The sequence below is a fragment of the Oncorhynchus gorbuscha genome, linkage group LG12 (assembly GCF_021184085.1).
Source record: "Oncorhynchus gorbuscha isolate QuinsamMale2020 ecotype Even-year linkage group LG12, OgorEven_v1.0, whole genome shotgun sequence".
Classification (NCBI taxonomy): domain Eukaryota; kingdom Metazoa; phylum Chordata; class Actinopteri; order Salmoniformes; family Salmonidae; genus Oncorhynchus; species Oncorhynchus gorbuscha.
In genome coordinates, this window is record NC_060184.1 from 4,815,778 (window position 1) to 4,882,558 (window position 66,781).

At 44.7% G+C, this 66,781-nt stretch overlaps 1 protein-coding gene across 1 annotated transcript; it reads right to left on the reverse strand.

The window, feature by feature from the left end:
• Positions 1–9,902: 9,902 nt before the first annotated feature.
• LOC123991481 (low density lipoprotein receptor adapter protein 1-like) lies at positions 9,903–60,470 on the reverse strand. Its single transcript, XM_046293100.1, has 9 exons — positions 60,393–60,470; positions 59,244–59,356; positions 47,010–47,124; positions 46,547–46,619; positions 45,671–45,757; positions 45,043–45,170; positions 25,125–25,159; positions 10,760–10,788; positions 9,903–10,030 (listed from the first exon to the last, which is right to left on the reverse strand). The coding sequence occupies exons 1-9, from the start codon at positions 60,468–60,470 to the stop codon at positions 10,026–10,028; spliced, it is 663 nt and encodes a 220-aa protein (XP_046149056.1). The 3' UTR covers positions 9,903–10,025.
• Between the last annotated feature and the right edge of the window lie 6,311 nt (positions 60,471–66,781).

The following is a 66,781-nucleotide window of genomic DNA, read 5'->3' on the forward strand; positions in this document are numbered from 1 at the left end:
TGCAGTGTGCAGTGTGCAGTGTGCTTGGTGACAATGAGGCTTGATGTCGACATCCTTGTATAAATCACAGTAATAATAACAACGTTCTATATTTTAACAAAGTTCTTTATTATGCATTATTATTGTTTATGAAACTCAATAAACATTCTCTGTACAAAGTGTGTACAAAATATTCCTTGACATGGTCAGGACACTGTAACGCAGTGATAATATCCCAACATTGATCACGGAAATCCAACTATAGACCAAAACTAAACACCTTCCTTTGTAAAAAGATAAAACGATAAACTTGATTACAAACTTATCACGAGATCAAATCTATTCTCCTTTTTTAAATGAAAACATGTTTTTTATATTTTTATAAAACATTACCTAAAGTATAGTTTATAGGATGACTTCATCGTTAAGGGATTTTACTTGGAAGATTAAAGAGCTGGTATTTTGCCCGGTTGGGATTAGGATTAAATCTAAAACATGATAGTTTCTTTGATCAATAGTCAGTTTTAATCCTGGACTGTAATAGTATTTCAGTTGTATTGGGGGTGTTCGGGGGACACACACACATTCTCTCTTTATTGAGTAGCTTATCAAGACACAAAGGAGATTGTGAATAACTGCTTATCTGAATAACTGCTTATCTGAATAACTGCTTATCTGAATAACTGCTTATCTGAATAACTGCTTATCTGAATAACTGCTTATCTGAATAACTGCTTATCTGAATAACTGCTTATCTGAATAACTGCTTATCTGAATAACTGCTTATCTGAATAACTGCTTATCTGAATAACTGCTTATCTGTTCCTCTATTGGTTTAGTTTATTGATCCTGTTTATTGATCCGCCATTTTGAAACCCATTTTCCGAGTGTTGCCAAGGGAACGCAGCTCATCTGAAGATCCCTGTTAGATTGAGTCAAACTCGCCATATTAGAAAACATGCACACCATGCAACACACACACACACACACACACACACACACACACACACACACACACACACACACACACACACACACACACACACACACACACACACACACAAACCAGCTTCAAGGCTGAGGTAACTGCTGCTAATTAAAACATTTCCTCCAGTGGAAAGAAGACGTGCCCAGAAAAGTAAAGCTTCACTTCAACTTGGGCCAAATGCACCCTATTCCCTATTTAGTGCACTACTTTTGACCAGGGCCCATAGGGTAGTAGTGCCCTACATAGGGAATAGGGTGCATTTGGGATGGAACCGTTATTTAGTATTATTTATTGAACCTTTATTTCAACAGACATATTCACACCTCTTATCCAAATGTGCCATTTTTTAATACAATATCAATACATTATACACAAGATATATATAGTGAGTGTGTGTATATAGTATATCGATATATACAAACCGAGTGTACAGAACATTAAGGACACCTACTCATTCCATGACACAGACTGACCAGGTGAATCCAGGTGAATGTTATGATCCCTTATTGATGTCACTTGTTAAATCCACTTCACTCAGTGTAGATGAATGGGAGGAGACATGTAGATGAAGGGGAGGAGACATGTAGATGAAGGGGGGGGGGAGACATGCAGATGAAGGGGAGGAGACATGTAGATGAAGGGGGAGGAGACATGTAGATGAAGGGGAGGAGACATTAATGTTAATGAAGTGGGAAGGAAGAAAGGTTGTTTTTTCAGTAAAGGTGTCTGTCTACCAACGAGCCACAGCATGAAAGTGACTGGTGGTATCAGTCTCCACAGACTGACGTGGTATTTCTGGCGTAGTCCTATGTCTTCTTGGTCCCATAAATATTTTCAATGGGCTTGACAATTAGATCATCAAATCCATGACAACGCTGTCATTTAAGACACCAGAGAATAGTTTGGACACCTACTCATTCAAGGGTTTTTTCTTTATTTGTACTATTTTCTATAATAGTGAAGACATCACAACTATGAAATTACACATATGGAATCATGTACTAACCAAAAAAAAGTGTTTAACAAATCAAAATATATTTTATATTTGAGATTCTTCAAAGTCGCCACCCTTTGCCTTGATGACAGCTTTGCACACTCTTGGCATTCTCTCAACCAGTTTCATAAGGAATGCTTTTCCAACAGTCTTGAAGGAGTTCCCACATATGCTGAGCACTTGTTGGCTGCTTTTCCTTCACTCTGCTGTCTAACTCATCCCAGTAAAAATAAAGAAAAACCCTTGAATGAGTTGGTGTGTCCAAACTTTTGACTGTTACTGTACATATACAATTATACTTGTGTTTGTTGATGGATTTACTTCTACTACTTCTATTTGATGAAGTATTTGCGCTGAAGAGATTCAACTGTTCTGCCTTGTTATTATTCGACCATGCTGGTCATTTATGAACATTTGAACATCTTGGCCATGTTCTGTTATAATCTCCACCCGGCACAGCCAGAAGAGGACTGGCCACCCCACATAGCCTGGTTCCTCTCTAGGTTTCTTCCTAGGTTTTGGCCTTTCTAGGGAGTTTTTCCTAGCCACCGTGCTTCTACACCTGCATTGCTTGCTGTTTGGGGTATTAGGCTGGGTTTCTGTACAGCACTTTGAGATATCAGCTGATGTACGAAGGGCTATATAAATAAAATTTGATTGATTGATTGATTGAAGATAATTTAGCTAATTTTGCCAATTGAATACCATTCAAAAACCCTACAAAAGTTTTTTTTTAAATGACAAGCTTACTTCATGGAAAAAGATGTGTCACTTTAAACCATAGTGGAACCATATATATATTCAAAAGTATGTGGACACCCTTCAAATTAGTAGATTCTGCTACTTCAGCCACACCCGTTGCTGACAGGTGTATAAAATTGAGCACACAGCAATGCAATCTCCATAGACAAACACATTGGCAGTAGAATGACCTTACTGAAGAGCTCAGTGAATTTCAACGTGACACCATCATAGGATGCCATCTTTCCAACAAGTCAGTTCATCAAATTTCTGCCCTGCTAGACCTGCCCCGGTCAACTGTAAGTGCTGTTATTGTGAAGTAGAAACATCTAGGAGCAACAACGGCTCAGCTGCGAAGTGGTAGGCCACACAAGCTGATAGAACGTGACCGCCGAGTGCTGAAGAACGTAAAAAAAATCATCTGTCCTTTGTTGCAACACTCACTACCGAGTTCCAAACTGCCTCTGGATGCAATGTCAGCACAATAACTGCTAGTCAGGAGCTTAATCACCCAACATCAGTGCCCGACCTCACTAAATCTCTTCTGGCTGAATGGAAGCAAGTCCCCACAGCAAGAGTGGAGGCTGTTAAAGCATCAAAGGAGGGGGGTCAAACTCCATATTAATAATAATAATAAATAATAAATGATTTTGAAATGAGACGTTCAATGGTCCACATACTTTTGATCATGTAGTGAAGCTAGATAAAAACCCATTTTGGACATTACCGTTGAAGGCTTCCACCATTTTGAAGTACCCAACTGGGTGGGACCAGAGAGGAAGAGAGGGACGACTCCACCCAAAGTCTGTCCACAACAATAAGACCACAATTTTTGTTGTATGTTGTTCACGAATATCTGCCCTCTCATTGGCTAGAATGGTCCCTCCTGCTCTCACCTTCTCCCTCACCTTCCATCTTTGAGAGGCAGGGCATTCGGGAAAGTAGTCAGACCCCTTCCCTTTTTACACATTTTGTAACGTTACAGCCTTCTTCTAAAATGGATTAAATAAAACATTATCCTCATTAATCTACACACTATACCTCATAATGACAAAGCAAAAACAGGTTTTTTTTTAAAAAATTTGCAAATGTATTAAAAATATAAGACAGAAATACCTTATTTACATAAGTATTCAGACCCTTTGCTATGAGACTCGAAATTGAGCTCAGGTGCATCCTGTTTCCATTGATCATCCTTCCATTGATGTTTCTACAACTTGATTGGAGTCCACCTGTGTCCTCCGGTAAATTCAATTGATTAGAAAGGATTTGCAAAGGCTGTCTATACAAGGTCCCACAGTTGACAGTCACGAGGTTGAAGGAATTGTCCATAGAGCTCCGAGACAGGATTTTGTCGAGGCACAGATCTGGGGAAGCGTACCAAGGAACACAGTGGCCTCTATCATTCTTGAATGGAAGAAGTTTGGAACCACCTAAACTCTTCCTAGAGCTCGCTGCCCGGCCAAACTGATTGGAGAAGGGCTTTGCTCAGGGAAGAGACAAAGAACCCGGTGGTCACTCTGACAGAGTTCCAGAGTTCCTCTGTGAAGATGGGAGAACCTTCCAGAAGGACAACCATCTATGCAGCACTCCACCAATCAGGCCTTTATGGTAGAGTGGCCAGAAGGACAACCATCTCTGCAGCACTCCACCAATCAGGCCTTTATGATAGAGTGGCCAGACGGAAGCCATTCCTCAGTAAAAGGAACGACAGCCCGCTTGGAGTTTGTCGAAGGACTCTTAGAGCATGAGAAACAAGAGTCTCTGGTGCCTTGAAACCACGATTTAACTCTTTGGCCTGAATGCCAAGCGTCACGTCATCCCTACGGTGAAGCATGGTGGTTGCAGCATCCCTACGGTGAAGCATAGTGGTTGCAGCATCCCTACGGTGAAGCATGGTGATGGCAGCATCATGCTGTGGGGATGTTTTTCAGCGGCAGGGACTGGGAGACTAGTCAGGATCGAGGGAAAGATGAACGGAGCAAAGTACAGAGAGACCATTGATGGAAACCTGCTCCAGAGGGCTCAGGACCTCAGACTGGGGCAAAGGTTCACCTTCCAATAGGACAACGACCCTAAACACACAGCCGAGACAATGCAGGAGTGGCTTTGGGACAAGTCTCTGAATGTCCTTGAGTGGCCCAGCCAGAGTCCGGACTTGAACCCAATCTAACATCTCTGGAGAGACCTGAAAATAACTGTGCAGTGACTCTCCCCATCCAACCTGGCAGAGCTTGAGAGGATCTGCAGAGAAGAATGGGAGAAACTCCCCAAATACAGGTGTGCCAAGCTGGTAGTGTCAGACCCAAGAAGATTCAAGGCCGTGATCACTGCCAAAGGTGCTTCAACAAAGTACTGAGTAAAGGGTCTGAATACTTATGTAAAATGTGATATTTTATTTGTGTATTTTTTATACATTTGCTAAAATGTACATACACATGCACCTCCCCCACACCCCCACACACACACACACCCCAACCTCCACACACCCCCCCACTCACATACTCACACCCCCAACACACACACACACACATCTCATCACGACTCCCTCCAAGGACATCCTTTGTGTGTGTGAGGACAAACTCTGTTAGGAAAAAATAAGCTGTGTATCAGAAGAACACAAGAGGCAATCACATTGTCCACGCTGTTACCACGGTGAAAACAGAGGACTTCATCCACTTCACACAACTACATTCCTCCTGTATATCAACGAAAAACAAATGAGTATTTAGATAATTTTCATTCAGGTCTAATTATTGACATGAAAGATTAAATGATTAGACTACAAAAACATTGACTAACAAACTTTGATTCTATTTTCCCAACCAGAACCTAATAATTTAAAATAACTGAATATACATAGTGATTATTACACAATTTATTAACATTGAACGAATTCAGCATATGGAAATAAATCTATCTTATACACACTAAACAAATGGTTCTATATCTTGCCAAAGGGTTCTTTGGCTTGTAACCATAGCATCACTTATTTTGTGCTATATAGAACCCTTTTTTGAAGGTTCTTTAAAGAACCATGCCCATGAATACGGTTCTAAATGGAACCTTTAAGATGCTATAAATAACTTCTTCCAAAAGGTTCTATAAAGGTTCTATAAAGAAACATGAATAAAAGGTTCTATAAGGGCTGCGCTATGGTTACCACCCTTTGTGGGTGCTATATAGAACACTTTTGAAGGTTCTTTATGGAACTTTGATGGAGAATGTTTTTTTAAAGAGCATTCCTAAATCTTTAAGGTTCTTTGTAGATCCTTTTGAAGAACCATACAGGGTTTTATTCTTCTGGTTAGCCAGATTATTTTGTTAAAATTTGATAGGTGTTAAAATGTTTTAAAATGTTGTAAAATGGAGGGGGTGTAAAATAAATGCAGAAGTACAATAGCTAAGAATTGATTAAATGTCTCCTGTTATTCGTGTTCTTCACAAACAAAAGCTTTAATCAACATGATAAAAGGGATTTATAATTCTTCAGATCATTTGCAAGATAGTCTGTTCCAGCAGCTTTCTCACCAGACTACTGGTGGCAGACTACTGGTGGCAGACTACTGGTGGCAGAGTACTGGTGGCAGACTACTGTAGACTACTGGTAGCAGACTACTGTTGGTAGACTACTGTAGACTACTGGTGGCAGACCACTGGTAGCAGACTACTGGTGGCAGACTACTGGTGGCAGACTACTGGTAGCAGACTACTGGTGGCAGACTACTGGTAGCAGACTACTGGTGGCAGACTACTGGTGGCAGACCACTGGTGGCAGACTACTGGTGGCAGACTACTGGTGGCAGACTACTGGTGGCAGACTACTGGTAGCAGACTACTGGTAGCAGACTACTGGTAGCAGACTACTGGTGGTAGACTACTGGTGGCAGACTACTGTAGACTACTGGTAGCAGACTACTGGTGGCAGACTACTGGTGGCAGGCTACTGGTAGCAGACTACTGGTGGCAGACTACTGGTAGCAGACTACTGGTAGCAGACTACTGGTGGCAGACTACTGGTGGCAGACCACTGGTAGCAGACTACTGGTGGCAGACTACTGGTGGCAGACTACTGGTGGCAGACTACTGGTGGCAGACTACTGGTGGCAGACTACTGTAGACTACTGGTAGCAGACTACTGGTGGTAGACTACTGTAGACTACTGGTAGCAGACTACTGGTGGTAGACTACTGGTGGCAGACTACTGTAGACTACTGGTGGCAGACTACTGGTGGCAGACTACTGGTGGCAGACTACTGGTGGCAGACTACTGTAGACTACTGGTAGCAGACTACTGGTGGTAGACTACTGTAGACTACTGGTAGCAGACTACTGGTGGTAGACTACTGGTGGCAGACTACTGTAGACTACTAGTGGCAGACTACTGGTGGCAGACTACTGGTGGCAGACCACTGGTGTCAGACTACTGGTGGCAGACTACTGGTGGCAGACTACTGGTGTCAGACTACTGGTGGCAGACTACTGGTGGCAGATTACTGGTGGCAGACTACTGGTGTCAGACTACTTGTGGCAGACTACTGGTTGCAGACTACTGGTTGCAGACTACTGGTGGCAGACTACTGGTGGCAGACTACTGGTGGTAGACTCTTAGGACAACAGTTGCACCTCTACTTCATCCCAAATAGCTCCCTATTATCTCTATACAGTGGCTTGCGAAAGTATTCACCCCCTTGGCATTGTTCCTATTTTGTTGCCGTACAACCTGGAATTAAAATAGATTTTTGTTTTTTGGGGGGGGGTTGTATCATTTGATTTAAACAACATGCCTACCACTTTGAAGATGCAAAATATGTTTTCTTGTGAAACAAACAAGACATAAGACAAAAAAATAGAAAACTTGAGCGTGCATAACTATTCACCCCCCAAAGTCAATACTTTGTAGAACCACATTTTGCTGCAATTACAGCTGCAAGTCTCTTGGGGTATGTCTCTATAAGCTTGGCACATCTAGCTACTTGGATGTTTGCCCATTCTTCAAGGCAAAACTGCTCCAGCTCCTTCAAGTTGGATGGATTCTGTTGGTGTACAGAGATCTTTAAGTCATACCACCGATTCTCAATTGGATTAAGGTCTGGGCTTTGACTAGGCCATTCCAATACATTTAAATGTTTCCCCTTAAACCACTCGAGTGTTGCTTTAGCAGTATGCTTAGGGTCATTGTCCTGCTGGAAGGTGAACCTCTGTCCCAATCTCTGGAAGACTGAAACAGATTTCCCTCAAGAATTTCCCTGTATTTACTGCCATCCATCATTCTTTAAATCCTGACCAGTTTCCCAGTCCCTGCCGATGAAAAACCTACCCACAGCATGATGCTGCCACCACCACGCTTCACTGTGAGGATGGTGTTCTCGGGGTGATGAGAGGTGTTGGGTTTGCGCCAGACATAGCGTTTTCCTTGAAGCCAAAAAGCTTGATTTTAGTCTCATCGGACCAGAGTACCTTCTTCCATATGTTTGGGGAGTCTCCCACATGCCATTTGGCGAACACCAAACGTGTTTGCGTATCTATTTTTTAAGCAATGGCTTTTTACTTGCCACTCTTCCGTAAAGCCCAGCTCTGTGGAGTGTAAGGCTTAAAGTGGTCCTATGGACAGATACTCCAATCTCCGCTGTGGAGCTTTGCAGCTCCTTCAGGGTTATCTTTGGTCTCTTTGTTGCCTCTCTGATTAATGCCCGCCTGGCCTGGTCCGTGAGTTTTGGTGGGCGGGCCTCTTTTGGCAGGTTTGTTGTGGTACCATATTCTTTCCATTTTTTAATAATGGATTTATTGGTGCTCCGTGGGATGTTCAAAGTTTCTGATATTTTTTTATAACCCAACCCTGATCTGTACTTCTCCACAACTCTGTCCCTGACCTGTTTGGAGAACTCCTTGGTCTTCATGGTGCAGCTTGCTTGGTGTTGCCCCTTTCTTAGTGGTGTTACAGACTGGGGCGTTTCAGAACAGGTGTATATATACTGAGATCATGTGACAGATCATGTGACCCTTAGATTGCACACATGTGGACTATATTTAACTAATGATGTGACTTCTGAAGGTAATTGGTTGCACCAGATCTTATTTAGGGGCTTCATATCATACACTTTTCTGTATTTTTGTTTGTTTTTGAAACAAGTCCTTTTTTTAAATTTCACTTCACCAATTTGGACTATTTTGTAAGTCCATGACATGAAATCCAAATAAAAATCCATTTAAATTACATGTTGTAATGCAACAAAATAGGAAAAACACCAAAGGGGATGAAACCTTTCGACAAGAGACCTTTGTGGGTCCTGATCAACAGTAGTGTACTATATAGTGTACTAGTGTACTATATAGTGTACTAGTGTACTATATAGTGTTACGTTATTGTAGAATGATCTACAGGCAGACAGAGAGGGCTGTTTTATCTGTCCAGAGCTGGTGGTTTGTGGGGACAGCAGTATGTTTGACCTGTCCGAAGCTGGTGGTTTGTGGGGACAGCAGTATGTTTGACCTGTCCAAAGCTGGTGGTTTGTGGGGGCAGCAGTATGTTTGACCTGTCCAGAGCTGGTGGTTTGTGGGGGCAGCAGTATGTTTGACCTGTCCGGAGCTGGTGGTTTGTGGGGACAGCAGTATGTCTGACCTGTCCGGAGCTGGTGGTTTGTGGGGACAGCAGTATGTCTGACCTGTCCGGAGCTGGTGGTTTGTGGGGGCAGCAGTATGTTTGACCTGTCCAGAGCTGGTCGCTTGTGGGGACAGCAATATGTTTGACCTGTCCAGAGCTGGTGGTTTGTGGGGGCAGCAGTATGTTTGACCTGTCCAGAGCTGGTGGTTTGTGGGGGCAGCAGTATGTTTGACCTGTGCAGAGCTGGTGGTTTGTGGGGACAGCAGTATGTCTGGCAGACTTGGTTGTTTTGTGGGGACAGCAGTATGTCTGGCAGACTTGGTTGTTTTGTGGGGACAGCAGTATGTCTGGCAGACTTGGTTGTTTTGTGGGGACAGCAGTATGTCTGGCAGACTTGGTTGTTTTGTGGGGACAGCAGTATGTCTGGCAGACTTGGTTGTTTTGTGGGGACAGCAGTATGTCTGGCAGACTTGGTTGTTTTGTGGGGACAGCAGTATGTCTGGCAGACTTGGTTGTTTTGTGGGGACAGCAGTATGTCTGGCAGACTTGGTTGTTTTGTGGGGACAGCAGTATGTCTGGCAGACTTGGTTGTTTTGTGGGGACAGCAGTATGTCTGGCAGTTGTTGTGTTAGTCTGAGTCGTCACTGCTCGGGGACATGAGGTCCTCTAGGGGGAGGTGGTGGTGGTGGTCCTGCTGCAGGGGGCTCAGAGCTGTATCCTCAGACTGTGGAGAAAGTGAGGGGGGGGGGAGAAAGCGGGGGAGGAGAGAAAGAGGTGAAAGAAAGAGGAGGAGAAGTTTAAACGAATAGGAGACAATATTAAAAGCGGGGGGAGGGAGACGAGACAAAGGTACTGAGTGCAGACAGACAGACAGACAGACAGACAGACAGACAGACAGACAGACAGACAGACAGACAGACAGACAGACAGACAGACAGACAGACAGACAGACAGACAGACAGACAGACAGACAGACAGACAGACAGACAGACAGACAGACAGACAGACAGACAGACAGACAGACAGACAGACAGACAGACAGACAGACACTTTTCCAAATACTGCTGACTGATACATTCGTAATGGGGCTGTAAGACATGTGTTTACATAACATGCTACTGTACTTACTAACATACTAACATATAGTATACATTATAGATAATTAGGCAATAAAGTCAGAGGGGGTTGTGGTATATTGCCAATATACCACGGCTAAGGGCTGTTCTTAGTACTGTGGTATATTGGTCATATACCACAAACCCCCAAGGTGCCTTATTGCTGTTATAAACTGGTTACCAACGTAATTAGAGCAGTAAAAATAAATATTTTGTCATACCCCGCTGTATACGGTCTGATATACCACGGCTGTCTGCCAATCAGCATTCACTGCTCGAACCACCCAGTTTATAATATAATATATATCATGCATTGTGTAACCTCACACCTCACTTACCAGTGTCCATCTCTTCTACCTCCATACTGCTGCATGGTGGGTTGAAGAGACACAAAACACACCATCACTTCTCTAACCAATAAGAAACCGTCGCTCACACGCACACACGTACACACACATGCACACACACACACACACACGCACACACGTACACACATGCACGCACACACGTACACACACACGCACACACACACACACACACACACACACACACACACACACACACACACACACACACACACACACACACACACACACACACACACACACACACACACACACACACACACACACACACACACACACACACACACACACACACACACACACACACACACACACACACACACACACACATACACACACACACACACGCACACAGCAATGCTGGACTTTGAGAACCGACGTAGTGTCCTTCATTGAAACAGTTCCTTCACTAGGAGAGAGTTGATCAGACTGAATGGTAGTGTTTTTGTTACACTCATTAGTAAATGTAATAGAGACTTAAAGTTTAAAGTTAAATGCACTAAAATGCACTAAACCAACGTCCACATTCTCTCCAAGTCTGGGTCCGACTGTGAAACTTCAGCTGAATTCTAAAAGCCATGAGAACATCCCGTTTTAGATCAGGTTGAATTATTCAAACTTCCATAATACATTAAGAAGCCTGGCCAACGTTTTCATCTCTGTCGAACTGCAGATTTAACTTGAGAGAAAAAAAAAAAAAAATCCATCTTATGACGCATAGTGTGTAACAAGAATTAGATGCTGAGTAGAACGAGGTGTCCTCCATCGCTGTTATGTTGATTCCAAACCAGACGAGACACGCAGGTTGAAATATCAAAACAAACAGTCAGCCACTAACTACTAATTCACAAGTTATTGGGTGTGTATCCTGAGGTACCCCTGTTCCGTGTGTGTGTGTGTTGGTGTTCCTCCTGGTTATTCATGTATGTTACATTTTGTGATTTTTGAGAGTATCTTCGTTATTTATGACTCATCTTTTAGGAGTTGTAGATTAACAGACAGATATTTAACCATCATGTTAAATGAACGGACAGTGAACAGAAGACACTGACTAACTATATTCGGGTGTCTGACGAGGAGGAGCAGTAGGAGGGTCACTGTGCAGCGTGGTATGTGTCCATCATGTATTTTAATGAATACGAAAATAGAAAAAAAACAAGAGAATCAAAATGAAAACCCGAAAACTGTCCTGAACGGTGCAAACACTGAAACGGAAACATAATCACCCACGAAACACAGGTGGGAAAAGGCTACCTAAGTATGATTCTCAATCAGAGACAACTATGGCACGTGGGTATGTGCTCCTATAAACCAATGAGGAGACGGCACGTGGGTATATGCTCCTATAAACCAATGAGGTGATGGCACGTGGGTATATGCTCCTATAAACCAATGAGGTGATGGCACGTGGGTATATGCTCCTATAAACCAATGAGGTGATGGCACGTGGGTATGTGCTCCTATAAACCAATGAGGAGATGGCACGTGGGTATATGCTCCTATAAACCAATGAGGTGATGGCACGTGGGTATGTGCTCCTATAAACCAATGAGGTGATGGCACGTGGGTATATAAACCAATGAGGAGATTGGGTATATGCTCCTATAAACCAATGAGGAGATGGCACGTGGGTATGTGCTCCTATAAACCAATGAGGAGATGGCACGTGGGTATGTGCTCCTATAAACCAATGAGGAGACGGCACGTGGGTATATGCTCCTATAAACCAATGAGGAGACGGCACGTGGGTATATGCTCCTATAAACCAATGAGGAGACGGCACGTGGGTATATGCTCCTATAAACCAATGAGGAGATGGCACGTGGGTATATGCTCCTATAAACCAATGAGGAGACGGCACGTGGGTATATGCTCCTATAAACCAATGAGGAGACGGCACGTGGGTATATGCTCCTATAAACCAATGAGGAGACGGCACGTGGGTCTATACTCCTAAACACCAATGAGGAGACGGCACGTGGGTATATGCACCTAAACACCAATGAGGAGACGGGAGAGGCGGGACTTGCTGCAAGGCTACGCAGACGCTCCTTGACACCGCGGGGAAAGTTTGGATGATGAATAACATGTATATGTACATTTATTTTGCAGTGCTCTCGCACGTAACCCAAGCAGTGTGGTCAGCATGTTAGAGTGACATTGACCATACCCTACAGTAAATGTATCTTTTAATCTGCTTTCGTGACCAATTCATGACATACCAATCAACTTCAAAACCAACTCCCATCTGTACTGTAATCTTCTAGCAGTCTGTAAAGGGTTCTGGATCAATCTGGGCCCAAAATAAAAGGACACAAACAGAAAGAAGGAAAGAACAAAAGAAAGAACACGGCCCTGCCTCTGTTACCCACGAGGCATTGTGATTGATTGTAGTCTTTAGCAGCACCTATAGCGGTGCAATTGAGAAAGAGAGGAAAATCACACAGCCTTCAGCTACTTAGATTTGTGAACCGTGTGTGTGTGTGTGTGTGTGTGTGTGTGTGTGTGTGTGTGTGTGTGTGTGTGTGTGTGTGTGCGTGTGCGTGTGCGTGTGCGTGTGCGTGTGCGTGTGCGTGTGCGTGTGCGTGTGTGTGTGTGTGCGCGTGTGTGTGTGTGTGTGTGTGTGTGCGTGTGCGTGTGCGTGTCAAACACGTGTGCGGATTCAGTGTGCAGTCCGCGTGCGCGTGCGCGTGTGCGTGTGTGTGTGTGTGTGTGTGTGTGTGTGTGTGTGTGTGTGTGTGTGTGTGTGTGTGTGTGTGTGTGTGTGCATGAGTATGTGCGTGAGAAAGTGTGTGAATATGAGAGAGATGACAAGTACTTCTAGTCAAACACTATTTGGGATTCAGACTCAGTCCATCTGATATGAGTGAATGCTATCAGCTATATTCCATCAGTCTAAGGAAAGATGATTCATATTTCCAACCTGTCTGCATCTCAAATGGAACCCTATTCCCTATGGGCCAACCTGGGCAAAAGAAGTGCACTATATAGGGAATAGGAGGCCATTTGGGACAACGCATATGTAATGCAAAAGGCACTTGATAAAGACTGTCAGGCAGTAACGACCAGGGTTCTCCCCAGGAAATGTTAACAAGGTGCCGATGAGTCAGTCGAGGGGGAGGCTCGGATTGGGGCTGAGCTGTTCCCCCTTTGGACTCAGAGATTTTGTGCATCTTTTAACACTTATAATTGCCATTTCCTGCAATCTAACTCAACCTAAAGCCCAAACTCAATCTGGAGCACAAACTCAACCTAGAGCCCAAACTCAACCTAGAGCCCAAACTCAACCTAGAGCCCAAACTCAATCTGGAGCCCAAACTCAATCTGGAGCCCAAACTCAACCTAGAGCCCAAACTCAACCTGGAGCACAAACTCAATCTGGAGCACAAACTCAACCTAGAGGCCAAACTCAATCTGGAGCCCAAACTCAATTGGAGCCCAAACTCAACCTGGAATCCTAAACCAGTAAAAATGCAAGCAGTAAATTAATTTGAGAGCGGAGATTTTTGTTCGCCTGAAGAAATACTTACTACATGTCAAGACTCTTGAAATTACTGCACTCTCTCAAATATGCCACTTCCCATACTGATGTCTTTTCTCCAGCCCACACCAATTTTCCAGTTTGCTCTCCAGTTCATGCCCAACCCACCTCGTGGAGAACTATCCTCCTATAGGTCCACTTCATCCCTTAGCATGCTGTTCAATACTGAGCCATGCTGACTGACAAGTGGCGTAGATTGGTACAGGGCAATATCGCGTTAAGGGAGCGATGCTGAGTCTCCCGATTTTTCAACAGAAAAATTTTAAAAGTTGTCCGTGTGTATAGAGTTCTATGATTTTTTCCTCACTCCTGTTTCGTAAAAAGCTGAGGGACGGGGCTGGAGAAATTAATAGACAGATCTATGGATGCGAAGACTGACCATTGTGCCTCCTACAAACCCATCGATGAAGATGACCCAAGGTTCCTCCTTGAGAAGGATGCAAGTAGAGAGGAAGTAATGAGTTGAGCAGAGATGAATTGGGACAGAGTTCATATCATTGTTTTAGGTGGAATCGGATGTTGAATGATACATTTGTTATCTGTTTGTACTTATTTCTTTGTTCTACTTGTCCTCTTTCTACAGATGGTTCTGGCTTGATGATAACATCTGGGGCTCCTCTTTCTACAGATGGTGCTGGCTTGATGATACCATCTGGGGCTCCTCTTTCTACAGATGGTTCTGGCTTGCCTCAGTGTAATGTTTGGTGGATAAATGGTGTTGTTTTGCCTTCAGTGTAATGTTTGGTGAATAAATGGTGTTGTTTTGTCCTCAGTGTAATGTTTGGTGAATAAATGGTGTTGTTTTGCCTTCAGTGTAATGTTTGGTGGATAAATGGTGTTGTTTTGCCTTCAGTGTAATGTTTGGTGAATAAATGGTGTTGTTTTGTCCTCAGTGTAATGTTTGGTGAACAAATGGTGTTGTCTTGCCTTCAGTGTAATGTTTGGTGAATAAATGGTGTTGTTTTGCCTTCAGTGTAATGTTTGGTGAATAAATGGTGTTGTTTTGCCTTCAGTGTAATGTTTGGTGAATAAATGGTGTTGTTTTGCCTTCAGTGTAATGTTTGGTGAATAAATGGTGTTGTTTTGCCTTCAGTGTAATGTTTGGTGAATAAATGGTGTTGTTTTGCCATCAGTGTAATGTTTGGTGAATAAATGGTGTTGTTTTGCCTTCAGTGTAATGTTTGGTGAATAAATGGTGTTGTTTTGCCTTCAGTGTAATGTTTGGTGGATAAATGGTGTTGTTTTGCCTTCAGTGTAATGTTTGGTGAATAAATGGTGTTGTTTTGCCTTCAGTGTAATGTGTGGTGAATAAGTTTTGCCTTCAGTCCTCCTTTGAATGCTGATTCAGTTCTAAATGACCATCATCACCTCCTCCATCAATGCAACGGATTGTCTGATCTGCTGAGAGGATCATTGGCTGCCACCTGCCCTCCATCAAGGTCCAGCAAGAACCCAGGGCAAGGAAGCGTGCAGGAAAAATCATCACTTCCAAAGACTCCCCTCTGGCAAATGGTTCAGGTCGATCACGACCAAAACCTCCCACCACCTGAACAGTTTCTTCCCCCACGCCGTGGCCCCCACCAACCGTCCACCTGGTCCTCTCATCCACAGACTAGGCACCCTGCACTATTCATCCACAGACTAGACACCATGCACTATTCATCCACAGACTAGGCACCCTGCACTATTCATCCACAGACTAGGCACCCTGCACTATTCATCCACAGACTAGACACCATGCACTATTCATCCACAGACTAGGCACCATGCACTATTCATCCACAGACTAGACACCATGCACTATTCATCCACAGACTAGGCACCATGCACTATTCATCCACAGACTAGGCACCATGCACTATTCATCCACAGACTAGGCACCATGCACTATTCATCCACAGACTAGGCACCATGCACTATTCATCCACAGACTAGGCACCATGCACTATTCATCCACAGACTAGGCACCCTGCACTATTCATCCACAGACTAGGCACCCTGCACTATTCATCCACAGACTAGGTGCCCTGCACTATTCATCCACAGACTAGACTACCTGCTCTAACCACTAACCACTAGGCTACCTGCTCTAACCACTAACCACTAGGCTACCTGCTCTAACCACTAGGCTACCTGCTCTAACCACTAGGCTACCTGCTCTAACCACTAGGCTAACTGCTCTAACCACTAGACTACCTGCTCTAACCACTAATCACTAGGCTACCTGCTCTAACCACTAACCACTAGGCTACCTGCTCTAACCACTAAACTACCTGCTCTAACAACTAGGCTACCTGCTCTAACCACTAACCATTAGGCTACCTGCTCTAACCACTAGGCTACCTCCTCTAACCACTAGACTACCTGCTCTAACCACTAGACTACCTGCTCTAACCACTAGGCTACCTGCTCTAACCACTAGGCTACCTGCTCTAACCACTAGGCTACCTGCTCTAACCACTAGGCTACCTGCTCTAACCACTAGACTACCTGCTCTGCCCACTAACCACTAGGCTTCCTGCTCTAACCACTAGGCTACCTGCTCTAACCACTGGCTACCTGCTCTAACCACGAGGCTACCTGCTCTAACCACGAGGCTACCTGCTCTAACCACTAGGCTACCTGCTCTAACCACTAGACTACCTGCTCTAACCACTAGACTACCTGCTCTAACCACTAACCACTAGGCTACCTGCTCTAATCACTAGGCTACCTGCTCTAACCACTAGGCTTCCTGCTCTAACCACTAGGCTACCTGCTCTAACCACTAGGCTACCTGCTCTAACCACTAGGCTACCTGCTCTAACCACTAGGCTACCTGCTCTAACCACTAAACACTAGGCTTCCTGCTCTAACCACTAGGCTACCTGCTCTAACCACTGGCTACCTGCTCTAACCACTAGGCTACCTGCTCTAACCACTAGGCTACCTGCTCTAACCACTAGGCTACCTGCTCTAATCACTAGGCTACCTGCTCTAACCACTAGGCTACCTGCTCTAACCACTAGACTACCTGCTCTAACCACTAACCACTAGGCTACCTGCTCTAATCACTAGGCTACCTGCTCTAACCACTAGGCTACCTGCTCTAACCACTAGGCTACCTGCTCTAACCACTAGGCTACCTGCTCTAACCACTGGCTACCTGCTCTAACCACTAGGCTACCTGCTCTAACCACTAGGCTACCTGCTCTAACCACTAGACTACCTGCTCTAACCACTAACCACTAGGCTACCTGCTCTAACCACTAGGCTACCTGCTCTAACCACTAGACTACCTGCTCTAACCACTAACCACTAGGCTAGCTGCTCTAACCACTAGGCTACCTGCTCTAACCACTAGGCTACCTGCTCTAACCACTGGCTACCTGCTCTAACCACTAGGCTACCTGCTCTAACCACTAGGCTACCTGCTCTAACCACTAGGCTACCTGTTCTAGCCACTAGGCTACCTGCTCTAACAACTAGGCTACCTGTTCTAGCCACTAGGCTACCTGCTCTAACCACTAGGCTACCTGCTCTAACCACTAGGCTACCTGTTCTAGCCACTAGGCTACCTGCTCTAACCACTAGGCTACCTGCTCTAACCACTAGGCTACCTGCTCTAACCACTAGGCTACCTGCTCTAACCACTAGGCTACCTGTTCTAGCCACTAGGCTACCTGCTCTAACCACTAGGCGACCTGCTCTAACCACTAGGCTACCTGTTCTAGCCACTAGGCTACCTGCTCTAACCACTAGGCGACCTGCTCTAACCACTAGGCTACCTGCTCTAACCACTAGACTACCTGCTCTAACCACTAGACTACCTGCTCTAACCACTAGGCTACCTGCTCTAACCACTAGACTACCTGCTCTAACCACTAGGCTACCTGCTCTAACCACTAGGCTACCTGATCTAACCACTAGGCTACCTGCTCTAACCACTAGGCTACCTGCTCTAACCACTAGGCTACCTGTTCTAGCCACTAGGCTACCTGCTCTAACCACTAGACTACCTGCTCTAACCACTAACCACTAGGCTACCTGCTCTAACCACTAGGATACCTGCTCTAACCACTAGGCTACCTGCTCTAACCACTAGACTACCTGCTCTAACCACTAGACTACCTGCTCTAACCACTAGACTACCTGCTCTAACCACTAACCACTAGGCTACCTGCTCTAACCACTAACCACTAGGCTACCTGCTCTAACCACTAGGCTACCTGCTCTAACCACTAGGCTACCTGCTCTAACCACTAGACTACCTGCTCTAACCACTAGACTACCTGCTCTAACCACTAACCACTAGGCTACCTGCTCTAACCACCAGGCTACCTGCTCTAACCACTAGGCTACCTGCTCTAACCACTAGGCTACCTACTCTAACCACTAGACTACCTGCTCTAACCACTAGGCTACCTGCTCTAACCACTAGACTACCTGCTCTAACCACTAGGCTACCTGCTCTAACCACTAGGCTACCTGCTCTAACCACTAGGCTACCTGCTCTAACCACTAGACTACCTGCTCTAACCACTAGGCTACCTGCTCTAACCACTAGACTACCTGCTCTAACCACTAGGCTACCTGCTCTAACCACTAGGCTACCTGCTCTAACCACTAGACTACCTGCTCTAACCACTAGGCTACCTGCTCTAACCACTAACCACTAGGCTACCTGCTCTAACCACTAGGCTACCTGCTCTAACCACTAGACTACCTGCTCTAACCACTAGGCTACCTGCTCTAACCTCTAACCACTAGGCTACCTGCTCTAACCACTAGGCTACCTGCTCTAACCACTAGACTACCTGCTCTAACCACTAACCACTAGGCTACCTGCTCTAACCACTAGGCTACCTGCTCTAACCACTAGACTACCTGCTCTAACCACTAGGCTTCCTGATCTAACCACTAGGCTACCTGCTCTAACCACTAGGCTACCTGCTCTAACCACTAGGCTACCTGCTTTAACCACTAGACTACCTGCTCTAACCACTAGACTACCTGCTCTAACCACTAGGCTACCTGCTCTAGCCACTAGGCTACCTGCTCTAACCACTAGGCTACCTGCTCTAACCACTAGACTACCTGCTCTATCCACTAGACTACCTGCTCTAACCACTAGGCTACCTGCTCCAACCACTAGACTACCTGCTCTAACCACTAGGCTACCTGCTCTAACCACTAGGCTACCTGCTCTAACCACTAGGCTACCTGCTCTAACCACTAGGCTACCTGCTCTAACCACTAGGCTACCTGCTCTTACCACTAGGCTACCTGCTCCTACCACTAGGCTACCTGCTCCAACCACTAGGCTACCTGCTCTAACCACTAGGCTACCTGCTCTAACCACTAGGCTACCTGCTCTAACCACTAGGCTACCTGCTCTTACCACTAGGCAACCTGCTCTAACCACTACGCTACCTGCTCTAACCACTAGGCTACCTGCTCTAACCACTAGGCTACCTGCTCTAAACACTAGGCTACCTGCTCTTACCACTAGGCTACCTGCTCTAACCACTAGGCTACCTGCTCTAACCACTAGGCTACCTGCTCTTACCACTAGACTACCTGCTCTAACCACTAGACTACCTGCTCTAACCACTAGGCTACCTGCTCTTACCACTAGGCTACCTGCTCTAACCACTAGACTACCTGCTCTAACCACTAGACTACCTGCTCTAACCACTAGACTACCTGCTCTAACCACTAGGCTACCTGCTCTTACCACTAGGCTACCTGCTCTTACCACTAGGCTACCTGCTCTTACCACTAGGCTACCTGCTCTTACCACTAGGCTACCTGCCTCCTTAGTGTTTGCTCGTTCGACTTTTGAATCGGATTTGACACCATAGGACTTTAGTACAGTAGTGTGTGTGTGTGTGTGTGTGTGTGTGTGTGTGTGTGTGTGTGTGTGTGTGTGTGTGTGTGTGTGTGTGTGTGTGTGTGTGTGTGTGTGTGTGTGTGTGTGTGTGTGTGTGTGTGTGTGTGTGTGTGTGTGTGTGTGTGTGTGTGTGTGTGTGTGTGTGTGTGTGTTTGTTAGGGCGACATATCGGATTCATTTGAATGTATTTTTTAGCGCAATGTTCCATATTTTCTTCATCTTCATCATGGCGTTCTCAAGTTTTGCTAGTGAGGGGTAACGTGATCAATCGCATTAGAAAAGTAAAATCCCAATCGGGGTAAAATACTAAACAAGGCACACGGCCTGGGAGGACGGGACTCTTTCATTCAATACACCTTGTAATCCGTCTGCAGTAAAACGTTGTAAACGTTGTAAAAGTACTTCTCTGTGGCTTCCGCCTCAAAATCTATTTTCAGTGATTTTACTTCCCATTTCTGCAGAAGAGTTTGAATTTTATTAGGGATCCTCATTCGCTGATTCCGAGGCAGCAGCTACTCTTCTTGGGGTCCAAACACATTTAAAACACTCACATTACATAGAAAACTAAAGCTAGAACAGTACATCACATCACATTATTACACTACCAGCGTATCTACTATAGAAAATGTTCAATACCACCGTACAACAATATCACAATGTGTGTGTCTCTTCACAGTCCCTGTTGTTCCATGAGGTGTGTAGTACTGTGGAATAGATTTCCATGTAGTCATGGCTCTATGTAGTAATAGAGTTCCATGTAGTCATGGCTCTATGTAGTACTGTGGAATAGAGTTCCATGTAGTCATGGCTCTATGTAGCACTGTGGAATAGAGTTCCTTGTAGTCATGGCTCTATGTAGTACTGTGCGCCTCCCATAGACTGTTCTGGACTTGGGGACTGTGAAGAGACCACTGGTGGCATGTCTTGTGGGATACGCATTGGTTTAATCAGCTTGTCAACACTTCTTACAAAAACAAGTAGTGATGAAGTCTATCTCTTTTCCACTTTGAGCCAGGAGAGATTGACATGCATATCATTAATGTTAGTTCTTTTAAGGGCCAGCCGTGCTGCTCTGTTCTGAGCCAATTGAAATTTTCCTAAGTTCCTCTTTGTGGCACCTGACCACATGACTGAACAGTAGTCCAGGTGAGACAAAACTAGGGCCTGTAGGACCTGCCTTGTTGACAGTGCTGTTAAGAAGGTAGAAACTAGGGCCTGTAGGACCTGCCTTGTTGATAGTGTTGTTAAGAAGGTAGAAACTAGGGCCTGTAGGACCTGCCTTGTTGATAGTGTTGTTAAGAAGGTAGAAACTAGGGCCTGTAGGACCTACCTTGTTGATAGTGTTGTTAAGAAGGTAGAAACTAGGGCCTGTAGGACCTACCTTGTTGACAGTGCTGTTAAGAAGGTAGAAACTAGGGCCTGTAGGACCTGCCCTGTTGATAGTGCTGTTAAGAAGGTAGAAACTCGGGCCTGTAGGACCTGCCTTGTTGATAGTGTTGTTAAGAAGGTAGAAACTCGGGCCTGTAGGACCTGCCTTGTTGATAGTGTTGTTAAGAAGGTAGAAACTAGGGCCTGTAGGACCTGCCTTGTTGATAGTGCTGTTAAGAAGGTAGAAACTAGAGCCTGTAGGACCTGCCTTGTTGATAGTGCTGTTAAGAAGGTAGAAACTAGGGCCTATAGGACCTGCCTTGTTGATAGTGTTGTTAAGAAGGTAGAAACTAGGGCCTATAGGACCTGCCTTGTTGATAGTGTTGTTAAGAAGGTAGAAACTAGGGCCTGTAGGACCTGCCTTGTTGATAGTGCTGTTAAGAAGGTAGAAACTCGGGCCTGTAGGACCTGCCTTGTTGATAGTGCTGTTAAGAAGGTAGAAACTAGGGCCTGTAGGACCTGCCTTGTTGATAGTGTTATTGAGAAGGTAGAAACTAGAGCCTGTAGGACCTGCCTTGTTGATAGTGTTGTTAAGAAGGTAGAAACTAGGGCCTGTAGGACCTGCCTTGTTGATAGTGTTGTTAAGAAGGTAGAAACTAGGGCCTGTAGGACCTGCCTTGTTGATAGTGTTGTTAAGAAAGTAGAAACTAGGGCCTGTAGGACCTGCCTTGTTGATAGTGTTATTGAGAAGGTAGAAACTAGAGCCTGTAGGACCTGCCTTGTTGATAGTGTTGTTAAGAAGGTAGAGCAGCGCTTTATTATGGACAGACTTCTCACCATCTTAACTACTGTTGTATCAATATGTTTTGACCACGACAGTTCACAATCTAGTGTTACTCCAGGCAGTTTAGTCACCTCAACTTGCTCAATTTGCACATTATATATTACGAAATATAGTTGAGGTTTAGGGTTTAGTGAATGATTTGTCCCAAATACAATGTTTTTAGTTTTGGAAATATTTAGGACTAACTTATTCCTTGCTCCCCATTTCCAAAACTAACTGCAGCTCTTTGTTAACCTCACTATTTTCACCTCTGGATGAAAAGTGTGCCCAAAGTAAACTGCCTGCGACTCAGGCTCGGAAGCTATGATATGCATATAATTAGTAGATTTGGATAGAAAACACTCCAAAGTTTCTAAAACTGTTAAAATAATGTATGTGAATATAACAGAACTGAAATGGCATGCAAAAACCTGAGGAAAATCCACCCAGGATGTGCCATTCATTTGAAATGGCTGTTTTCCCAATGAAAGCCTATCCATCATTTAAAGGGATAGGACCCAGATTCCGTCCCTATGGCTTCCACTAGTTGTGAACAGTCTTTAGACATTGTTTCAGGCTTTTATTCTGAAAAATAAGGGAGAATGACCACATTGAGTGAGTGGACCCTGGGATGTCCCCAGAGCTGTTTCCTGCACGCGACCGAGAGCACACCTTTCTTGTTTTTCTTTTATATTGAAGACGTTATTGTCCGGTTTAAATATTATTGATTATTTAGGCTAAAAACAACCTGAGGAATAATTATAAACATCGTTTGATATGTTTCTACAAACTTTACGCATACTATTTGGAATTTTCGTCTGCCTGTTGTGACCGCAATTGAGCCATTGGATTACTGAACAAAATGCGCCAACAAAATTGAGGTTTTTGGATATAAAGAGGGACTTTATCGAACAAAACAAACATTTATTGTGTAACTGGGAGTCTCGTGAGTGCAACCATGCGAAGATCATCAAATGTAAGTGATTAATTTTATTGTTATTTCTGACTTTCGTGACTAATCTAATCTACTTGGCTGGTAACTGTATGTAATGTTTTGTGTGCTGAGCGCTGTCCTCAGATAATCGCATGGTTTGCTTTCATCTTAAAGCCTTTTTGAAATCTGACAGGGCGGCTGGATTAACATGAAGTTAAGCTTTATTTTGTGGTATAACACTTGTGATTTCATGAAAGTTAAATATTTATAGTAGCAGCAGACTGTGATCGATAATATCAAAAGCCACACTGAAGTCTAACAAAACATTCCCCACAATCTATCATCAATTTCTCTCAGCCAATCATCAGTCAGTTGTGTAAGTGCTGTGCTTGTTGAGTGTCCTTCCTTATAAGCTGAAAGTGTGTTGTACATTTTCTTTGCGTAAAATAGCATTGTATCTGGTCAAACACCATTTCTTCCAATACTTTACTACGGGTTGGTAACAGACTGATTGGTCGGCTATTTGAGCAAGTAATGGGGGCTTTACTATTCCTGGGTAGCGGAATGACTTTAGCTGATTGTCTGGTCAGCTGATTGTCTGGTCAGCTGATTGTCCGGTCAGCTGATTGTCTGGTCAGCTGATTGTCCGGTCAGCTGATTGTCCGGTCAGCTGATTGTCCGGTCAGCTGATTGTCCGGTCAGCTGATTGTCCGGTCTGCTGATAGGATCATTGGCTGCCACCTGCATATATTCAGCCTCGGTATAATTTCCCTAGCTCTGAATTCATTATATCATTGCTGACTGCTTTAAAATGCAGTGTATTTGACCTTTACTAGTTTTAAAGAGCCGATTGGCACGTGTTTTTCTGTTGCTCATTCGAAAAAAATCGAGATTTCAGTCTTGGAGGTGTGTATCCTGACCCATTCGTGTATGTTTAGTGATTATCGTCCCTCATGAGACGCTGTAGATTCAGGAATCCTCTTTCACTTCCTCAAACAGAATTAATCTAAGATCCAACTTAAGAAGTCTGTAATTCATTTTGACGTAGGAGCTCGCTGAATCAATATGCCTTCCAAAAGAGAATTCAGAATCCGTCCTCAGACCGAGCTTTTTAAAACAATCAATGATTGAAAGCATTGTTCCATCACCTGCATGAATTTAGAAATGACCATCGGCGGAGTTTATTTTTTTGCCGTGTATCCAACAGCAGGGTATAGGACTTAATTCGATTTAAAACCAAATTATTTGCTAGAAACCATTTTTGTAAAGTGTTAAAATCATATCAGGGAGTTGCTTGTATCTGCACAATATTTTTAACCTGATGTACAAAAGCACCGTACCATCAGTGTATAAGTGAACAGGTGTATTCTGACAAATTAGAGGCAATAGATTTATGAATACAGAGAAAAGAAAGGGGGGGGGGTAATACTGAGCCTTGAGGTACACCTCTATTAAAGTCCAAGAAGTTGTGTTTTCTGTCCTTCTATGCAAACACGTTTTCTATTGTAGTACTGTGGAATAGAGTTCCATGTAGTCATGGCTCTATGTAGTACTGTGGAATAGAGTTCCATGTAGTCATGGCTCTATGTAGTACTGTGGAGTACTACATACCTTTATCGAAGTACTGATACATTGGGAAATGTATTCATTTCTCAAAGACTATTTGCCGTTGAACAGATTACTGATATCATTAATTATATAATTCTAATTATCTTAGCGGATCGATGTGACCTTGAGTATAGAAATTAGATATACAGTACTTTAGATACAATATAATGTAAAACATCATGTAAATATTACCTTGAGAATGCATCATCGAGGCCATCCTCCACATCCTGTGAATAGAAACAGTACCAGGAATAAAAACAGTACCAGGAATAGAAACAGTACCAGGAATAAAAACAGTACCAGGAATAGAAACAGTACCAGGAATAGAAACAGTACCAGGAATAAAACCAGTACCAGGAATAGAAACAGTACCTATATTACAAACAGTACCAGGAATAGAAACAGTACCAGGAATAGAAACAGTACCAGGAATAGAAACAGTAACAGGAATAGAAACATTAACAGGAATAGAAACAGTACCAGGAATAGAAACAGTACCAGGAATAGAAACAGAACCAGGAATAGAAACAGTGCCTATATTAGAAACAGTACCAGGAATAGAAACAGTACCAGGAATTGAAACAGTACCAGGAATAGAAACAGTACCAGGAATAGAAACAGTACCAGGAATAGAAACAGTGCCTATATTAGAAACAGTACCTATATTAGAAACAGTACCAGGAATAGAAACAGTACCAGGAATAGAAACAGTACCAGTAATAGAAACAGTACCAGGAATAGAAACAGTACCAAGACAACTCCATGAGACTGTACTGCAGTATGCATCAATGCGCAGGCAATATAACCGACAGACTAGCGAACCAGTATCTATTGCATACACCTCCTCAGTGTTTCAGCAACAATTTGTCATTACCTTCAATATAGCTTCAATTAAATCCTGAAGTGATGCTTTCTTGATTAGGTGAATTAGCAAGAGTTGCATAGCAGTATACTCAGCTCAGACAGTTTTCAATATCAATATTTAACATCAATATTTGTTTGTCAATATTATTTTACTGGTTTGTGGCACTGACAAATTGTGCATCTTTTTTATGGGTTTACCAATATCCCAATCAGTAGAGAAAAAATAAGACACCTATCAGATGAGGTGGATGGAGTATTTAACCAATATGAACTGACTTGGTCTATGGTAGCATTCACAGGGAAACGCTGCCATCTAGTGGTGAGTATATGCCAACACAGCTGCATAATGTTAACTACTCTTGTGTTTTTTTGTTTGTTTTTTAAAACCTTTATTTAACTAGGCAAGACAGTTAAAAAAACTAATTCTTATTGACAATGATGCCCTACACCGGCAAAAACTCCCAAACACGGCCAGATACATGTTTGGACCAATTAGAATCAAAGGGTAGGCAGGGGTGTAAAGTACTGAAGTAAAAATACTTTAAACTACTTAAGTAGTTGTTTTTTAAAATCTGTACTTTACTTTACAATTTACCTGCAGCACTCCAGGAACAGGGGTAGAATATACACCTTACAGGTGAATGACCTCCAGGAACAGGGGTAGAATATACACCTTACAGGTGAATGACCTCCAGGAACAGGGGTAGAATATACACCTTACAGGTGAATGACCTCCAGGAACAGGGGTAGAATATAAACATTACAGGTGAATGACCTCCAGGAACAGGGGTAGAATATAAACCTTACAGGTGAATGACCTCCAGGAACAGGGGTAGAATATAAACCTTACAGGTGAATGACCTCCAGGAAAAGGGGTAGAATATACACCTTACAGGTGAATGACCTCCAGGTAGAATATACACCTTACAGGTGAATGATCTCCAGGTAGAATATACACCTTACAGGTGAATGACCTCCAGGTAGAATATACACCTTACAGGTGAATGACCTCCAGGTAGAATATACACCTTACAGGTGAATGACCTCCAGGTAGAATATACACCTTACAGGTGAATGACCTCCAGGTAGAATATACACCTTACAGGTGAATGATCTCCAGGTAGAATATACACCTTACAGATGAATGACCTCCAGGAACAGGGGTAGAATATACACCTTACAGGTGAATGACCTCCAGGAACAGGGGTAGAATATACACCTTACAGGTGAATGACCTCCAGGAACAGGGGTAGAATATACACCTTACAGGTGAATGACCTCCAGGTAGAATATACACCTTACAGGTGAATGACCTCCAGGTAGAATATACACCTTACAGGTGAATGACCTCCAGGTAGAATATACACCTTACAGGTGAATGACCTCCAGGTAGAATATACACCTTACAGGTGAATGACCTCCAGGTAGAATATACACCTTACAGGTGAATGACCTCCAGGTAGAATATACACCTTACAGGTGAATGACCTCAGGTAGAATATACACCTTACAAGTGAATGACCTCCAGGTAGAATATACACCTTACAGGTGAATGACCTCCAGGTAGAATATACACCTTACAGGTGAATGACCTCCAGGTAGAATATACACCTTACAGGTGAATGACCTCCAGGTAGAATATACACCTTACAGGTGAATGACCTCCAGGTAGAATATACATCTTACAGGTGAATTACCTCCAGGAACAGGGGTAGAATATACACCTTACAGGTGAATGACCTCCAGGTAGAATATACATCTTACAGGTGAATGACCTCCAGGAACAGGGGTAGAATATAAATCTTACAGGTGAATGACCTCCAGGTAGAATATACATCTTACAGGTGAATTACCTCCAGGAACGGGGGTAGAAAAACATCTTACAGGTGAATGACCTCCAGGAACAGGGGTAGAATATACATCTTACAGGTGAATGACCTCCGGGAACAGGGGTAGAATATACATCTTACAGGTGAATGACCTCCAGGAACAGGGGTAGAATATAATACATCTTACAGGTGAATGACCTCCAGGAACAGGGGTAGAATATAAACCTTACAGGTGAATGACCTCCAGGAACAGGGGTAGAATATACATCTTACAGGTGAATGACCTCCAGGAACAGGGGTAGAATATACATCTTACAGGTGAATGACCTCCAGGTAGAATATACACCTTACAGGTGAATGACCTCCAGGAACAGGGGTAGAATATAAACCTTACAGGTGAATGACCTCCAGGAACAGGGGTAGAATATACACCTTACAGGTGAATGACCTCCAGGAACAGGGGTAGAATATACATCTTACAGGTGAATGACCTCCAGGAACAGGGGTAGAATATACACCTTACAGGTGAATGACCTCCAGGTAGAATATACACCTTACAGGTGAATGACCTCCAGGTAGAATATACACCTTACAGGTGAATGACCTCCAGGTAGAATATACACCTTACAGGTGAATGACCTCCAGGTAGAATATACACCTTACAGGTGAATGACCTCCAGGTAGAATATACACCTTACAGGTGAATGACCTCCAGGTAGAATATACACCTTACAGGTGAATGACCTCCAGGTAGAATATACATCTTACAGGTGAATTACCTCCAGGAACAGGGGTAGAATATACACCTTACAGGTGAATGACCTCCAGGTAGAATATACATCTTACAGGTGAATGACCTCCAGGAACAGGGGTAGAATATACATCTTACAGGTGAATGACCTCCAGGTAGAATATACATCTTACAGGTGAATTACCTCCAGGAACGGGGGTAGAAAAACATCTTACAGGTGAATGACCTCCAGGAACAGGGGTAGAATATACATCTTACAGGTGAATGACCTCTGGGAACAGGGGTAGAATATACATCTTACAGGAGAATGACCTCCAGGAACAGGGGTAGAATATACATCTTACAGGTGAATGACCTCCAGGAACAGGGGTAGAATATACATCTTACAGGTGAATGACCTCCAGGAACAGGGGTAGAATATACACCTTACAGGTGAATGACCTCCAAGTAGAATATACACCTTACAGGTGAATGACCTCCAGGTAGAATATACACCTTACAGGTGAATGACCTCCAGGTAGAATATACACCTTACAGGTGAATGACCTCCAGGTAGAATATACACCTTACAGGTGAATGACCTCCAGGTAGAATATACACCTTACAAGTGAATGACCTCCAGGTAGAATATACACCTTACAGGTGAATGACCTCCAGGTAGAATATACACCTTACAGGTGAATGACCTCCAGGTAGAATATACACCTTACAGGTGAATGACCTCCAGGTAGAATATACATCTTACAGGTGAATGACCTCCAGGTAGAATATACATCTTACAGGTGAATGACCTCCAGGAACAGGGGTAGAATATACATCTTACAGGTGAATGACCTCCAGGAACAGGGGTAGAATATAAATCTTACAGGTGAATGACCTCCAGGTAGAATATACATCTTACAGGTGAATTACCTCCAGGAACGGGGGTAGAAAAACATCTTACAGGTGAATGACCTCCAGGAACAGGGGTAGAATATACATCTTACAGGTGAATGACCTCCGGGAACAGGGGTAGAATATACATCTTACAGGTGAATGACCTCCAGGAACAGGGGTAGAATATAATACATCTTACAGGTGAATGACCTCCAGGAACAGGGGTAGAATATACACCTTACAGGTGAATGACCTCCAGGAACAGAGGTAGAATATAAACCTTACTGGTGAATGACCTCCAGGAACAGGGGTAGAATATACATCTTACAGGTGAATGACCTCCAGGAACAGGGGTAGAATATACATCTTACAGGTGAATGACCTCCAGGTAGAATATACACCTTACAGGTGAATGACCTCCAGGAACAGGGGTAGAATATACACCTTACAGATGAATGACCTCCAGGAACAGGGGTAGAATATACATTTTACAGGTGAATGACCTCCAGGAACAGGGGTAGAATATAAACCTTACAGGTGAATGACCTCCAGGAACAGGGGTAGAATATACACCTTACAGGTGAATGACCTCCAGGAACAGGGGTAGAATATACATCTTACAGGTGAATGACCTCCAGGAACAGGGGTAGAATATACACCTTACAGGTGAATGACCTCCAGGTAGAATATACACCTTACAGGTGAATGAACTCCAGGTAGAATATACACCTTACAGGTGAATGATCTCCAGGTAGAATATACACCTTACAGGTGAATGACCTCCAGGAACAGGGGTAGAATATACACCTTACAGGTGAATGACCTCCAGGAACAGGGGTAGAATATACACCTTACAGGTGAATGACCTCCAGGTAGAATATACACCTTACAGGTGAATGACCTCCAGGTAGAATATACACCTTACAGGTGAATGACCTCCAGGTAGAATATACACCTTACAGGTGAATGACCTCCAGGTAGAATATACACCTTACAGGTGAATGAACTCCAGGTAGAATATACACCTTACAGGTGAATGATCTCCAGGTAGAATATACACCTTACAGGTGAATGACCTCCAGGAACAGGGGTAGAATATACACCTTACAGGTGAATGACCTCCAGGAACAGGGGTAGAATATACACCTTACAGGTGAATGACCTCCAGGAAAAGGGGTAGAATATACACCTTACAGGTGGCTGACCTCCAGGTAGAATATACACCTTACAGGTGAATGACCTCCAGGAACAGGGGTAGAATATACACCTTACAGGTGAATGACCTCCAGGAAAAGGGGTAGAATATACACCTTACAGGTGAATGACCTCCAGGAACAGGGGTAGAATATACACCTTACAGGTGAATGACCTCCAGGAAAAGGGGTTGCCTACCCCTGAAGGAGAATATACACATCATAGGCTAGAATATCATAACGCAATGGTTAGGATTTATGACACATGAACTAGAAAAATCGGGCGACATCTACCTCTTAACAATGTTATGGTATAAGAACGTTTTTTTAAAGACCCATTGCACTACAGCATGTAAGAAAAAAGAGCATTGCTCAGCAGTTTCAACAATAATTTAAAGCCTATAGCATTAGAGTTCATCCACCTCCACTATACTGCAGGTCATCCATCTCAACTATACTGGAGGTCAACTATACTGGAGGCCATCCACCTCAACTATACTGGAGGTCAACTATACTGGAGGTCATCCACCTCAACTATACTGGAGGTCATCCACCTCAACTATACTGGAGGTCATCCACCTCAACTATACTGGAGATCATCCACCTCAACTGTACTGGAGGTCATCCGTCTCAACTATACTGGAGGTCATCCATCTCAACTATACTGGAGGTCATCCATCTCAACTATACTGGAGGTCATCCATCTCAACTCTACCGGAGGTCATCCATCTCAACAATACTGGAGGTCAACTATACTGGAGGTCAACTATACTGGAGGTCATCCACCTCAACTATACTGGAGGTCAACTATACTGGAGGTCATCCATCTCAACTATACTGGAAGTCAACTATACTGGAGGTCAACTATACTGGAGATTATCCACCTCAACTATACTGGAGGTTATCCACCTCAACTATACTGGAGGTCATCTATCTCAACTCTACCGGAGGTCATCCATCTCAACTATACTGGAGGTCATCCATCTCAACTATACTGGAGGTCATCTATCTCAACTCTACCGGAGGTCATCCATCTCAACTATACTGGAGGTCAACTATACTGGAGTACAACTATACTGGAGGTTATCCATCTCAACTATACTGGAGTTCATCCATCTCAACTATACTGGAGGTCAACTATACTGGAGTTCATCCATCTCAACTATACTGGAGGACAACTATACTGGAGGTCATCCATCTCGACTATACTGGAGATCAACTATACTGGAGGTCAACTATACTGGAGCTCTTCCACCTCAACTATACTGGAGGACAACTATACTGGAGGTCAACTATACTGGAGGTCATCCATCTCAAATATACTGGAGGTTATCCACGTCAACTATACTGGAGGTCAACTATACTGGAGGTCATCCATCTCAACTATACTGGAGGTCATCCACCTCAACTATACTGGAGGTCAACTATACTGGAGGTCATCCACCTCAACTATACTGGAGGTCATCCACCTCAACTATACTGGAGGTCATCCACCTCAACTATACTGGAGGTTATCCATCTCAACTATACTGGAGTTCATCCATCTCAACTATACTGGAGGTCAACTATACTGGAGTTCATCCATCTCAACTATACTGGAGGACAACTATACTGGAGGTCATCCATCTCGACTATACTGGAGATCAACTATACTGGAGGTCAACTATACTGGAGCTCTTCCACCTCAACTATACTGGAGGACAACTATACTGGAGGTCAACTATACTGGAGGTCATCCATCTCAAATATACTGGAGGTCATCCACGTCAACTATACTGGAGGTCAACTATACTGGAGGTCATCCATCTCAACTATACTGGAGGTCATCCAACTCAACTATACTGGAGGTCAACTATACTGGAGGTCATCCACCTCAACTATACTGGAGGTCATCCACCTCAACTATACTGGAGGTCAACTATACTGGAGATCATCCACCTCAACTATACTGGAGGTCATCCACCTCAACTATACTGGAGGTCATCCACCTCAACTATACTGGAGGTCATCCACCTCAACTATACTGGAGGTCATCCGTCTCAACTATACTGGAGGTCAACTATACTAGAGGTCATCCATCTCAAGTATACTGGAGATCATCCACCTCAACTATACTGGAGGTCATCCACCTCAACTATACTGGAGGTCATCCACCTCAACTATACTGGAGGTCATCCACCTCAACTATACTGGAGGTCATCCACCGCAACTATACTGGAGGTCATCCACCTCAACTATACTGGAGGTCATCCATCTCAACTATACTAGAGGTCATCCATCTCAACTATACTGGAGGTCATCCATCTCAACTATACTGGAGGTCATCCATCTCAATAATACTGGAGGTCAACTATACTGGAGGTCAATTATACTGGAGGTCATCCACCTCAACTATACTGGAGGTCAACTATACTGGAGGTCATCCATCTCAACTATACTGGAAGTCAACTATACTGGAGTACACCTATACTGGAGGTTATCCACCTCAACTATACTGGAGGTCATCTATCTCAACTATACTGGAGGTCATCTATCTCAACTCTACCGGAGGTCATCCATCTCAACTATATTGGAGGTCAACTATACTGGAGGTCATCCATCTCAACTATACTGGAGGTCATCTATCTCAACTCTACCGGAGGTCATCCATCTCAACTATACTGGAGGTCAACTATACTGGAGGTCAACTATACTGGAGGTCATCCATCTCAACTATACTGGAGGTCAACTATACTGGAGTTCATCCATCTCAACTATACTGGAGGTCAACTATACTGGAGTTCATCCATCTCAACTATACTGGAGGTCAACTATACTGGAGGTCTTCCACCTCAACTATACTGGAGGACAACTATACTGGAGGTCAACTATACTGGAGGTCATCCATCTCAAATATACTGGAGGTCATCCATCTCAACTATACTGGAGGTCAACTATACTGGAGGTCATCCACCTCAACTATACTGGAGGACAACTCTACTGGAGGTCATCCATCTCAACTATACTGGAGGTCATCCACCGCAACTATACTGGAGGTCATCCACCTCAACTATACTGGAGGTCATCCACCTCAACTATACTGGAGGTCATCCGTCTCAACTATACTGGAGGTCAACTATACTAGAGGTCATCCATCTCAACTATACTGGAGATCATCCACCTCAACTATACTGGAGGTCATCTCAACTATACTCAACCTCAACTATACTGGAGGTCATCCACCTCAACTATACTGGAGGTCATCCACCTCAACTATACTGGAGGTCATCCACCTCAACTATACTGGAGGTCATCATACTGGAGGTCATCCACCTCAACTATACTGGAGGTCATCCATCTCAACTATACTGGAGGTCATCCATCTCAATAATACTGGAGGTCAACTATACTGGAGGTCAATTATACTGGAGGTCATCCACCTCAACTATACTGGAGGTCAACTATACTGGAGGTCATCCATCTCAACTATACTGGAAGTCAACTATACTGGAGTACACCTATACTGGAGGTTATCCACCTCAACTATACTGGAGGTCATCTATCTCAACTATACTGGAGGTCATCTATCTCAACTCTACCGGAGGTCATCCATCTCAACTATATTGGAGGTCAACTATACTGGAGGTCATCCATCTCAACTATACTGGAGGTCATCTATCTCAACTCTACCGGAGGTCATCCATCTCAACTATACTGGAGGTCAACTATACTGGAGGTCAACTATACTGGAGGTCATCCATCTCAACTATACTGGAGTTCATCCATCTCAACTATACTGGAGGTCAACTATACTGGAGTTCATCCATCTCAACTATACTGGAGGTCAACTATACTGGAGGTCTTCCACCTCAACTATACTGGAGGACAACTATACTGGAGTTCAACTATACTGGAGGTCATCCATCTCAAATATACTGGAGGTCATCCATCTCAACTATACTGGAGGTCAACTATACTGGAGGTCATCCACCTCAACTATACTGGAGGTCATCCACCTCAACTATACTGGAGGTCATCCACCTCAACTATACTGGAGGTTATCCATCTCAACTATACTGGAGTTCATCCATCTCAACTATACTGGAGGTCAACTATACTGGAGTTCATCCATCTCAACTATACTGGAGGACAACTATACTGGAGGTCATCCATCTCGACTATACTGGAGATCAACTATACTGGAGGTCAACTATACTGGAGCTCTTCCACCTCAACTATACTGGAGGACAACTATACTGGAGGTCAACTATACTGGAGGTCATCCATCTCAAATATACTGGAGGTCATCCACGTCAACTATACTGGAGGTCAACTATACTGGAGGTCATCCATCTCAACTATACTGGAGGTCATCCACCTCAACTATACTGGAGGTCAACTATACTGGAGGTCATCCACCTCAACTATACTGGAGGTCATCCACCTCAACTATACTGGAGGTCAACTATACTGGAGATCATCCACCTCAACTATACTGGAGGTCATCCACCTCAACTATACTGGAGGTCATCCACCTCAACTATACTGGAGGTCATCCACCTCAACTATACTGGAGGTCATCCGTCTCAACTATACTGGAGGTCAACTATACTAGAGGTCATCCATCTCAACTATACTGGAGATCATCCACCTCAACTATACTGGAGGTCATCCACCTCAACTATACTGGAGGTCATCCACCTCAACTATACTGGAGGTCATCCACCTCAACTATACTGGAGGTCATCCACCGCAACTATACTGGAGGTCATCCACCTCAACTATACTGGAGGTCATCCATCTCAACTATACTAGAGGTCATCCATCTCAACTATACTGGAGGTCATCCATCTCAACTATACTGGAGGTCATCCATCTCAATAATACTGGAGGTCAACTATACTGGAGGTCAATTATACTGGAGGTCATCCACCTCAACTATACTGGAGGTCAACTATACTGGAGGTCATCCATCTCAACTATACTGGAAGTCAACTATACTGGAGTACACCTATACTGGAGGTTATCCACCTCAACTATACTGGAGGTCATCTATCTCAACTATACTGGAGGTCATCTATCTCAACTCTACCGGAGGTCATCCATCTCAACTATATTGGAGGTCAACTATACTGGAGGTCATCCATCTCAACTATACTGGAGGTCATCTATCTCAACTCTACCGGAGGTCATCCATCTCAACTATACTGGAGGTCAACTATACTGGAGGTCAACTATACTGGAGGTCATCCATCTCAACTATACTGGAGTTCATCCATCTCAACTATACTGGAGGTCAACTATACTGGAGTTCATCCATCTCAACTATACTGGAGGTCAACTATACTGGAGGTCTTCCACCTCAACTATACTGGAGGACAACTATACTGGAGGTCAACTATACTGGAGGTCATCCATCTCAAATATACTGGAGGTCATCCATCTCAACTATACTGGAGGTCAACTATACTGGAGGTCATCCACCTCAACTATACTGGAGGACAACTCTACTGGAGGTCATCCATCTCAACTCTACTGGAGGTCATCCATCTCAACTATACTGGAGTTCATCCATCTCAATAATACTGGAGGTCAACTATACTGGAGGTCAACTATACTAGAGGTCATCCACCTCAACTATACTGGAGTTCATCCATCTCAATAATACTGGAGGTCAACTATACTGGAGATCAACTATACTAGAGGTCATCCATCTCAACTATACTGGAGAACAACTATACTGGAGGTCAACTATACTGGAGGTCATCCATCTCAACTGTACTGGAGAACAACTATACTGGAGGTCAACTATACTGGAGGTCATCCATCTCAACTGTACTGGAGAACAACTATACTGGAGGTCAACTATACTGAAGGTCATCCATCTCAACTATACTGGAGGTCATCCATCTCAACTATACTGGAGGTCATCCATCTCAACTATACTGGAGGTCAACCACCTCAACTATACTGGAGGTCATCCATCTCAACTACACTGGAGGTCAACTATACTGGAGGTCATCCACCTCAACTATACTGGAGGTCAAATATACTGGAAGTCATCCACCTTAACTATACTGGAGGTCATCCATCTCAATAATACTGGAGGTCATCTATCTCAACTATACTGGAGGTCAACTATACTGAAGGTCATCCACCTCAACTATACTGGAGGTCATCCATCTCAATAAAACTGGAGGTCATCCACCTCAACTATACTGGAGGTCATCCACCCCAACTATACTGGAGGTCATCCATCTCAATAATACTGGAGGTCATCCACCTCAACTATACTGGAGGTCAACTATACTGGAGATCATCCACCTCAACTATACTGGAGGTCATCCATCTCAACTATACTGGAGGTCAACTATACTGGAGGTCATCCACCTCAACTATACTGGAGGTCAACTATACTGGAGGTCAACTATACTGGAGGTCATCCACCTCAACTATACTGGAGGTCAACTATACTGGAGGTCAACTATACTGGAGGTCATCCACCTCAACTATACTGGAGGTCAACTATACTGGAGGTCATCCACCTCAACTATACTGGAGGTCATCCATCTCAACTATACTGGAGGTCAACTATACTGGAGGTCATCCACCTCAACTATACTGGAGGTCATCCATCTCAACTATACTGGAGGTCACTATAATGGAGGTCATCCACCTCAACTATACTGGAGGTCAACTATACTGGAGATCATCCACCTCAACTATACTGGAGTTCATCCATCTCAACTATACTGGAGGTCATCCACCTCAACTATACTGGAGGTCAACTATACTGGAGGTCAACTATACTGGAGATCATCCACCTCAACTATACTGGAGGTCAACTATACTGGAGGTCATCTATACTGGAGGTCATCCTTCTCAACTATACTGGAGGTCATCCACCTCAACTATACTGGAGGTCAACTATACTGGAGGACATCCACCTCAACTATACTGGAGGACAACTATACTGGAGGTCATCCATCTCAACTATACTGGAGATAATCCATCTCAACTATACTGGAGGTCATCCAACTCAACTATACTGGAGGTCAACCACCTCAACTATACTGGAGGTCATCCATCTCAACTATACTGGAGGTCACATATACTGGAGATCATCCACCTCAACTATACTGGAGGTCAACTATACTGGAGGTCATCCATCTCAATAATACTGGAGGTCATCCACCTCAACTATACTGGAGGTCAACTATACTGGAGGTCAACTATACTGGAGGTCAACTATACTGGAGGTCATCCACCTCAACTATACTGGAGGTCAACTATACTGGAGGTCATCCACCTCAACTATACTGGAGGTCATCCATCTCAACTATACTGGAGGTCAACTATACTGGAGGTCATCCACCTCAACTATACTGGAGGTCATCCATCTCAACTATACTGGAGGTCACTATACTGGAGGTCAACTATACTGGAGATCATCCACCTCAACTATACTGGAGGTCATCCATCTCAACTATACTGGAGGTCATCCACCTCAACTATACTGGAGGTCAACTATACTGGAGGTCAACTATACTGGAGGTCATCCACCTCAACTATACTGGAGGTCAACTATACTGGAGGTCATCCACCTCAACTATACTGGAGGACAACTATACTGGAGGTCAACTATACTGGAGATCATCCACCTCAACTATACTGGAGATCAACTGTACTGGAGGTCATCTATCTCAACTATACTGGAGATCATCCATCTCAACTATACTGGAGGTCATCTATACTGGAGGTCATCCTTCTCAACTATACTGGAGGTCATCCACCTCAACTATACTGGAGGTCAACTATACTGGAGGTCAAGTATACTGGAGGTCAACTATACTGGAGATCATCCACCTCAACTATACTGGAGGTCAACTATACTGGAGGTCATCCATCTCAACTATACTGGAGGTCATCCACCTCAACTATACTGGAGGTCAACCACCTCAACTATACTGGAGGTCATCCATCTCAACTATACTGGAGGTCAAATATACTGGAGATCATCCACCTCAACTATACTGGAGGTCAACTATACTGGAGGTCATCCATCTCAATAATACTGGAGGTCATCCACCTCAACTATACTGGAGGTCAACTATACTGGAAGTCATCCACCTCAACTATACTGGAGGTCATCCATCTCAATAATACTGGAGGTCATCCATCTCAACTATACTGGAGGTCATCCATCTCAATAAAACTGGAGGTCATCCACCTCAACTATACTGGAGGTCATCCACCTCAACTATACTGGAGGTCACCTATACTGGAGATCATCCACCTCAACTATACTGGAGGTCATCCATCTCAACTATACTGGAGGTCAACTATACTGGAGGTCATCCACCTCAACTATACTGGAGGTCAACTATACTGGAGGTCAACTATACTGGAGGTCATCCACCTCAACTATACTGGAGGTCAACTATACTGGAGGTCAACTATACTGGAGGTCAACTATACTGGAGGTCATCCACCTCAACTATACTGGAGGTCAACTATACTGGAGGTCATCCACCTCAACTATACTGGAGGTCATCCATCTCAACTATACTGGAGGTCAACTATACTGGAGGTCATCCACCTCAACTATACTGGAGGTCATCCACCTCAACTATACTGGAGGTCATCCACCTCAACTATACTGGAGGTCAACTATACTGGAGGTCAACTATACTGGAGTTCATCCACCTCAACTATACTGGAGGACAACTATACTGGAGGTCAACTATACTGGAGATCATCCACCTCAACTATACTGGAGGTCAACTATACTGGAGGTCATCTATCTCAACTATACTGGAGATCATCCTTCTCAACTATACTGGAGGTCATCGACCTCAACTATACTGGAGGTCAACTATACTGGAGGTCAACTGTACTGGAGGTCATCCACCTCAACTATACTGGAGGACAACTATACTGGAGGTCAACTATACTGGAGATCATCCACCTCAACTATACTGGAGGTCAACTATACTGGAGGTCATCCATCTCAACTATACCGGAGATCATCCATCTCAACTATACTGGAGGTCATCCACCTCAACTATACTGGAGGTCATCCATCTCAACTATACTGGAGGTCAAATATACTGGAGATCATCCACCTCAACTATACTGGAGGTCAACTATACTGGAGGTCATCCATCTCAATAATACTGGAGGTCATACACCTCAACTATACTGGAGGTCAACTATACTGGAAGTCATCCACCTCAACTATACTGGAGGTCATCCATCTCAATAATACTGGAGGTCATCCATCTCAACTATACTGGAGGTCATCCATCTCAATAAAACTGGAGGACATCCACCTCAACTATACTGGAGGTCATCCACCTCAACTATACTGGAGGTCAACTATACTGGAGATCATCCACCTCAACTATACTGGAGGTCATCCATCTCAACTATACTGGAGGTCAACTATACTGGAGGTCATCCACCTCAACAATACTGGAGGTCAACTATACTGGAGGTCAACTATACTGGAGGTCATCCACCTCAACTATACTGGAGGTCAACTATACTGGAGGTCAACTATACTGGAGGTCAACTATACTGGAGGTCATCCACCTCAACTATACTGGAGGTCAACTATACTGGAGGTCATCCACCTCAACTATACTGGAGGTCATCCATCTCAACTATACTGGAGGTCAACTATACTGGAGTTCATCCACCTCAACTATACTGGAGGTCATCCATCTCAACTATACTGGAGGTCACTATACTGGAGGTCATCCACCTCAACTATACTGGAGGTCAACTATACTGGAGATCATCCACCTCAACTATACTGGAGGTCATCCATCTCAACTATACTGGAGGTCATCCACCTCAACTATACTGTAGGTCAACTATACTGGAGGTCAACTATACTGGAGATCATCTACCTCAACTATACTGGAGGTCAACTATACTGGAGGTCATCTATACTGGAGGTCATCCTTCTCAACTATACTGGAGGTCATCCATCTCAACTATACTGGAGGTCATCCACCTCAACTATACTGTAGGTCAACTATACTGGAGGTCAACTATACTGGAGATCATCTACCTCAACTATACTGGAGGTCAACTATACTGGAGGTCATCTATACTGGAGGTCATCCTTCTCAACTATACTGGAGGTCATCCACCTCAACTATACTGGAGGTCAACTATACTGGAGGTCAACTATACTGGAGGTCATCCACCTCAACTATACTGGAGGACAACTATACTGGAGGTCAACTATACTGGAGATCATCCATCTCAACTATACTGGAGGTCATCCATCTCAACTATACTGGAGATCATCCATCTCAACTATACTGGAGGTCATCCACCTCAACTATACTAGAGGTCATCCACCTCAACTATACTAGAGGTCATCCACCTCAACTATACTGGAGATCAACTATACTGGAGGTTATCCACCTCAACTATACTGGAGGTCAACAACCTCAACTATACTGGAGGTCATCCATCTCAACTATACTGGAGGTCAAATATACTGGAGATCATCCACCTCAACTATACTGGAGGTCAACTATACTGGAGGTCATCCATCTCAACTATACTGGAGATCATCCACCTCAACTATACTGGAGGTCAACCACCTCAACTATACTGGAGGTCAACTATACTGGAGGTCATCCATCTAAACTATACTGGAGGTCATCCATCTCAACTATACTGGAGGTCAACTATACTGGAGATCATCCACCTCAACTATACTGGAGGTCAACTATACTGGAGGTCATCCATCTCAATAATACTGGAGGTCATCCACCTCAACTATACTGGAGTTCAACTATACTGCAAGTCATCCACCTCAACTATACTGGAGGTCATCCTTCTCAACTATACTGGAGGTCATCCACCTCAACTATACTGGAGGTCAACTATACTGGAGGTCAACTATACTGGAGGTCATCCACCTCAACTATACTGGAGGACAACTATACTGGAGGTCAACTATACTGGAGGTTATCCAACTCAACTATACTGGAGGTCATCCACCTCAACTATACTGGAGGTCATCCACCTCAACTATACTGGAGGTCATCCATCTCAACTATACTGGAGGTCAACTATACTGGAGGTCTTCCACCTATACTGGAGGTCTTCCACCTCAACTTTACTGGAGGTCATCCGCCTCAACTGTACTGGAGGTCATCCATCTCAACTCTACTGGAGGTCAACTATACTAGAGGTCATCCATCTCAACTATACTGGAGGTCATCCATCTCAACTATACTGGAGGTCATCCATCTCAACTATACTGGAGGTCATCCATCTCAACTATACTGGAGGTCATCCATCTCAACTATACTGGAGGTCAACTATACTGGAGGTCATCCATCTCAACTATACTGGAGGTCATCCATCTCAACTATACTGGAGGTCAACTATACTGGAGGTTATCCACCTCAACTATACTAGAGGTCATCCACCTCAACTATACTAGAGGTCATCCACCTCAACTATACTGGAGGTCAACTATACTGGAGGTTATCCACCTCAACTATACTGGAGGTCATCCACCTCAACTATACTGGAGGTCAACTATACTGGAGGTCATCCACCTCAACTATACTGGAGGTCAACTATACTGGAGGTCATTCACCTCAACTATACTGGAGGTCAACTATACTGGAGGTCAACTATACTGGAGGTCATCCTTCTCAACTATACTGGAGGTCATCCACCTCAACTATACTGGAGGTCAACTATACTGGAGGTCATCCACCTCAACTATACTGGAGGACAACTATACTGGAGGTCAACTATACTGGAGATCATCCATCTCAACTATACTGGAGGTCATCCATCTCAACTATACTGGAGGTCATCCACCTCAACTATACTGGAGGTCAACTATACTGGAGGTCATCCACCTCAACTATACTGGAGGTCAACTATACTGGAGGTCATTCACCTCAACTATACTGGAGGTCAACTATACTGGAGGTCAACTATACTGGAGGTCATCCTTCTCAACTATACTGGAGGTCATCCACCTCAACTATACTGGAGGTCAACTATACTGGAGGTCAACTATACTGAGGTCATCCACCTCAACTATACTGGAGGACAACTATACTGGAGGTCAACTATACTGGAGATCATCCATCTCAACTATACTGGAGGTCATCCATCTCAACTATACTGGAGATCATCCATCTCAACTATACTGGAGGTCATCCACCTCAACTATACTAGAGGTCATCCACCTCAACTATACTAGAGGTCATCCACCTCAACTATACTGGAGATCAACTATACTGGAGGTTATCCACCTCAACTATACTGGAGGTCAACCACCTCAACTATACTGGAGGTCATCCATCTCAACTATACTGGAGGTCAAATATACTGGAGATCATCCACCTCAACTATACTGGAGGTCAACTATACTGGAGGTCATCCATCTCAACTATACTGGAGATCATCCACCTCAACTATACTGGAGGTCAACCACCTCAACTATACTGGAGGTCAACTATACTGGAGGTCATCCATCTCAACTATACTGGAGGTCATCCATCTCAACTATACTGGAGGTCAACTATACTGGAGATCATCCACCTCAACTATACTGGAGGTCAACTATACTGGAGGTCATCCATCTCAATAATACTGGAGGTCATCCACCTCAACTATACTGGAGGTCAACTATACTGCAAGTCATCCACCTCAACTATACTGGAGGTCATCCATCTCAATAATACTGGAGGTCATCCAACTCAATAAAACTGGAGGTCATCCATCTCAACTATACTGGAGGTCATCCACCTCAACTATACTGGAGGTCAACTATACTGGAGGTCATCCACCTCAACTATACTGGAGGTCATCCATCTCAATAATACTGGAGGTCATCCATCTCAACTATACTGGAGGTCATCCACCTCAACTATACTGGAGGTCATCCATCTCAACTATACTGGAGGTCATCCACCTCAACTATACTGGAGGTCAACTATACTGGAGGTCATCCACCTCAACTATACTGGAGGTCATCCATCTCAACTATACTGGAGGTCAACTATACTGGAGGTCATCCACCTCAACTATACTGGAGGTCAACTATACTGGAGGTCATCCACCTCAACTATACTGGAGGTCAACTATACTGGAGGTCATCCACCTCAACTATACTGGAGGTCAGCTATACTGGAGGTCAACTATACTGGAGGTCATCCACCTCAACTATACTGGAGGTCATCCATCTCAACTATACTGGAGGTCTTCCATCTCAACTATACTGGAGGTCAACTATACTGGAGGTCAACTATACTGGAGGTCATCCATCTCAACTATACTGGAGGTCATCCATCTCAACTATACTGGAGGTCATCCATCTCAACTATACTGGAGGTCAACTATACTGGAGGTCATCCATCTCAACTATACTGGAGGTCATCCATCTCAACTATACTGGAGGTCAACTATACTGGAGGTCATCCATCTCAACTATACTGGAGGTCATCCACCTCAACTATACTGGAGCTCAACTATACTGGAGGTCAACTATACTGGAGGTCATCCACATCAACTATACTGGAGATCATCCACCTCAACTATACTGGAGGTCATCCACCTCAACTATACTGGAGGTCAACTATACTGGAGGTTATCCACCTCAACTATACTGGAGATCATCCACCTCAACTATACTGGAGGTCATCCACCTCAACTATACTGGAGGTCAACTATACTGGAGGTCATCCACCTCAACTATACTGGAGGTCATCCACCTCAACTATACTGGAGGTCAACTATACTGGAGGTTATCCAACTCAACTATACTGGAGGTCATCCACCTCAACTATACTGGAGGTCATCCACCTCAACTATACTGGAGGTCATCCATCTCAACTATACTGGAGGTCAACTATACTGGAGGTCTTCCACCTCAACTTTACTGGAGGTCATCCGCCTCAACTGTACTGGAGGTCATCCATCTCAACTCTACTGGAGGTCAACTATACTAGAGGTCATCCATCTCAACTATACTGGAGGTCATCCATCTCAACTATACTGGAGGTCATCCATCTCAACTATACTGGAGGTCATCCATCTCAACTATACTGGAGGTCATCCATCTCAACTATACTGGAGGTCAACTATACTGGAGGTCATCCATCTCAACTATACTGGAGGTCATCCACCTCAACTATACTAGAGGTCATCCACCTCAACTATACTGGAGGTCAACTATACTGGAGGTTATCCACCTCAACTATACTGGAGGTCATCCACCTCAACTATACTGGAGGTCAACTATACTGGAGGTCATCCACCTCAACTATACTGGAGGTCAACTATACTGGAGGTCATTCACCTCAACTATACTGGAGGTCATCCACCTCAACTGTACTGGAGGTCATCCACCTCAACTATACTGGAGGACAACTCTACTGGAGGTCATCCATCTCAACTATAGTGGAGGTAATACCATGTATAATGTGGTTCACCTCTTATCATTAGCAATAGCTTAACAGTCCCAGCTTGTCCATGGAGAACACATATTGTTTACGTTATATCAGACGTGATAATTGTGACTGGCTAGACCAATCAAGGGCCTGGAACCCAAGGACATGACTTACCCAGGAGCCGTGTTTGATTGGTCGTTTCCTGGCGGGTTTGTTGCTGGGTGAAGGAGAGCTGAATGACATGGAGAAAAATGGCCGTCTCTGTTTCTCCTCCTTCCTCAGGGGCTGCTGCTGCTCTGAGTCTGAGACAGAGAGAGAGAGGGGGACGGAGGGAGGGAAGGAAGGGGAGAGAGAGAGAGAGAGAGAGAGAGAGAGAGAGAGAGAGAGAGAGAGAGAGAGAGAGAGAGAGAGAGAGAGAGAGAGAGAGAGAGAGAGAGAGAGAGAGAGAGAGAGAGAGAGAGAGAGAGAGAGAGAGAGAGAGAAGGAGAGAGAGAGAGAGAGAGAGAGAGAGAGAGAGAGAGAGAGAGAGAGAGAGAGAGAGAGAGAGAGAGAGAAAGAGAGAGAAAGAGAGAGAAAGAGAGACATTCAGCACTGATCAGGCTAGGTCCCTGAGGGTGAGGAGGAGAGTGGAGGAACTGAAATAACTACTTGTGGCTGTCTGGCGAAGGTCTGAAGCCCTGCAGTACTTTTAGGCTATATTGCCCAGCCCTAGTGGGTGTACCTTAACAAGCGTGCAAAGATTTATAGACCAATAGATGTCAAGATCATTACAGGAAGAGTACTACAAATGAAGTTGACCTACCTGAGACGCTGTGTGTGTTTGTAGTCTCTGTCTGTCCATCACTGACAGAACACGCGCAGCATGTCCTCCTGGCCTTCTGACTTTTATCTGAGGACAGAGAGGAGAGGAAAAGTGTCAGACCCCAGGAACATGTAGTCCAGCGGAAAAACGTTGGAGACAAAATGTTGGAGACAAAACGTTGGAGACAAAACGTTGGAGAACGTTGGAGACAAAACGTTGGAGGTAAAACGTTGGAGACAAAACGTTGGAGACAAAATGTTGGAGAACGTTGGAGACAAAACGTTGGAGACAAAATGTTGGAGAACGTTGGAGACAAAACGTTGGAGACAAAACATTGGAGAACGTTGGAGACAAAACGTTGGAGACAAAATGTTGGAGAACGTTGGAGGTAAAACGTTGGAGACAAAATGTTGGAGACAAAACATTGGAGACAAAACATTGGAGACAAAACGTTGGAGACAAAACGTTGGAGACAAAACGTTGGAGACAAAACGTTGGAGAACGTTGGAGACAAAACGTTGGAGAACGTTGGAGACAAAACGTTGGAGACAAAACGTTGGAGACAAAACGTTGGAGACTAAACGTTGGAGACAAAACGTTGGAGACAAAACGTTGGAGAACGGACAGTAAAAATGTCTTGCTGACATTCACCCTCATCCTCACCTTCCTGAGCAATCTCCCACAGGTCCAGAGCTACTGTGAAGGCCTGGGCTACGGTTAGAGTTAGTACTCACCTTCCTGAGCAATCTCCCACAGGTCCAAAGCTACTGTGAAGGCCTGGGCTACGGTTAGAGTTAGTACTCACCTTCCTGAGCAATCTCCCACAGGTCCAAAGCTACTGTGAAGGCCTGGGCTACGGTTAGAGTTAGTACTCACCTTCCTGAGCAATCTCCCACAGGTCCAGAGCTACTGTGAAGGCCTGGGCTACGGTGAGAGTCACAGCTTGGGCCTGACAAACCACAGAACAGAGACATACTGTATAACATAATTTGATTGTGGTTTGCAAGCACCTACAGTACCACAAGATGGAGCCAGACACCATCGTCATTTCAGATGTAAACGTCTAAAGTAAGAATGGTTTTGAATTGGAAACATTATTTCAATGATTGGTAACTTCTCGTGTTTCCCTAACGACGTATAAAGATAGATATTAACAAAAAAATTATGAAAATTAAATTACTTTCATCCGTGTTTAATTCTGAAATATTATTAATTAATTATGAATTATAATTATGAATTATTCTGAATAAATATTCGGTGTCTCGGGTTCATTATCAAACGTTATCAACAGAGACGGAAAGGGAAAAGTGTTTTGAACTAGTGCCCACTTGTCACTTACGATCTTCTTCTTGTGACAGAGGAAGGCGTGGCACTCGAGGGTCTCGTCCAACTGAATCTGGGAAACGTAGGCAAACACTTTGTCCTGGGTTTTATCTGCAGTACAGTAGGAGATTCTGCAGGAGGGGAGAACAATTACAACTCCCATCAACCAATGGGGTCTAGGGTCAAACAGTACAACTCCCATCAACCAATGGGGTCTAGGGTCAAACAATACAACTCCCATCAACCAATGGGGTCTAGGGTCAAACAATACAACTCCCATCAACCAATGGGGTCTAGGGTCAAACAATACAACTCCCATCAACCAATGGGGTCTAGGGTCAAACAATACAACTCCCATCAACCAATGGGGTCTAGGGTCAAACAATACAACTCCCATCAACCAATGGGGTCTAGGGTCAAACAATACAACTCCCATCAACCAATGGGGTCTAGGGTCAAACAATACAACTCCCATCAACCAATGGGGTCTAGGGTTTGGACAAACCCTGCCCTGGCTACACATACAGTATATTTTCAGATGTTTCAACTAGTTAAATGGAGAAGAGAGAGATATCCATTGGTGACGATCAATTCATTGAACATTTACACGTTATCTTCATCATAAAGAAGTGGATATGACATTTTTATAAAACATTTTCCATTATAATTTGATTTGTAATGAAAGTATATTGTATCCTCATCTATCTCTGGCCTACAGACCCCAATGGCCATCCATCACAGTTAGAGTGAGACAGATATAGGATGAGTTTTAAACTAGTAACTCCACCAGTGCTCTTCCTAACCTGGTTCACGCGGGACGAGCAGCAGGCCAATCACAGCAGGGTGTGAAGGGGAAGTCATGAATATTAAGTAGGCCATAGATCACAGACGGACCAAAGAGGGTTGGCATCCCAAATGCCACCCTGTTTCCTATATAGTACACTATAATACACTACTTTTGACCAGGGCCTTATAGTGATTAGGGTGCCATTTGGGATGGAAATCTGACTATCACAGAGCAGAAAATAACTGAACAAAACACTAAAGCTTTACAGTCTTAAAACCTCATTACTAAATCTTATGCTGTCTTGTCAAATCTCTAAAACCTCTGAAGGGGGCTTAGAAAGAAATGAATTAATTGCCAGTTAATCATTATTGGCGCCCAGGGGCCTTATGTATCTAGGAGTAAGAGTGCTGATCTAGGATCAGGTTCAACCCTGTCTATATAATCTTTTTAATTGAGATCTGAAAGATTAGCACTGTGTAACTCATTATCACCCCAGTTTGAACAACAGCCAACAAAACAAAAGCAAAGATTAACAATTTATTGACGACATGTTCAAAACAATATCAAGTACATTACTGATCCTGGCATGCATAACTTGTATACCTGGTCTATGGGAAAAATGTATATTCAACTTTCAGAAAACCTCATGCAGCAAATCCACAGAAAGTCACGGTGAATGGCTGGTTCTAAAGGCCATGGTGAGTGGTTGGTTCTAAAGGCCATGGTGAGTGGTTGGTTCTAAAGGCCACGGTGAGTGGTTGGTTCTAAAGGCCACGGTGAATGGCTGGTTCTAAAGGCCACGGTGAGTGGTTGGTTCTAAAGGCCACGGTGAGTGGCTGGTTCTAAAGGCCACGGTGAGTGGCTGGTTCTAAAGGCCATGGTGAATGGCTGGTTCTAAAGGCCATGGTGAATGGCTGGTTCTAAAGGCCACAGTGAGTGGCTGGTTCTAAAGGCCATGGTGAGTGGCTGGTTCTAAAGGCCTATCTAAAGGCCATGGTGAGTGGCTGGTTCTAAAGGCCATGGTGAGTGGTTGGTTCTAAAGACCACAGTGAGTGGCTGGTTCTAAAGGCCATGGTGAGTGGCTGGTTCTAAAGGCCTATCTAAAGGCCATGATGAGTGGCTGGTTCTAAAGGCCATGGTGAGTGGCTGGTTCTAAAGGCCTATCTAAAGGCCATAGTGAGTGGCTGGTTCTAAAGGCCTATCTAAAGGCCATAGTGAGTGGCTGGTTCTAAAGGCCTATCTAAGGCCATGGTGAATGGCTGGTTCTAAAGGCCTATCTAAAGGCCATGGTGAATGGCTGGTTCTAAACGCCATTGTGAATGGCTGGTTCTAAAGGCCATGGTGAATGGCTGGTTCTAAAGGCCTATCTAAAGGCCATGGTGAATGGCTGGTTCTAAAGGCCATGGTGAATGGCTGGTCCTAAATGCCATGGTGAATGGCTGGTTCTAAAGGCCATTGTGAGTGGTTGGTTCTAAAGGCCACAGTGAGTGGCTGGTTCTAAAGGCCATTGTGAGTGGTTGGTTCTAAAGGCCATTGTGAGTGGTTGGTTCTAAAGGCCATGGTGAGTGGCTGGTTCTAAAGGCCTATCTAAAGGCCATGGTGAGTGGTTGGTTCTAAAGGCCTATCTAAAGGCCATGGTGAATGGATGGCCTTCAGAACCAGCCTTTAACAAAGCTCACTAAAGCATTCTATAGGATGACCGTTGAAATCTTCCCACTGGTCCATACAACACATGTCCCAAATGTCACCCTACTCCCTATGTAGTGCACTACTATAGACCAGAGCCCAATTCCCTACGTAGTGCACTAATTTAGACCAGAGCCCTATTCCCTACATAGTGCACTACTTTAGACCAGAGCCCTCTTCCCTATATAGTTCACTACTTTAGACCAGAGCCCTCTTCCCTATATAGTTCACTACTTTAGACCAGAGCCCAATTCCCTATATAGTGCATTACTTTAGACCAGGGCCCTATTCCCTATATAGTGCACTACTATAGACCAGAGCCCTATTCCCTACATAGTGCACTACTTTAGACCAGAGCCCTATTCCCTATATAGTGCACTACTATAGACCAGAGCCCTATTCCCTATATAGTGCACTACTATAGACCAGAGCCCTATTCCCTACATAGTGCACTACTTTAGACCAGAGCCCTATTCCCTATATAGTGCACTACTATAGACCAGAGCCCTATTCCCTACATAGTGCACTACTATAGACCAGAGCCCTATTCCCTAAATGTTTTGCCATTTTGAATGCAGACATAGTGAATGCATTAGCTCTTTCTTCTTTAAGTGGACTATAGGAAGCTACAGGGAGTGGTATTGATCCAATATGCTTCCCAAATGGCACCCTATTCCCTTTATAGTGCACTACTTTTGACCAGAGAACCCATAGGGAATAGGGTGCCATTTGGGACTCAGGCCTAAGATGGCTTCCTTATGCAGAGTGCTGGAGGTATCACACGCACATGCAAAGGCTTTGGATAGATAATAGCTGTGTAGATTAAGTAGACAACAGAGACAGTGTTTGACCCTCTCCTTCCATAGCATTCTGGCTTTATATAAACCCTGTAGTCACAGCCAGTCATAACCACACTGTTTTCTGTTGTCATAGCATCCAGTCATAACCACACTGTTCTCTGTTGTCATAGCAGCCAGCGTGCAGGTTGGAGTCATAACCACACTGTTTTCTGTTGTCATAGCAGCCAGTCATAACCACACTGTTTTCTGTTGTCATAGCAGCCAGTCATAACCACCCTGTTTTCTGTTGTATTAGCAGCCAGCGTACAGTGTGTGTGTGTGTGTGTGTGTGTGTGTGTGTGTGTGTGTGTGTGTGTGTGTGTGTGTGTGTGTGTGTGTGTGTGTGTGTGTGTGTGTGTGTGTGTGTGTGTGTGTGTGTGTGTGCGTGCGTGCGTGCGTGCGTGCGTGCGTGCGTGCGTGCGTGCGTGCGTGCGTGCGTGTGTGCGTGTGTCTGCGTGTGTCTGCGTGTGTCTGCGTGTGTCTGTGTGTGTCTGTGCGTGTGTCTGCGTGTGTGTCCGTCCGTCCTCCGTTAACTCCTCCGTCCAACAACAAGCGTGTGATAACCTCGCTCAGATCTCAGTGTTTCTAGCTGCGTCTCCGATGAGCAGCGTGACCCAAATAGCAATGCCCAAGACACCTCGAATATATCATATAATAACCCCACTGTGACGTATCGGTTTTATATACTGGAGAAGTGAGCAGAAGTTGGAAGCCGTAAATACATGCTGCTGATAAGATCCAAGAGTGTGACACAGTGGATTTGAGTAGCTACAACACGTCTTGTCTGTGTCACAAGTATTGCGCAGGACAAGTGGACAAGTGGACAAGTGGATTTGATGGTAAAATACTGTACGGTACGTCCAAGAATCGACCTGTTTGAGGTAGCAACAGGGTAAATATAATATACACTGTTCAAAAAAAATAAAGGGAACACTAAAAATAACACATCCTAGATCTGAATGAATGAAATATTCTTATTAAATACTTTTTTCTTTACATAGTTGAATGTGCTAACAACAAAATCACACACAAAAATTATCAATGGATATCAAATTTATCAACCCATGGAGGTCTGGATTTGGAGTCACACTGAAAATTAAAGTGGAAAACCACACTACAGGCTGATCCAACTTTTGATGTAATATCCTTAAAACAACAGGATAAATAAATATATATATATGTATTTATATATATATATATCAAGTCCGTGCATTGGAAGACGAGATTATACTCAATCCACATGAATTTACATCACATCTGTATATAATAATATAATACAATGGAATCCAGGTCAACTAGGAAAGGAGTTTTGTTTTTAGTAAAAATGTGAATAAATTATCTGAAACTTATCTTTTGTGAATTTGAGTGGATACATTGTAGAGGGTTGTTTCGGTTGTGGAGGAGGACACACACTCGCACTCGCTCACACACACTCATTCACACACACACACACACTCACAAACTCACGCTCACACACACACACACACACACACTGTGACGGCCCTGAATTTTTCTGAACCGTCTCAGTGCAGCTCCTTCCAATAGGGCGCTTTCCCTTTAATTCCCAATTAAATAGCATCAGCTTTGCGAAAGGGGGGTGGTGATGGAGACGTGACTGAGGATGTGATCAACCCTCAGTTCCTGAAGCTTCTCTATTCCGTTGTTTTGTTGCCGTTAAACGTGTGTTTTGTAGCCTAAGAGAGTTTACCCAGGATCGGATCCACTCTTTGCGTCCCTGGACTACACATCTCCGTTCTTCGTGGCCTTTCTCCGCTGGAGATCTATTGGCGGATTGGATTGTCTGACTGACCGACTGACTACCACCTTTTTGTATACGGTATTTCATTTGTTTTGATGTGATGTATACTGTGATTTATGTAGTTAGTTGTAGTTGAGGACTTATTAAGAGTGATACGCTTTAAAGTTCTGTGGTAAACTTATTGTTCTATTGATGGTATGATTAATACTGGGTTTATGCTACACGGAATGAACGGACAAACATTGCGTGACAGAAGTCACTTGAGTTCACTGAACTCCTTTACCGGGCTGGACTCTTTTTAGGCCCGAGGTACAGGACATTTCTGGAGGAACCAGAACTCATTGTGATATTATTATATGTGTGTGTGTAATCATTGTGGTTGCTAATACAACCCACGCAACAGAATATAGTTGTTTTTGAAGTTCTTTCCAATGTTTTAAGGGTTTATGAAAAGTTTATTTCCATCCTGACTTTTACATAAGTCCTTTGTATTGGTGTAGACTTGACGGACAAGATGGGACTCATTCCCACTCAAACTAAAAGGAGAAACCAATGTTTTCTCTGGTAGGCACAACCTACCTGGCACCCCTATAAATAATAACCTCAAGTCAAAACCGTTACATAAAAAATGGCACCCCAGATGGGACTTGAACCCATAATCCCTGGCTTAGGAAGCATTTTTTATGTAACGGTTTTGACTTGAGGTTATTATTTATAGGGGTGCCAGGTAGGTTGTGCCTACCAGAGAAAACATTGGTTTCTCCTTTTAGTTTGAGTGGGAATGAGTCCCATCTTGTCCGTCAAGTCTACACCAATACAAAGGACTTATGTAAAAGTCAGGATGGAAATAAACTTTTCATAAACCCTTAAAACATTGGAAAGAACTTCAAAAACAACTATATTCTGTTGCGTGGGTTGTATTAGCAACCACAATGATTACACACACACATATAATAATATCACAATGAGTTCTGGTTCCTCCAGAAATGTCCTGTACCTCGGGCCTAAAAAGAGTCCAGCCCGGTAAAGGAGTTCAGTGAACTCAAGTGACTTCTGTCACGCAATGTTTGTCCGTTCATTCCGTGTAGCATAAACCCAGTATTAATCATACCATCAATAGAACAATAAGTTTACCACAGAACTTTAAAGCGTATCACTCTTAATAAGTCCTCAACTACAACTAACTACATAAATCACAGTATACATCACATCAAAACAAATGAAATACCGTATACAAAAAGGTGGTAGTCAGTCGGTCAGTCAGACAATCCAATCCGCCAATAGATCTCCAGCGGAGAAAGGCCACGAAGAACGGAGATGTGTAGTCCAGGGACGCAAAGAGTGGATCCGATCCTGGGTGAACTCTATTAGGCAACAAAACACACGTTTAACGGCAACAAAACAATGGAATAGAGAAGCTTCAGGAACTGAGGGTTGATCACATCCTCAGTCACGTCTCCATCACCACCCCCCTTTCGCAAAGCTGATGCTATTTAATTGGGAATTAAAGGGAAAGCGCCCTATTGGAAGGAGCTGCACTGAGACGGTTCAGAAAAATTCAGGGCCGTCACAACACACACACTCACGCTCACACTCACACTCACACACACACACACACACTCACACTCACACACATATACACGGGTATCATACAGAGGTCTGCATGCATTGTGTCCTCTGGAGTGTGGTGTTCAAAGAGACTGTGCTGAAGAGGATCGATCATTCTAGTGCTTTGATTCCAACCTAAGCCTGGGGGGGGGTTCTGCTTCCAACTTCAGACAGACCTGATGATGAGTCAACCGAACACACACTGAGAGAAGAGCCTTTTGAACTAATATAATAACATCAGGGAACTCAGTCCACAGCCAGCCTGAATAACAGAAGACTGAACATCAGAATTCATTATGACTCAAATAACCGATGAGGGCCATATTCCTTTTATCGGTTTCAGCATGCACAGGTGAGGAGAGGACAGGACAGGAGAGAACAGGAGAGGACAGGAGAAGACAGGAGAGGACAGGAGAGGAGAGGACAGGAGAGGAGAGGACAGGAAAGAACAGGAGAGGAGAGGACAGGAAAGGACAGGAGAGGAGAGAGGAGAGGACAGGAGAAAACAGGAGAGGAGAGGACAGGAGAGGAGAGGACAGGAAAGAACAGGAGAGGAGAGGACAGGAAAGGACAGGAGAGGACAGGAGAGGACAGGAGAGGAGAGGACAGGAGAGGAGAGAACAGGAGAGGAGAGAACAGGAGAGGAGAGGACAGGAGAGGAGAGAACAGGAGAGGACAGGAGAGGAGAGGACAGGAAAGAACAGGAGAGGAGAGGACAGGAGAGGAGAGGACAGGAGAGGAGAGAACAGGAGAGGAGAGAACAGGAGAGGACAGGAGAGGACAGGAGAGGAGAGAACAGGAGAGGAGAGAACAGGAGAGGAGAGGACAGGAGAGGAGAGAACAGGAGAGGAGAGAACAGGAGAGGAGAGAACAGGAGAGGAGAGGACAGGAGAGGACAGGAGAGGACAGGAGAGGAGAGGACAGGAAAGAACAGGAGAGGAGAGGACAGGAAAGGACAGGAGAGGACAGGAAAGGACAGGAGAGGACAGGAGAGGAGAGGACAGGAGAGGAGAGAACAGGAGAGGAGAGAACAGGAGAGGAGAGAACAGGAGAAGACAGGAGAAGACAGGAGAGGAGAAAACAGGAGAGGAGAGGACAGGAGAGGAGAGGACAGGAGAGGAGAGAACAGGAGAGGAGAGAACAGGAGAGGAGAGGACAGGAGAGGAGAGAACAGGAGAGGACAGGAGAGGACAGGAGAGGAGAGGACAGGAAAGAACAGGAGAGGAGAGGACAGGAAAGGACAGGAGAGGACAGGAGAGGAGAGGACAGGAGAGGAGAGGACAGGAGAGGAGAGAACAGGAGAGGACAGGAGAGGAGAGAACAGGAGAGGAGAGAACAGGAGAAGACAGGAGAAGACAGGAGAGGAGAAAACAGGAGAGGAGAGGACAGGAGAGGAGAGGACAGGAGAGGAGAGAACAGGAGAGGAGAGAACAGGAGAAGACAGGAGAGGAGAGGAGAAAACAGGAGAGGAGAAAACAGGAGAAGAGAGAACAGGAGAGGACAGGACAGGAGAGGAGAAAACAGGAGAGGAGAAAACAGGAGAGGACAGGAGAGGAGAGGAGAAAACAGGAGAGGAGAAAACAGGAGAGGACAGGAGAGGACAGGACAGGAGAGGAGAAAACAGGAGAGGAGAAAACAGGAGAAGAGAGAACAGGAGAGGACAGGACAGGAGAGGAGAAAACAGGAGAGGAGAAAACAGGAGAGGACAGGAGAGGACAGGAGAGGAGAAAACAGGAGAGGACAGGAGAGGACAGGACAGGAGAGGAGAAAACAGGAGAGGACAGGAGAGGACAGGAGAGGACAGGACAGGAGAGGAGAAAACAGGAGAGGACAGGAGAGGACAGGAGAGGAGAAAACAGGAGAGGAGAGAACAGGAGAAGAGAGAACAGGAGAGGAGAAAACAGGAGAGGACAGGAGAGGACAGGAGAGGAGAGAACAGGAGAGGACAGGAGAGGACAGGAGAGGACAGGAGAGGAGAGAACAGGAGAGGACAGGACAGGAGAGGACAGGACAGGAGAGGAGAAAACAGGAGAGGACAGGAGAGGACAGGACAGGAGAGGAGAAAACAGGAGAGGAGAGAACAGGAGAAGAGAGAACAGGAGAGGAGAAAACAGGAGAGGAGAAAACAGGAGAGGACAGGACAGGAGAGGAGAAAACAGGAGAGGAGAAAACAGGAGAGGACAGGAGAGGACAGGACAGGAGAGGAGAGGAGAGGACAGGACAGGAGAGGAGAGAACAGGAGAGGACAGGAGAGGACAGGACAGGAGAGGAGAAAACAGGAGAGGAGAGAACAGGAGAAGAGAGAACAGGAGAGGACAGGACAGGAGAGGAGAAAACAGGAGAGGAGAAAACAGGAGAGGACAGGAGAGGACAGGACAGGAGAGGAGAAAACAGGAGAAGAGAGAACAGGAGAAGAGAGAACAGGAGAGGACAGGACAGGAGAGGAGAGAACAGGAGAGGACAGGAGAGGAGAGAACAGGAGAGGAGAAAACAGGAGAAGAGAGAACAGGAGAAGAGAGAACAGGAGAGGACAGGACAGGAGAGGACAGGACAGGAGAAGAGAGAACAGGAGAGGACAGGAGAGAGGACAGGAGAGGAGAGGAGAAGACAGGAGAAGAAGGGAGAGGACAGGACAGGAGAGGAGAGAACAGGAGAGGAGAGAACAGGAGAGGACAGGACAGGAGAGGAGAAGACAGGAGAAGAAGGGAGAGGACAGGACAGGAGAGGAGAGAACAGGAGAGGACAGGACAGGAGAGGAGAAGACAGGAGAAGAAGGGAGAGGAGAGGAGAGGAGAGGAGAGGAGAGGAGAGGAGAGGAGAGGAGAGGAGAGAGCGAAAGAGAGTGGAGAATATCAACTAAAGGAAATGTTTGTTTACATTGTCAAGGCTGAGGATGTTTCTCCTCCCTCCCCTCCATCGCTGCTCCCTCTATTCTCCTCTCCTCCTCTAGATTACAGTTGTTTTCTATCCCCTCTATTCTCCTCTCCTCCTCTAGATTACAGTTGTTTTCTATCCCCTCTATTCTCTCCTCCTCTAGATTACAGTTGTTTTCTATCCCCTCTATTCTCCTCTCCTCCTCTAGATTACAGTTGTTTTCTATCCCCTCTATTCTCCTCTCCTCTAGATTACAGTTGTTTTCTATCCCCTCTATTCTCCTCTAGATTACAGTTTTTTTCTATCCCCTCTATTCTCCTCTCCTCCTCTAGATTACAGTTGTTTTCTATCCCCTCTATTCTCCTCTCCTCCTCTAGATTACAGTTGTTTTCTATCCCCTCTATTCTCCTCTCCTCCTCTAGATTACAGTTGTTTTCTATCCCCTCTATTCTCCTCTCCTCCTCTAGATTACAGTTGTTTTCTATCCCCTCTATTCTCCTCTCCTCTAGATTACAGTTGATTTCTATCCCCTCTATTCTCCTCTCCTCTAGATTACAGTTGTTTTCTATCCCCTCTATTCTCCTCTCCTCTAGATTACAGTTGATTTCTATCCCCTCTATTCTCCTCTCCTCTAGATTACAGTTGTTTTCTATCCCCTCTATTCTCCTCTCCTCCTCTAGATTACAGTTGTTTTCTATCCCCTCTATTCTCCTCTCCTCTAGATTACAGTTGATTTCTATCCCCTCTATTCTCCTCTCCTCCTCTAGATTACAGTTGTTTTCTATCCCCTCTATTCTCCTCTCCTCCTCTAGATTACAGTTGTTTTCTATCCCCTCTATTCTCCTCTCCTCTAGATTACAGTTGTTTTCTATCCCCTCTATTCTCCTCTCCTCTAGATTACAGTTGTTTTCTATCCCCTCTATTCTCCTCTCCTCCTCTAGATTACAGTTGATTTCTATCCCCTCTATTCTCCTCTCCTCTAGATTACAGATGTCATCTTTTCTTTTCTTTCCACAGACTCAGTGTTTCTTTCCATCTCTCGTTCAAGCCTGTCCTGTGGTGATTCTCACAACCTAGGATACACACAATTAAGACACACACACACACACACTAAAAAATACAGAGACACAATTATACAGACAATCATTTACACAAACACACACTTACACATGCGCACACACAGTACACGTAAACATTCACATACACAATTAATCTCTCAAATACACAGAATCCAGCCCTCAAAGCATTGACATAGATTGAGGGGAAGAGAGAAGGAGAGAGGGGGATGATTTACATAGATTGAGGGGAAGAGAGAAGAAGAGAGAGGGGGATGATGTACATAGATTGAGGGGAAGAGAGAAGAAGAGACAGGGGGATGATTTACATAGATTGAGGGGAAGAGAGAAGAAGAGACAGGGGGATGATTTACATAGATTGAGGGGAAGAGAGAAGAAGAGAGAGGGGGATGATGTACATAGATTGAGGGGAAGAGAGAAGAAGAGACAGGGGATGATTTACATAGATTGAGGGGAAGAGAGAAGAAGAGACAGGGGGATGATTTACATAGATTGAGGGGAAGAGAGAAGAAGAGAGAGGGGGATGATGTACATAGATTGAGGGGAAGAGAGAAGAAGAGAGAGGGGGATGAGAGGGGGTGATTTACATAGATTGAGGGGAAGAGAGAAGAAGAGACAGGGGGATGATGTACATAGATTGAGGGGAAGAGAGAAGAAGAGACAGGGGGATGATTTACATAGATACATAGTTCTCTAGACCGTCATTATTTACCTGTATATGGAGCGGTTCTCTAGACGGTCATTATGATGTCATTATTTACCTCTATATACGGAGCGGTTCTCTAGACGGTCATTATTTACCTCTATATACGGAGCGGTTCTCTAGACGGTCATTATTTACCTGTATACGGAGCGGTTCTCTAGACGGTCATTATGACGTCATTATTTACCTCTATATACGGAGCGGTTCTCTAGACGGTCATTATGATGTCATTATTTACCTGTATATATGGAGCGGTTCTCTAGACGGTCATTATGATGTCATTATTTACCTCTATATACGGAGCGGTTCTCTAGACGGTCATTATGATGTCATTATTTACCTGTATACGGAGCGGTTCTCTAGACGGTCATTATGATGTCATTATTTACCTATATACGAAGCGGTTCTCTAGACGGTCATTATGATGTCATTATTTACCTGTATACGGAGCGGTTCTCTAGACGGTCATTATTTACCTGTATACGGAGCGGTTCTCTAGACGGTCATTATGATGTCATTATTTACCTGTATACGGAGCGGTTCTCTAGACGGTCATTATTTACCTGTATACGGAGCGGTTCTCTAGACGGTCATTATGATGTCATTATTTACCTGTATACGGAGCGGTTCTCTAGACGGTCATTATGATGTCATATTGTTTACCTATAGATGGACACATTCTCTATGAGGTCATTATGATGTCATATTGTTTACCTATAGATGGACACATTCTCTATGAGGTCATTATGATGTCATATTGTTTACCTATAGATGGACACATTCTCTATGAGGTCATTATGATGTCATATTGTTTACCTATAGATGGACACATTCTCTATGAGGTCATTATGATGTCATATTGTTTACCTATAGATGGACACATTCTCTATGAGGTCATTATGATGTCATATTGTTTACCTATAGATGGACACATTCTCTATGAGGTCCTGTGTCTCTGTGTCTGTGATGATGATTCCCTTAGGAGAGATGGTCAAGGTCACCTTACGGAACTTCTTAGCACTTGCCCGGGCCTATGGATAGGAAACACACGACAGTTTTAAAATAGATTTATCAGCTGATAGAAACGTCAACAATGGTATCCTATTACCTATATAAATGCTCAATTCAAATCAAGGGGCTTTATTGGCATGGGAAACATATGTTAACATTTCCAAAGCAAGTGAAGTAGATAATATACAAAAGTGAAATAAACAACAAAAAACATTACACATACAGAAGTTCCAAAATAATAAAGACATTTCAAATGTCATATTATGTCTATATACAGTGTTGTAACGATGTACAAATGGTTAAAGTAAATATTGGTTGTATTTGGTGTTTATTCTTCACTGGTTGACCTTTTCTTGTGGCAACAGGTCACAAATATTGCTACTGTGATGGCACACTGTGGAATTTCACCCAGTAGATATGGGAGTTTATCAAAATCGGGTTTGTTTTCAAATTCTTTGTGGACCTGTGTAATATGAGGGAAACGTGTGTCTCTAATATGGTCATACATTTGGCAGGAGGTTAGGAAGTGCAGCTCAGTTTCCACCTCATTTGGTGGCCTTTCTATGTTTACAGTTGAAGTCGGTAGTTTACATACACTTAGGTTGGAGTCATTAAAACTCGTTATTCAACCACTCTACAAATGTATTGTTAACAAAGTATAGTTTTGGCAAGTCGGTTAGGACACCTAGTTGTCACATCTGCTCCTGCCACACCCCATAGTGGACATCCGGTGTCTCCTTGACCTGCAGCCATTCCCCTAGTTCTCTCTCCCTCTCCCTTTCCCTCTCCCTCTCTGTGTGTGTGTGTGATTGTGTGGTTGGAGACAGGTGTGCTGGAGTCAGAGCAGTTCCCCACCAGCTGCAACCTGTTCCATAATCAAGACCTCTACAAATACTCAGTCCTGCCACTTCCACTCTGCCAGATCGTAATCTCCGTTCAGTCAGTCTTCTAGAAGCTTCTAGCTATTTGTTATCCTTATTTAAGATCCCGTAACTACAGTTTTGCCGCTCTGACTCTGGTTCCTGTCTCCTGTTTCACATCTCACCACCCTGCTACCTTGTTCTGGATCCTCTTTACTCCCTTGGATTCCCCTCCTCCGGACCTGTTTCCCATCTCCAACCTCAGCCTCCACATCTGGTTTCCTACAACTCATCCGAACATCCCTGGAAATGCACTTCATCTCTCCCTGTTACAATACATATCTTGGTTCATTCATTCCTGATTTCTGCTCTGAGTCTGCTCTTGCTCTCCGTGCTGCTCCACCTGACACTACTTTGTGCATGACACAAGTAATTTTTCCAACAATTGTTTACAGACAGGTTATTTCACTTATAATTCACTGTATCACAATTCCAGTGCATCAGAAGTTTACATACACTAAGTTGACTTTTGCCTTTAAACAGCTTGGAAAATTCCAGAAAATGATGTCATGACTTTAGAAGCTTCTTGCTAATTGACATAATTTGAGTCAATTGGAGGTGTACATGTGGATGTATTAGGAAAATCAAAAGAAATCAGCCAAGACTTCAGAAAAGTAATTGTAGACCTCCACAAGTCTGGTTCATCCTTGGGAGCAATTTCCAAATGCCTGAAGGTACCACGTTCATCTGTACAAACAATAGTACGCAAGTATAAACACCATGGGCCCAATGCAGCCGTCATACCGCTCAGGAAGGAGACACGTACTGTCTCCTAGAAATTAACGTACTTTGGTGCGAAAAGTGCAGATCAATCCCAGAACATCAGCAAAGGACCTTGTGAAGATACTGGAGGAAACAGGTTCAAAAGTATCTATATCCACAGTAAAACGAGTCCTATATCGACATAACCTGAAAGGATGCTCAGCAAGGAAGAAGCCACTGCTCCAAAACCGCCATAAAAAAAAGCCAGACTACTTTTTGCAACTGCACATGGGGACAAAGATGGTACTTTTTGGAGAAATGTCCTCTGGTCTGATTAAACAAAAATAGAACTGTTTGGCCATAATGACCATCATTATGTTTGGAGGAAAAAGGGGGAGGATTACAACCTGAAGAACACCATCCCAACCGTGAAGCACAAGGGTGGCAGCATCATGTTGTGGGGGTGCTTTGCTGCAGGAGGGACTGGTGCACTTCACAAAATAGATGGCATCATGAGGTAGGAACATTATATTTAAGCAACATCTCAAGACTTCTGTCAGGAAGTTAAAGCTTAGTTGCAAATGGGTGTTCCAAATGGACAATGACCCCAAGCGTACTTCCGAAGTTGTGGCAAAATGGCTTAAGGGCAACAAAGTCAAGGTATTGGAGTGGTGTCATGCAGGTGAAAGAGGACCCAAAAGCGACTTGGCGAAAACAGAGTCTTTAATCCAGTAAAGTAAATACAAACAAAAAACACAACTTTCACTCGAAATGACGAGGACAAACTGGAGACTCGATCTTGAACAGCAGGTGAACAGCAGGTTGCCTCGGGAAGGCACTTGAACCAGACAGACTCAGACACCTGCTCACCACGCAGCATCTGAGGAAAACACGACACGACAGGGCGATACACAAACACAGCACGGTGAATTCTAGACAAGGAACCGACAGGACAGGAACGGAACACAAAGGAAGAAATAGGGACTCTAATCAGGGGAAAGGATCGGGAACAGGTGTGGGAAGACTAAATGATTGATTAGGGGAATAGGAACAGCTGGGAGCAGGAACGGAACGATAGAGAGAAGAGAGAGCGAGAGAGTGAGAGAGAGGGAGGGGAGAGAGAGGGATAGAAAGAGGGAAAGAACCTAATAAGACCAGCAGAGGGAAACGAATAGAATGGGAAGCACAGGGACAAGACAAGATAATAAATGACAAAACATGACAGTACCCCCCACTCACCGAGCGCCTCCTGGCGCACTCGAGGAGGAATCCTGGCGGCAACGGAGGAAATCATCAATGAGTGAACGGTCCAGCACGTCCCGAGACGGAACCCAACTCCTCTCCTCAGGACCGTAACCCTCCCAATCCACTAAGTATTGGTGACCCCGTCCCCGAGAACGCATGTCCATGATCTTATGTACCTTGTAAATAGGTGCGCTCTCGACAAGGACGGGAGGGGGGAGGGAAGACGAACGGGGGTGCGAAGAAAGGGCTTAACACAGGAGACATGGAAGACAGGATGGACGCGACGAAGATGTCGCGGAAGAAGCAGTCGCACAGCGACAGGATTGACGACCTGGGAGACACGGAACGGACCAATGAACCGCGGAGTCAACTTACGAGAAGCTGTCGTAAGAGGAAGGTTGCGAGTGGAAAGCCACACTCTCTGGCCGCAACAATACCTTGGACTCTTAATCCTGCGTTTATTGGCGGCTCTCACAGTCTGTGCCCTGTAACGGCAAAGTGCAGACCTCACCCTCCTCCAGGTGCGCTCACAACGTTGGACAAACGCTTGAGCGGAGGGAACGCTGGACTCGGCAAGCTGGGATGAGAACAGAGGAGGCTGGTAACCCAGACTACTCTGAAACGGAGATAACCCGGTAGCAGACGAAGGAAGCGAATTGTGAGCGTATTCTGCCCAGGGAGCTGTTCTGCCCAAGACGCAGGGTTTCTGAAAGAAAGGCTGCGTAGTATGCGACCAATCGTCTGATTGGCCCTCTCTGCTTGACCGTTAGACTGGGGATGAAACCCGGAAGAGAGACTGACGGACGCACCAATCAAACGACAGAACTCCTTCCAAAACTGTGACGTGAATTGCGGGCCTCTGTCTGAAACGGCGTCTAACGGGAGGCCATGAATTCTGAATACATTCTCGATAATGATTTGTGCCGTCTCCTTAGCGGAAGGAAGTTTAGCGAGGGGAATGAAATGTGCCGCCTTAGAGAACCTATCGACAACCGTAAGAATCACAGTCTTCCCCGCAGACAAAGGCAGACCGGTAATGAAGTCTAGGGCGATGTGAGACCATGGTCGAGAAGGAATGGGGAGCGGTCTGAGACGACCGGCAGGAGGAGAGTTACCCGACTTAGTCTGCGCGCAGTCCGAACAAGCAGCCACGAAACGGCGCGTGTCACGCTCCTGAGTCGGCCACCAAAAGCGCTGGCGAATAGACGCAAGAGTGCCTCGAACACCGGGATGACCAGCTAACTTGGCAGAGTGAGCCCACTGAAGAACAGCCAGACGAGTGGAAACAGGAACGAAAAGGAGGTTACTAGGACAAGCGCGCGGCGACGCAGTGTGCGTGAGTGCTTGCTTAACCTGTCTTTCAATTCCCCAGACTGTTAACCCGACAACACGCCCATAAGGAAGAATCCCCTCGGGATCAGTAGAAGCCACAGAAGAACTAAACAGACGGGATAAGGCATCAGGCTTGGTGTTCTTGCTACCCGGACGGTAAGAAATCACAAACTCGAAACGAGCGAAAAACAACGCCCAACGAGCTTGACGGGCATTAAGTCGTTTGGCAGAACGGATGTACTCAAGGTTCTTATGGTCTGTCCAAACGACAAAAGGAACGGTCGCCCCCTCCAACCACTGTCGCCATTCGCCTAGGGCTAAGCGGATGGCGAGCAGTTCACGGTTACCCACATCATAGTTGCGCTCAGATGGCGACAGGCGATGAGAAAAATAAGCGCAAGGATGAACCTTATCGTCAGACTGGAAGCGCTGGGATAGAATGGCTCCCACGCCTACCTCTGAAGCGTCAACCTCGACAATGAATTGTCTAGTGACGTCAGGAGTAACGAGGATAGGAGCGGACGTAAAACGTTCTTTTAGAAGATCAAAAGCTCCCTGGGCGGAACCGGACCACTTAAAACACGTCTTGACAGAAGTAAGAGCTGTGAGAGGGGCAGCAACTTGACCGAAATTACGAATGAAACGCCGATAGAAATTAGCGAAACCTAAAAAGCGCTGCAACTCGACACGTGACCTTGGAACGGGCCAATCACTGACAGCTTGGACCTTAGCGGAATCCATCTGAATGCCTTCAGCGGAAATAACGGAACCGAGAAAAGTAACGGAGGAGACATGAAAAGAGCACTTCTCAGACTTTACGTAGAGACAATTCTCTAAAAGGCGCTGTAGAACACGTCGAACGTGCTGAACATGAATCTCGAGTGACGGAGAAAAAATCAGGATATCGTCAAGATAGACAAAAACAAAGATGTTCAGCATGTCTCTCAGAACATCATTAACTAATGCCTGAAAAACAGCTGGCGCATTGGCGAGACCAAACGGCAGAACCCGGTACTCAAAATGCCCTAACGGAGTGTTAAACGCCGTTTTCCACTCGTCCCCCTCTCTGATGCGCACGAGATGGTAAGCGTTACGAAGGTCCAACTTAGTAAAGCACCTGGCTCCCTGCAGAATCTCGAAGGCTGATGACATAAGGGGAAGCGGATAACGATTCTTAACCGTTATGTCATTCAGCCCTCGATAATCCACGCAGGGGTGCAGAGTACCGTCCTTCTTCTTAACAAAAAGAACCCCGCCCCGGCCGGAGAGGAAGAAGGCACTATGGTACCGGCGTCAAGAGACACAGACAAATAATCCTCGAGAGCCTTACGTTCGGGAGCCGACAGAGAGTATAGTCTACCCCGAGGAGGAGTGGTCCCCGGAAGGAGATCAATACTACAATCATACGACCGGTGAGGAGGAAGGGAGTTGGCTCGGGACCGACTGAAGACCGTGCGCAGATCATGATATTCCTCCGGCACTCCTGTCAAATCGCCAGGTTCCTCCTGAGAAGTAGGGACAGAAGAAACGGGAGGGATGGCAGACATTAAACACTTCACATGACAAGAAACGTTCCAGGATAGGATAGAATTACTAGACCAATTAATAGAAGGATTATGACATACTAGCCAGGGATGACCCAAAACAACAGGTGTAAACGGTGAACGAAAAATCAAAAAAGAAATAGTCTCACTGTGGTTACCAGATACTGTGAGGGTTAAAGGTAGTGTCTCAAATCTGATACTGGGAAGATGACTACCATCTAAGGCGAACATGGGCGTAGGCTTCTCTAACTCTCTGAAAGGAATGTCATGTTTCCGAACCCATGCTTCGTCCATGAAACAACCCTCAGCCCCAGAGTCTATCAAGGCACTACATGTAGCACCGAACCGGTCCAGCGTAGATGGACCGACAAAGTAGTACAGGATCTTGATGGAGAGACTTGAGTAGTTGCGCTCACCTGTAGCCCTCCGCTTACAGATGAGCTCTGGCTTTTACTGGACATGAATTAACAAAATGTCCAGCAACTCCGCAATAGAGGCACAGGCGGTTGGTGATCCTCCGTTCCCTCTCCTTAGTCGAGATGCGAATCCCTCCCAGCTGCATGGGCTCAGACTCTGAGCCAGAGGAGGGAGATGGTTGCGATGCGGAGCAGGGAAACACCGTTGATGCGAGCTCTCTTCCACGAGCCCGGTGACGAAGATCTACCCGTCGTTCTATGCGGATGGCGAGAGCAATCAAAGAGTCCACATCTGAAGGAACCTCCCGGGAGAGAATCTCATCCTTAACCACTGCGTGGAGTCCCTCCAGAAAACGAGCGAGCAGCGCCGGCTCGTTCCACTCACTAGAGGCAGCAAGAGTCACGAAACTCAATAGAATAATCCGTTATGGACCGTTCACCTTGGCATAAGGAAGCCAGGGCCCTAGAAGCCTCCCTACCAAAAACTGAACGGTCAAAAACCCGAATCATCTCCTCTTTAAAGTTCTGGAACTTGTTAGAGCAATCAGCCCTTGCCTCCCAGATAGCTGTGCCCCATTCTCGAGCCCGGCCAGTAAGGAGTGAAATGACGTAAGCAACCCGAGCTCTCTCTCTAGAGTATGTGTTGGGTTGGAGAGAGAACACAATCTCACACTGCGTGAGAAAGGAGCGGCACTCAGTGGGCTGCCCGGAGTAGCAAGGTGGGTTATTAACCCTAGGTTCTGGAGGCTCGGCAGGCCAGGAAGTAACAGGTGGCACGAGACGTAGACTCTGGAACTGTCCAGAGAGGTCGGAAACCTGAGCGGCCAGGTTCTCCACGGCATGGCGAGCAGCAGACAATTCCTGCTCGTGTCTGCCGAGCATGGCTCCTTGGATCTCGACGGCAGTGTAACGGCGTCTGAAGTCGCTGGGTCCATTCCTTGGTCGGTTCCTTCTGTCATGCAGGTGAAAGAGGACCCAAAAGCGACTTGGCGAAAACAGAGTCTTTAATCCAGTAAAGTAAATACAAACAAAAACACAACTTTCACTCGAAATGACGAGGACAAACTGGAGACTCGATCTTGAACAGCAGGTGAACAGCAGGTTGCCTCGGGAAGGCACTTGAACCAGACAGACTCAGACACCTGCTCACCACGCAGCATCTGAGGAAAACACGACACGACAGGGCGATACACAAACACAGCACGGTGAATTCTAGACAAGGAACCGACAGGACAGGAACGGAACACAAAGGAAGAAATAGGGACTCTAATCAGGGAAAGGATCGG

Bases quoted from the DNA above. Each gene is read 5' to 3' on its own strand.
- LOC123991481 (XM_046293100.1), bottom strand. From the start codon at position 60,470: ATGTGGAGGCTGAGGTTGGAGATGGGAAACAGGTCCGGAGGAGGGGAA. The intron at 59,357-60,392 runs GTAGCAGGGTGG...TCCTATCCATAG, and splicing joins TAAAGAGGATCCAGAACAAG to GCCCGGGCAAGTGCTAAGAA. The intron at 10,789-25,124 runs GTAATATTTACA...CCCACCATGCAG, and splicing joins CTCGATGATGCATTCTCAAG to CAGTATGGAGGTAGAAGAGA.